The following is a 72,089-nucleotide window of genomic DNA, read 5'->3' as shown; positions in this document are numbered from 1 at the left end:
CCTATAAGGTGTTTAAAGTACATCAATGAAAATACTAGAGAATAATAAATTACTAAGACAAAAACCTTTGGAATATAGGTTCATTCAGTGTTTCTTATAGAGTCTCTGACTACATCAAAAGAAGTTGAGCATGGGATGCGCTTCAAGGAGTGAGCTACTCCTCCTTAACTGGGCCATTTCACACTGCAACTGAAAAGATCAGGGCCTAAAATAGTGCAGGTTGAACAGGGAATTCAAAATAACTTCTAACTCCTACAAATACATGCAAAATACCCAGATAAACCAAGAAAACTGGTCATTTAATGCTGAAAAGAAAATTAAATAAAGGCATGCTGGAAAACATAGAATAATTAGTTATTATGGTGCAATAGTTAGACAAGAATAATCCAGGAAAAAAAAATCAAAAGACAACAAATTACATTAAGGGGAAAGGCTTATTTCAAGCATGTGCCACCAAAAAAAAATTGTTCCTGATCTTCAGTCTAAAATGTGGTGCACTGCAGAATCTAGACACACGGCCAGACTTCTCATCATACATGGGTTGTTCTAAAAGTGGACAGAGGTGAGACCATCAAACAGCTTGTCAAAAGAATTCCTGCTTTTTTATAGACCAAAAAGAGTAACTGCTAAAGAGACAAAGATTTTGTATGCTTGTACACATTATAGCTGAGGAATGCATAAATCTCTACACTAAATTCCAGGCTCTTATTTAGAAATGTCTAAGCAATGTCCTTGATTATTTCTTGATGGAAACTATTCAGGTTTGCTTTGATTAGGTATGTTTTTATATATAGGCATATATACCTCTCAATATGTTATATTTTTAGCAGAAAAGACAGAGATTTCTGTGAATATGCATTTTGATTATGCCAAATAACTTTAAAAACTACCAAGGTACTACACAGCACAGAGAATAGCTAAACCCCCTATCCTCTGCCCTCTTGGTATGCTATTTGCCTTGCCAAATACACGGTGAAACTAATAAAGGGACTCAGTGAGTGGATTTTAAATTAACTGACAATTTGAACTATGAATGATCACTGTTTTGTGACTGTTTGGGGAACATGACTGCTGGATTTAGAGATGGATAAAGACAAAACTATTCTCCTCTGACAAACCATCTTCTAAAGAAATTAAATTGTGATGTTTTTTTCTTCCTCAGCTGAGAAATGATACTTAATCTATCGAGACGTAAAAACTCTATAAAAGAGACTCTTTGTAGGAGCACTTAGGTCACTAGGTTAAAGAAAGTGAATGGTATTCCTAATGGAAGATAAACTGTTGTCCTGTGGGGTTTTATCTGTCATACTAATCTCAAAAAGCATCTCTTGTAAAACTAGAGTTAAAAAGTCTGTTAAAGCAAGCTTCCCAAATGCAGCAAACTAATACCTGTGGCTTACCGCCTCTGCCCTACACATGTGAAATGTTTAAAATGTTTGGCAGGAAGCTTTTTCCCACATTTGGCTTGGCGTACTCAGTGAACCAAATGTGAGATAATCCAAAACAATTCAGGTTCAACAAAGGTTGGGAAAATATTATAGCGGACATAAAGCTTTGATGGAAAGATTCTTTGATCTTCAGATTATAAAATACACAATTTCTAATCTGACAAATTTTTAACTGTGAGGCAGAATATCTAAACATTCCTTTTTTGTCATAACAGTTTAATCCCTTAAGAATGTGATTCGAACCATTAAGGAGCAAAGGTTACCACAAGATTTTTATGAAAGAGGAAACCTGCCTCAGACACCTAGATGGAAAAATGTGAAGGCCATTAAATTATATAACTAAATACTGTCTGTAGATTGGCACTGCCAGGTTACTCCCAGCTCAAGTTGTGTCAAATATTTGTGTTCCAAGCACACTTGAATACTGAAGTAATGACCACTATTTTAAATATCAGATTGGTGTTTAAAATTATCTGCTTTGCTTTGCACAAAAAGTAGTATTGATACAATAAGAGTTTAGGTATTAAGAGCTGGGGAGGTGGGAAATTTGAGGGGGGGAGGGAGGGACATGGAGCATTTTTTATGTATTTATTACTCTCCTGAAAGATGTTGCTTATTCTTATTAGTCTCATGCCCATCAACTAAAAACTCTACTACTAATATAAAAAGAATGATTTTGAAACTTGAACAATCCTTATAAAGCATTGAATAAACCTGTTAGACACAGTAATTCCTGCGAGGAAACATGATCAGCAAAAGCAAATACAAAGTTGTTTTATCAATTATTCACACAACATGATTCGATAGTGCAAGTCACATGTGTAAACCCATGAGCTGGAGTTCCTAAAATATCTTTTTCACATTGATAAACTACAAATAATTCAATGTTAATTTGAGTACTGAAACTAACAGAATGCTAAACAGCTTTAAAAGTCAGTTGGTTCAGATCTCAAGTTTTCTGTTTTAAAACACAACAACAAAAGTCTTCCTTTCTTTCCTCCCTTAAGTTGAAAGCAAAGTTCATCCTTTTTACTTGAAAAGCTAACAAGTAGAAATTTAATTCCATGGTGACTTGATTACCACGGATCTGCACATTAGTGTTTGTCACTAATGTTTATAGCTAAATATCTTTATCCAAACTCTATTCAGTTTCCAGCTTTTTAAACAAATTGTTCCCTACCCTATAATCACACTTGATAAAGAGAAAAAGTCTGGGTGCAGGAGACAGGGTTTGAAATAATGTCTAGAATAGAGGCTTTACAGCCATTATACAAATGAATATAAATAGTGATGATTAACACATGGTATGCCAATTTAGGAAGCATAACTCAGTACAATGTTGTACTACAAAAGAAGAAAAACATGAATATTTGTGGTATGATTTTTTACAAAAAAAAATGAGCTTTCGCTTATATAATGCTCCCATTTGAGAGGACAGAAAACTTCCCATTCAGTCTGGGAAAATCATTCCTAAGGCCGAATCTCCACAATCTCAAAGTTAGAAAACATCCTATCAGAAACAGTAGAAATATCAGCTCGTAACACAGTATTATTTCTTATATTTCTTGGCACTACATCAATGATAAATATCTGTGCTTCTGTCTTGTCAAATTGTGCAACCACTTTTCTTATTTGCTAAAAAAAAATCACAAAAATTGATTTAAAAAAAAAATCACAAGTTTTGGTCTGTGAAAACTGCCAAATAGATGCAAAAGTTGCCAAGGTTCTTGGTTTAGCACAGCACACCACTGCACCATGCCCTGGCCAAGTCAGTAGCTAAACTGACCAGCTTTTAGTCCCAATCTCCCCTCACAGGAAAGGGAAATGCAAGTGAAAGAGGCTTGTGGTTATGTGCTTTATTAACAGCTTTATTGAAACAATAATAATAAAATGAATACCATAATAATTATAAGGAAATAATAAAATATATACAAATATGCAAACCCAATTCAAATTCTACAGATGATGCTGCAGGGCAGGCATGGGGAAGGTCCTGGACTCAACTCAGTGGCAAGTGCGAGCTGGGCTCAAGGAACTGGGTCCAGGAACTGGATTCAGGAACACATGGGTGGGTTCAGAGGCAGATAGACAGACAAGGCCCTTCCTGAATGTCACGAATCAAGGAAGAGGGGTGACCCTTGTGATCACAGAATCATAGAATCACCAGGTTGGAAGAGACCCACAGGATCATCGAGTCCAACCATTCCTATCAAACACTAAACCATGCCCCTTAGCACCTCGTCCACCCGTGCCTTAAACACCTCCAGGGAAGGTGAATCAACCACCTCCCTGGGCAGCCTCTGCCAGTGCCCAGTGACACTTTCTGTGGAAAACTTTTTCTCCTAATGTCCAGCCTAAACCTCCCCTGGCGGAGCTTGAGGCCACAACCTCCTTTCAAGGTAGTTGTAGAGAGCAATGAGGTCTCCCCTCAGCCTCCTCTTCTCCAGGCTAAACAACCCCAGCTCTCTCAGTTGTTCCTCATAAAGCCTGTTCTCCAGCCCTTTCACCAGCTTTGTCGCTCTTCTCTGGACTCTATAAGCTATGACGTACATGGCATGGAATGCTTCATTGGTCACCTGTTCTCTCCTCCCAGCAGGCGCAGCCTCCTTCCCCACTAGCTCTGGGATGGCCTTATTGTACATAGGAATAGGTGTGAGCAGTGGCTTCCCTGCACAACAATGCCCCATTACCTTGGTGATAAACATCAGACAGTTTTGAAAGAGGCTTAGCTGAAAAATAAAGGAATGTGTTCTGCTTTAACCCAAATCAGAACAGTTGGGAAGGCAGACACACACTCCAATTGCACAAACCTCCTTCCTTTTGGGAAAAAAGTACATATTTGTTTAGAAGTAGTATTAAAAAAAAATAATAAAAAAAAAGGCTGCACAATTACTAAACATTCTATGTGCCCTCCAACCACAAAATGAGGTCTTTGACCAAGTGTAAGGCAGCCATGGCACCTAATACACAAAGGATGAACTAAAGGACTCAGTGTCCCTTGAGCTCCCAAGAATTTGCAGGATGTGACTTTGCCTGGCTCCTTACCTGCTCAGACACAGATTACAGCCAAGAATTATCAGGTCTTTTCCAAATTATTTCTGTAGGGTTCTTTCTGTTTCCTGGCAGTGTTTAGTTTGGGTAATTAAACCACAAAGACTTCTATATAAAGCTAGAATAGCATTAAAACAGATGCAATTCATTTCAGAGGTCAGCACGTTGACCATTAAATCCTCCCTTACCATCCTCTATGTCTCTGAAATGTTAACCATATTTCAAGTTTACATGGAGTTCTTGGTCAGAACAATTTCCATTGTGCATTTGCGGGCTGATATAGCACAGTAAAAAAAATCCCACAACATTAAAAATTGCTTTCAGTGCATTTCCTTCACTAAACCTTATCTACAGCTGAATAGAACTGACACAATGAAAGCTTTCTTCTAAAAAGCAGAATGATTTCCTATACCATATATCCATTATGTTTACAATTTACTTCATTTCAGCCACAAAAATAATTTGTAGAGGTTTTATAAAGTATTTACAGTGTTTTCATTAAATATGCTATTATTCATATCCATCAGAATCCAAGAACAGACACTGAGGAAAACCTGTCAGTGGGAAACAGGGAACTGAGAGAACTGAGATGCTGAAATGAGCTACATACACCCATGTGACTGACCCAGAAACAATTCAGTTGTTGCCAGTACAGCTGTCTTTGAAGTCAGCCAAACAGACATAATCTCCTGCCAAAAAAAAAAAAAACTTCATAGTTTGGCATAAGGGTTATGCAATTAGTTTGTTACAGTTTCAGAGCAGTCATTTTAATTTTTAAAGTGATTCTTCTCTAAGTTTCAGTTCTTTATCTTATCTGTTTAACACAGTGACTTAAAATGTCATTAATTCCCTGACAGAAAACTCTTCTTTATGAATCTTCCTTCAAACTTGCCTTTTCATCTGCAGTTACTAGTCTCCTTTCACTGATGCAGACGTGTTTCATTGTCCAAATTTCCTCTTTGCTCTCAGGATAGAACAATAAAACAAAACCAACCCCTCTTCTTTGTTAAATTTTGTCCTATCTGCAGTCTCACAGGTTTTTGAAAGTTCCCACAATTTCCCATCATTTTGCTTGTGTTTTCTTGATATTTTCAGGTTTGACTGAATTTCTGCTAAATATTTCAGTGCATGTGCAAGGTCATGAAATTTTCCTTCTTACAGGACATGCCTTTTTACTCTCAAATGCAAACAATTATTCCCTTCATTTGAGAACTTACTATACTCCTGAAGCACCAAACAATCTTTAATGACCATCTCCTTCCTCTGTCCCAAATCTTTCCTGTCTGTTGATCTGCTGTATAGCTATTGGTAATCAGTAGGTTTATCTTTACTTTTACTTTATTACACTTGAATGTTTTCTTTTTGTCTTAGTTTCCTTCTAGTTTTCTGTTCCTTTTTTTTACAATTTCCTAGTTTGTTTTCTCACTGGGGCATTGAATTTTGAACCCATACTAGCTCATACCAGCAAGTGAAAATAAACTGCCACATCCCCTTTAGGACCAGTATCTGCGCAGTACTACAAATAGTCTTCTTTGATGTTAAGTTCTCTAGGAAGCTTCTCCTTTTCTGCTTTATTGCATCTCACTTGCTTCATCTATCCTCATCCACTTCACCAGTTTTATATCCTTGCTGTAAGTCTAGCCTCAGAAATTTTAGACACCTTATTTAGGCAGCATATCTTACACTATAACATTTTAGCTCCTTGTAAGTGTCCAAAACCTCTTGCACAGGACTGGCAGAAAGGATACAGGACCTCTGAAAGACCTGTGCCCGAGGAAAATCCTTTGGGTATCTAAATTGGCACCACACATTTACATTTAGACACTTGAATAATTTCTTATTTCTCCAGCCTAAGTTAGTTGTCTAGGCTCCATCTGAAGTCCAGAGTGCGTTTAAAATAAGTGGGGTGCAAGTTTAAAATAACAGGTGCAAATTTCTTCTCATTGACTAGAGAAAAACCTACCCATCGCTCTCCCAGAAAGGCCAAGTTAGTGCAGAGCATCCTGTCCTCAGTGACAGATCCTTTTAATCATGGGAACAGTGAGCATTACTTTCTTCTCTGTGTCTCCTGTATGTCTGAAATTGCCCCTAATTACTGTTATATTCCTTTTCTATCAAATTTAAAATGAAAACTTTAACCTTCTGTCTAGCTTATGCCTATCTCTCGCTAGTGTGACAAATCTCAAAGAAAAAAATGTAGTTTCAGGAGCAATCCTAGAATTTCTCTTCCTGGATTTCCTCACTTTGAGTCTGTGTCAGAAATAGGAATGAACTCTAATACTCGCAATATAACAGACTGAACAAAGATCAGATTCTTTTAGAAAAAAAAACATGAAAAGATAGGTGTTCGAGATAGCTTAAACAAAGCAAAACATATTCACATTCCGTGGTTCACTCTGGGAAGGCTGACAGGAAGCTCTAAGGAAACAGGTTTGAGTTATTACTTTTTTTTTTTAAGATAGAATGTTGAATGAAGTCAACAACATTAGCCAGAGGTCAAGAAAGTCTGAATTTCAGTTTGATGAGTTTGACATTCAATCACCTGAAAGACCAATATTGCAGACCTTTGACTGCTCTGTCGCAGAGAGAATCAGTAATGTAAAAGGCAAAGTATCATTCTTTTCCATTGACTTCAAATGGAAATAGGTGATTGTACCTCAAGTACTGAACACCTTTCAGCAGCAGAACTTAATTTAAGAGAGGGGAAAATTAAACTAAAGCTAGGAGAGCAGCAGGCTAGTGATACTGTTAAACAAAATCATCTAGGCAATAGAATACTCAGAAAGAGATAATTCCCACTGGAAGGTACATCTGTGGAGATCAGGACTTTCAGGAATCCCTGAATGTGGTTTCCTTTATGTAATTATTTGATTATTAAATCGCACGACCAACTAAATATAATGATTTACATGGAGAACAAGATTCCTGGAATCTGCAAATAAAGTTTAAAATTTCATCTGTTGTAAGGACTTCAGACACTTTCAGGATGATTCTAACGACATGTTCTAGCAGAAAAAAAAGCTCATTTAGAGAATGTTAGGAAGAGACTGACTCTTTGTTGAGGTATTTAAAAAATAAAGAGGATTTAAAACAATGATTATTGGAGATGTGAGGAATGAGAGAATTCTAGAATATTTAGCTGTGATGTCTATATTCTCTGTCAGAATTATTTTTAACATACATACAACTACTTTGGCTGCAATGAGCATGCAGATTAGGCCCCAAGCAAAACCTTTTTTGAACGTAAATGTCCTTCACACTTGTTTTCCTTCTTTGCAGATGATAGAATCAGTGAAACTTGCCAGAGAAACTTGTAACAATAGTGTTGAATCCAAATCTGAAACAAATTGCCTCACTTGAACAAAACAGCCTAGGGTTGGAAGAGGTTGGTCTCAGAGCTAGGTGTGAGGGACATGAACAGAAGAAAGCAGCTGAGTAGTACAGAAACTTCATTTGGAAGGGACAAAGGAATTATTTTGGAATTAGTTAGAACAGCATTGTTCACAAAGAGAAAGAGAAGAATTCAATGCTAATGCAGGCAAATCTGCAGAATGGAGATTAAAATGACATGAAAATGAAGACAGACAAACAAATAGCAAAACAAAAGATGAAAGGGAAGGTGTACAAAAAGATTGCAATTACCTGGATGGCTCTTTGGTAAAGTTAGAGCACCTCCTACTCAGGCTGGGTGTGCCAAGAAGTTTAACAAAAGTTCATTCTTTTCACTGTTCGAGTTCCTGAAGCTTTAGTCTTTCCCTGTTAAAAGTACTAATGGAGTATGACTATATTGATCTCTAACAATATTTCAACTTGGAAGCACGTATAAGGACACACAAATTAAAAAAAAAAAAAAGAAGAAGAAGAAGAAATCCCATCTTTGGAAAGCTGTTAATATGGGCTCCTTTGAAGAATAATGTGGATAATCAATCCAGAAGTTTAAAGAACCAAAATTACAAAGGGATATATGCAAAGCCTTATCCCAAAATTAAGAGTGGCTTATTTAGACCAAGACACTGTTATATCCAAAAGCAATAGGGGTAAATAATAATTTTTGCTCGAGTGTCCACTTCAAGGCACTGCAAAATTTTGTCTCAAATGTAAAATATTGTCCCTTTCTTTTGGACAGAGTGAAGCAGGTGGCACCTGGAGAAGCTTCTGACCATTAGGAAAACACAATTAACTTATTTTTTAGCATTTGAATTAAAAGATAACAAAAATAAACCTTAATTATCCCTTTCACTAAATTCTAAATTCCCATTAAATTTACTTTCAACTATACTGCTATTCTCAGAGTAGTATTTTCATTCCAGTGCTTTCTAGCATGTCCAGGAAGGTTATTCTCCCTCTGTACTTGGCACTGGTGAGACTGCATCTCAGATACTGTGTTCAGTTCTGGGCCCCTCACCACAAGAAGGACATTGAGGCTCTGGAGTGAGTCCAGAGAAGGGCGATGAAGCTCCTGAAGGGGCTGGAGAACAAGTCTTATGTGGAGTAGCTGAGGGAACTGGGCTTGTTTAGCCTGGAGAAGAGAAGGCTGAGGGGAGACCTCACTGCTCTCTACAACTACCTTGAAAGGAGGTTGTAGAAAGGAGGGTGCTGGCCTCTTCTCCCAAGTGACAGGGGACAGGACAAGAGGAAATGGCCTCAAGCTCTGCCAGGGTAGGTTCAGTCCGGATATCAGAAAAAAAATTTTCATGGAAAGGGTCCTTGGGCACTGGAACAGGCTACCCAGGGAGGTGGTTGTGTCACCATCCCTGGATGTATTTAAAAGATGGGTGGATGAGGTGCTGAGGGGCATGGTTTTGTGGTTGATAGGAATGGTTGGACTTGATGATCCTGTAGGTCTTTTCCAACCTAGTGGTTCTGTGATTCTACAAAGTGTTATCTAGTGTTTACTGTTTCTTACTAGAAGTGATCTGCTTCTTGTACTTCCTCATATAAGACATTCCAGGAGTTGGCAGGAAACCCAAGACAGATATTTTAGTTCTGTATGCAAGTTCATTCCAGGAATCCAGTCTTTGACTCTTTATCCTCTTCTTGCACTACTGATCCAGATATTTAAATTGCTTTTTAAAAGCAATTTAATGAACCAATAATGTTTTTTTCAGCTTGATATGCACTTGGTTGATTTACTCGGGATACAGTTACCAAACATGACTCACCCTAGGATGATTATGTTTCAGTTTCAGCCAGGTGCAGCTAAGACTTGGCAACCATCATTCTGAAGCTGGTGTCTGTGCTAATTCTGCCTTTGGTGACCTTCACAATGCGGTTGTTTGGAATGATTCTATTGGCACAAATACAAATTCTCTCATACAACCATCTGTTCCTTGTGGAGAGGAATTTTCAACAGGTATCTGGGATGTTCTATCTACAGCGTTCAGTTTTCAGCACATCTCCCATATGTATGGTGGGAAAACAACACCTTCATTGCCATGAAGAAAGCAGGGCCACTAGTGATATTCAGAAATGGAATCCTTTAACACTTTTGAATGCAAGGGGAATTCACCGATCACCAACCCATGATACTTCAAATCAGCCTCAAGTTATAAGATCCAAAGGCTGGTTTTCAACCCCATAGCCCTTACTATTGCCATTCTCCTTTCAAATCACTCCATTTTTTTCAAATCAATTCTTCCTTCTGTTCCTTATCATCCCTCATGCCTGCCTACCCTGGCTGTGACATGGTAAGTTGATGACAAAGAGTGTTTTCTCATCTGGGTGTAACATGGTATGCCTAAAGATAGCCCTGACAGAGCCTTTTTGATGCCTTGATTTAAGAAACTACATATGCCATTCTCAGAAATAGGTATATTCCTTTTTCTTAATTTGACCTACATGACGCAGCCAGGGCTGGAAGGTTTTCAGTTTTCCCATTTAACTACTAAGCCTGACAACTACTTCTTAGTATAAACCTTAGTGGACTCTTGTTCCACTGAAAAAAATTCAAGCATTTGTGAGGCATCTGTTTTAAAATAGATACGTCAGCATAAAATGACATTTTGACTTGTTATACTCAGGTTAGTTTCCTTGAGGTCATTACTGTTTTTCCATACTCTTTGGAGACTTCCTGCTCTTCAGAAGTTCCAGTGCAGTTTATCTACCATTTAACTGTTCTAAAAAAGAAATATATTTTGTATATAGGACAAAGATTTTACAATCTTCAGGTTAAAAAAAGGTAAAAAAAAATAAAATTGTCATTTGAATATTGAAAATGAAGAGTTCTGTCTGCCATAACAGATGTACTACCCCGTTATGAAGCATATATCTATGTACAGAAAATAGAGTCCCTATACAGATGCCTAGAATTACAAGTTACATGACAATAATTCTGAAGTGAATATTGTAATTTATGTAGTGAATAGGGTACTTTGCATTAAGATTTAGTGATTATAAGAATTCCTTTTTTTGGTACTTGTAAGAGATCTTTTATTTTAGGAAGTTATCAGTTAGGGATAAATAGGTCTTTCATTTTAATCTTTCCCAAGTTTGCAAGGTTAAATCAAGCTTTACTAGGGGGGAGAAGGGAGTATTATAGACACGACATATTTTCCAGATAAAATAGAAATATTTTGAACATTTATTTCAAATTACCTTATCTCATTTTAACTTGTGTTTTCAGGGTTTCTACCCTCCAGTTTAGTGTGATGCTCTATAAAATGATGAAAAATTTTACGGTTCAATTCAATACCACCACTAATGTCAACTTCTGCTGCTGTCAGGCCACTTGCAGGTGTTCAGTGCTCTGCAGAAGCATGGTATCACAGCCACTTGGTACAGAATCTCTGCATTCTTCTGATTCTTTAACTTAAATTTCATACAATCACAGATCACAGAATCATTCAAGTTGGAAAATACTTTTACAATCATGAAGTCCAACCGTTAACTTAATCCTGCCAAGTCCACCACTAAAACATGTCCTCAGGTATTGCGTCTACATGTCTTTTAAATACCTCTAAGGATAATGACTCAACCATTTCCATGGGCATCCTATCCCAATGCTTGACACACCTTTGGCAAGATTTTTTTCTTAATATTCAGCTTAAGCTTCCCGTGGTGCAACTTGAGATTATTTCCTGTCGTCCTACATTTCTTTCCTCATATTCTACAGATCTGCTCATCCTTTGGCTTAAGATTTTCCTGGCTATTTACTTTTTAGCCATTCTGCTGCTCTTCAGTTCTTCTCATCCATTTTTTTAGCCTATTCATCTCAATTAAAGGATTTAAGATGAATATAAGAGGGGAGAGTAAAATAAATTATCAGTACACAGACACCCAGAGGTTGGTGTCTTTCACAAGGCACACCACTGTGCTGTTTACAGTTAGATACCCTGCTCTGAGAACTTGCATCTCTGCATCCTACAGCTGTAGAAGCAAGAGTGGAAGATGAATCCATGGTAAGCTAGTAAAGAGGAGGAAGAGGGTAGTTATCTATAAAAAATCCAAACCAACCAATAAATAATTAAATAAATAGATAACCAAGTAAGACCAAAGGTTTATTTGGGAATGATGTGCAAAATACAGAACATAAAAAAAATTAAATGCACTAAGGTGTAGAAATATATATGATTTCCACCTTTTATAATTTCCTTTGCTGTAGTACCATTATTTTTGATGTCTAATCTGCTTAGTAGAAGTCACTGTAAAACACATAACTCCAACCTAGATGGAAAGCTTCCCACAGCATAATCAGGGAGGCTGGAGGATGCCACTGGGGAAGTTTCCAGTATAAATCATATTTTATCCCACTTAAGCCATAAGCCTGCAACTATAAACTCTGTAAACTAGACTAACTATTAGCGTGATCCTAACCTCAGTAAGCTAGACAAACTATTGATGTGATCCTGGTCTATACATGGTTCAGGACAAACACTAAGACAAAATAAAATTAATTCAGATAAACTGGCAACATCTGATTACAAACAGAATGCATTTTCTGAATTTGCACAATACATGCATGAACTTGTAACATAAAGAAAATTAAGTACAACACAAAGAAAAAAAATGCTGTTACAGTGACTAATACTCTCAAAAACAGCACTAAAACCAACATAGTTTAGACACCTTTCTCCTTAATATGCCTTATTGCTATTGTCGATCTATTCAGCTCACCTGTGCAGGTATCCAAATGTATCTGCCTATAGAACCACAGACAGCAAAGGTGTCACTGTCTAGTAATTTGTCAAGACACAGGAAGTGAGAAATCTGGGTCATTTGGATAATTATAATTTGAATAATCATTATCATTCACAACAAATCAGTCTGTTGCCTCAGGCATCTAAGCAATTTCAGCCAATCACCTCTGCACTGTGAAATACAGAAAAGCATTTTGTGAACTTAACAGAACTCATAGAAAAAAAAGAAGTGCACAAAAGGAATGGTTTGGATTCTGGATAGTCTAAATTTTCAGTACACCTTCAGAACATACAGAATTTTTATAGGAATTTCTTTCCAGTCATTACCCTTACGATTAGTAATAGCTAATAACCTTGCTGAAGATCCCATAGTGTTAAACACAGCCTGATAATTATAGAAGGTTCTGCCTGAAAAGGAGAATTATCCAAATAATATGAAAGTTTTTAACCAAGAGGAAAATAGTCACTTTGCATGTTATCATCTTTCTAAGCTCACTAGTACAAGAGACATAATAAGTTAAAAGAGAGGATAGGAAGAAAGAAAAGAAACAAAGTGACAAAAATCAGCAGAAGAACAAATAGGAAGACAGTCAGAAAAAGAAGCAAGTTTCTTAGAGATGCTTAACAAAACATCTGAGCAGGAGGTAACTGCCAGTGGATATAAAGAGCAAACTGGGTTTCAAGACAGAAAGCAATGATAAAGCACCAAGCACCTTGGTCAATATATTTGTAAATCTGCAGAAGGTCCCAGGAGAAAAAGAAACTCATCCAGCTTTCTATTTCTCAAGATGGTAATCTTCCATGATATGCATTTTCACTAAATTTCCTGACAGAAAAGTAATGCAATCACTCATAAAGGTTGCTAGGCAAACAGAGAATTAGCTGGCTTTGTTTTGTTTTAAAATACACATACAAATGCATAGCAATAAACAAGCAAAGATAAAGAAAAATTGGTCAATTAAATCTCTTTCTCTAGTATGGTTAGTTAAAATTAGTTCTGGCACATGAGACAGCCTGAAGCCAGATGTTACATCTTTGCTGTGCTTTGAAGTGAGAACTTTGAAAACAATGTCTTCTTCAGGCTGATCAGAAGCTAACTAAATACTTGACTTTTTATTAAGGGACATCTAGGTATTATGGTGTTCTTGTCATGGGAGCCATATATAAGACAAAACAATAGTCTGACTTCTGTAGGACCAGAAATGGAAAAAGAGAAAGCTGTGCTCTGTTGGATTTTGGCAGCAGGGAATTACTAGCAAATAAAAAATGAATCAGTTAACTTTAATTTAGGAAGAATTTGTATTGAGTAGTCATGAGTCTGGCATGAACACCGTATTTTAATCACTTAATTTATAACATTTGACCATGAACTTTGCCAAAGTTTGTGCTACCCACATAAGCATTTAAGGTCTCAAAGTATTTCCAGATATATTCTTCTGGCAATCACTTCTAAAAGGAACCAGCTACTGAATTTTTAATACTTATTTGATTCATGCAAAATAACATTTGTTGCTGTGGAACTCTGGAACCTGCTGCTGCAGGTATCATGGCAGAGGACTGAAAGCACCATGCATTTTATAGAATCATGGCAAGGCAGAGGTGGGAAGCAACCTTTGGAGATCTTGTAGTCAACATCTCTGCTCAGAGTTGCCCCTGGTAATTTCCAGTCAGACTTTTAATGACTCCGTGGACATAAACTCCACAATCTCTCTGAGTAAACTGTTCCAGTGTTTGACCACTCTCATGGCAAAAAAGAACCTGTTTTCATGGTTTTAAATACAATTTCTGATGTGACAGTTTGTGCACTGCTTACAGTGCTCCGTGCCAAAACGTGAGAAAACCAAAGAAATCACTAGGACAACTGCAGCATGTTAGGCAGAGCTGAGTGTACTCAACCCAACAGCAGGTTTCCCAGCATCTAAGCTGGAACCAGGATGCTTTGGAAACAGCAAACCCTCACATACAGTGTGACCCTGTAAGGTAAAAAACTCAAACCAGCCAAACTTTGATTCAGTCAAATTTGACTTAAAAAAAAAAAAAACAATACAAGCAGTGCATTCTGAAGCAGAGCGGTGACTAACCACCAGGACCAAAAAACAATACAAGCAGTGCATTCTGAAGCAGAGCGGTGACTAACCACCAGGACCAAGGGAGGAGGTTAGGCTCAGCACTGTTGTGCAGCACTCCCAGGACGTGGAGGGAGTGAAGAGGGAAGGCAGCAGGAAAGGGTGATGACATGGTTTAATAGAATTGATTTATGAATCACTGTCTTTGTGAAGTTAATTCTATATTCACCTTTCCCTCTGCTGCTTCCCCACTCCCAGTAAAGTTGTCTCTGTTCGAAGCTCTTGAACTCATTGTTTTTGAGTAGGGAAGTATTGCTCATAAGGGAGGCACAGACAATGTTCATTTAATTCCCCAGCTTTCCCAGGAGACTCCTGCGGGTATTATTTAAGGAGTGTTTTCAAAGGAACATATGCATGCTGGTCTGCTTTACTACCCACAGCACCTCCACCTAGACAACTTAATACATCAGTCAACATTTGCAAGTCATCAGTTAAACAACAGTGAGGAAAAGTAAATTGAAATGAAATACCCTAACTGAATAATTTCATTATCTTTGCTCTAATACAAATAGACGCCCTCAGAGATGCATACCCTCACTGGAGACCAGTAATAACCGTGGTAAGCGCATGAAAAGAAAGTGATACAATTGTGAAAGCACACACACAGGTGAAATTTTCTCAAAGGCTGTGTGGGAGAGTGTGTAGCAGGAGCAGACATGAACTGGCTACTGCCTGTGCTACCACAGGTACAAGGAAGGAAGTCTCCGAATGGTGGATTTAATGTGACTCTCCACAGCCACATCACAAAGCACTGGGGAGCGGCTTGCCTCCCCGGGCCCCTGCGGGAATCAATCTGAGGAAGCCTGATGCTATAGAGATGTTTCCTGTATATTGTGTGGGAAACTCAACTAAGTGCAAACCACCAGCAACAATGAGACAATAAATTATAATAAACAGGAAAAATAGCATTGGCTCCTGAAATCAATGGCTGGAGCACATGAAACTTTCACAGCATTGATAAATGAATAAATATAACAAAAAGCTTTGGGTTTTGAAAGAATGGGCAGTTTTATCTACACTGAAAAGCTCCTTTTCTGTTAACTAAATACATGTAAAAAATAAACATCACTACGGGACTTTGGCTGAGATTTTCAGCACTGGAGAGGTGATTTAGAAACTTTCACAGAACTCCGGAGTCTGATTCCTTTGCTTGGCTCTGAAAATGGCAGCAAAATCTGAACAAACATCAACCTTCTAGCAACTCCATTGCATCATCTATCCACATCTGCTACTCAGCCCACACAAAATTATCACATCTGATATATAAGCCAGCCCCTTCCTTCTGAAAAAGAATTATAAATACAAGCAACAAAAGCTGAGATAAAACCTGCTGGAAACAGTCTGCTCTCCAGTGACAAAGACCTGGAATACATAATTAAATAATTATAGGAATAAATAATTTTCACTTTATGCACATAGGGTGTCTTATTGAATTCACACAAGTGAGCAGTAAGAGCTAAAATGGAAGTCAACAACGTGTAGTACTTAAGGGGAGACACTGGAACACCTTGCAAACCCAAGGGAACTGCCTGATACCCAGGCTCTGCTAAAGAGCTTAAGAAAATACTTAACTTCAGCTCAAGATAGCAATTCCACCTGAGGTAAAATTAAGTCCACCTCCAGACAGTATCTAGAAGACTCAGGACTTTGTGGGGCTAAGCTCTGAGGGACAATACCTTGCTGGGATAAAGCAGCAAGGTTTAGCCTGCATTAGAGGTCTCTGCTCTTTAACAGTGAAAGATCTGAGAGAATCCCACCAAAAATTTTTGAGGGGGCACAAGTAAATTGCGTAGGGTAAAAAGTTATCCTTTCAATATCTTTGGGAATAAAGAAAAAATAAAAGATAAAAGGGAAAGAAAAGCAGCAGTGTATAAATACACTCCAATTGTTCCTGAGTTAGTTTATTTCAATTAGTTTCCGCTGAGTCATGCATCAACAGAAGACCATGACACAGGAGCAATAAGGTGCAGAGGTTTAGAAAGAAATGTATTTTACAAAATGTGCTGGACTGCTTGTTTTCTAGTGTTCCAAAATGGATTTTTGAAGAGAGTGCAAGATAAACTAGGATCTTAGTACAGTACTTGAGGTTTTACTTGCAGTATATGATGAAGAATTAGTTAATTGTATTATTGATGAGAAAACTGCTTGGTTTAAAGGAAACTGGTTAACTGACACATAAAAAGCAATGCTACATGACAGTGACTTGGCCACTGAGTAATTTTGTGTGAGAAGGCACTCAACACTATGAAGTAATTCAGCGCTGTGGCCATTTTAAGTGGTGATCTGAAGGGGGAATACTCATTGTCTTAACTAAATTTTAAAAATAAGAAATTGTAATCATTAGTGTAAGAGGGTGGATAAAGTTTAGTTTCACAGAGAGAGGCAGCCTGCAATGTGAAGGGAAAGCAATCTCACTGTTCTGTCACTGCCAAGAGCTGTGTTCAGATTGGGGTACTTCATCACTGATACACGCAGCATACCCTAAAAGAAGCACGAAAAACAGTTAAGACCATGCAAAAAGTATTTTTTTTAAAAAAATAACAAAGTTAAGTATGTGTAAGATTGGCTAAAGCAGTAGAACATGGTAGCAACCTCTAAATGCTTGAACAACAAAGAAAGGGAAAACTTAGCAACATGGAAAATAACCAGATTTAATGCAAGACACAGAAAAGTGTTCTTGCAGAAAGATCCATTAATGTCTTGGCTACAAATGATAGAAAGCCTGTCAGCAAGCACATTCAAAGTTAGATGGGACAATGTACTAGTGAAAGTATAATAGAGTTGCTCTGTGCTAACAGCTTGATCCATTTGATGCCTTAGTGTTTCCCATCTCTTTCAAAGTAGTTAAACATCAGAATAAATACAATACATCACCTACCTTATACCTTATGACTAGTAAAGTTACTAATTTAGTAAAATATTTCTGAGAATTCTTCCTTTCAGTACAATCTTCCCTTGTTCCCTACCTACTAAGCAAAATGTTATAATTTAAAAGGCATGTTAATAGTCCAACAAGTACCCTGAAAAGCTGTTGAGATGCATGCCAGCTTCATATTAACCATTATCCTAAATAGGTCATATATCTCTAAATGCTTCCTATATTAAACCAAACGAAGCAGATATATTACCTTGTGAACAACATCCAACCGCAAATACAAAGGTAACTATTGCGGTTGGGAGACTGAGCAGTAGAGGGCAGCATAGACTAGGAGTAGCGGCAGATCTACAAGGTCCAGAAAATACCATGTATTTGTAGGAGGTGGATAAGGGGATCTTTAAGACTAAATGCATGTTGATCTCTCTTACGTGTGATGCCTAGTGTATTTGAAACCACAGGAAGCTGTTACCAGCCCTTCATCGAAGACTCTCCCCAGCCTCTGTCATGGCCAGTCTGCGCTATATTCCTTTTCCAAGATGACCTCACCTGGTGTTGCAGATAAGGTTTGTACTGCAAGGATTAACTACAATGATTGCAGCACGTACATCATACCTTCTCAGGTCACCTTCATTCTCACCCCTAGCCATCTCCCCTACCCTCTGCCAGATCTTAATCATCAGACAAAACTATTATAGGCAGGGTTTACTGAGGCAAAATCTGAAAATTTATTTTCTCGTTTAAAAGGCCCAGGAAAAACGTGGAATTGGATGAAAAAAATCATGTTCATTTAATGACAGCTGAATTTTTTTTATGAGAACCTTCCTTTTGTTCTTTCGAGTCTTTCCACATACTAGAGACACAGGATCTGGAATATATCCCCTCTGGAACCGCCTTAAAAATCTTACCTCAGTGGCTGTATTGTCTCACCATCTCCTCTCTGATATCTTTCCTTTGACTGCCTGGGCCTGATTTTTGCCTACCTTTTGTTTTATCCTCAGTAGTGCTTTTGGCTCAGAACACAGTCTGTGTCCTACAGTCTTCAACTCTTTTCTTCCCTTTCCATCTGGCTGGGTTTCAGTCACTTGCAGCTTCCACTTTATAATATTTTTCTTTCCCTGCTAAAAACAGAGTAAACATAGGTTTTAAGACAGAGTTGTTTCTGAAAATCATTTCTGCAGCCCTGTTTCCTAAACTTTATTCTTCTAATATTGTGTTATGCTCTATACACATACATGGAGGAGTATGCACAGATACAATTAAAGTGCTTAACATAAACATTTTCCTAGCATTACAGGATGAAAGTGATCTCAGGCTGATCACTTATTTCCTGTGAATTTAGTTATGTTCAGAAACCATACAAACAGAAAAAAGAATCATTATTATTTGCACTAATATATCAACTGGAAGCCTTTGTTATGAACCAGAACCTTACCTAAGACCTTTAAAGGCACAGGCAATCTAAAAAAAGAAAAAATCTTACCATGAAAGCATAACACAAAGCACTAAGTAAATTATTTGTTTGTACTTTTATAAGGCTGGATAACTGCACACAGTAAAACTGAACATGTCTCTGCTGTGAACTCATACACTCTAAATGAACAGAGAAAACAAGGAAACCCAAAAGTATAAAGAAATAACATAAAAGAAGTTAGCAACACAGGAGTAGAAAGCATCTCTCTCTGGTCCAAGTCCAGTGTTCAATAAAACTGACTATCTCTTCGCACATTCCAAAATTTCATCTTTTTAAAGTTAATTTTAAAAAGTGACTTTTAGTAGTCGTCTGTATTAGCTGTATCACACAGGAGAGGACAAAATGTTCTGGTTTTGTTTTTTTCCTGTACCTGTTACCACTGTGCATGTTCAGTTGTGAATGGAAAGAAAATTTTAATTTTTATCAATTTAAATTATTTAGCAATATTGTTCCAGGCACTTGAACTGTTAAATAGTCATAATTACGTCTAAATGTTCTGCAAGACTTGGACTTATTTATCAGTATTATTTCATTCAATAGCCCTAATACAAATATATAGAAATGCCTTTTTAAGGAAGGAAGTCCACATAGCCCAAAACCCAAAGAGGTCTCAGATGTATCAAGTTTTACTTTTTTCCTTAAAAAAAATCATTGAAGTTTCAACCCCAGATTTTTTATTCTGATTCTTTAGGAGGAAGGAACCCAATATCGAGGCAACAGAAGTGCACACAGCCACATTTAAAGCAAGGATTCATCACTTTTATTCTTAGTTTCACAATGAAAGGATGAAAACTTGTCTGAAAATGAAGAGTTAACACATATGTGCTGCAAAGCTGAGGAAAATCTATGCCTCATTCTTTCAGCAGAAGTAAGAGTGATCAGTTGCGTAGGTATATGCAAGTGTATGCAAGGGGAAAGTGCAAAAGACGACTATCACCCTCTTTCCTCCTACAGTACTGCTCAGCTGTGATCTACATAGCTGAACATGTAGTTAATCCTCAGAACCTTCTTAAGAAATAAGTACACAACACTGGGAACTCAGTTTGATGAGAAGAGCACATACCACTGTCTGTAAAATGTTGAAGACTGGCAGAACTCTGTTGATCCAAATTACCTGGGAGCCACTGGTTACAGGACAAAAAGACCATACTAAAGAAATCTAGAGTTCAGCTAGACATATGGCAAGAAGAGTATAAATAGTCACCACAGGTATGAAGATATTTCTCAAACTCCAATGGTGAACCTACTGTAATGTGGAGGCTTCACCTCCCCCCTTAGATCTCGAGAAACTGCCTCAAGCACAGCCTCACTGCCCATTTCAGCCATTTCCTGTGAGTAAAGCTAAATGTAGCTTTCCTACCAGTCACCACTTGAAGAAAAGAGATGTCTTGTTACCCAAGGATGTTTGAACAGATGATATGGAAGACTTCCTAATACCTTCAAAGTTTTCTGGCTGAGCTAGCTTTTAGGGAAGGGAAGAGTTCTGATGAAGCATTACACATGCTTCCTTTCTCTTCTCTCCAAAACTACACTTTAGTCTGAGTTTTAGTGTGTACTGATGTTTCTCTGACAGTCAGTTACCCTTAAGGTCCAGAAGCCTGAAGACACTATCTAGAAGCTGCCAATATTAGGATCCTGCTCTCTTTCACTAGGGAAAGAGTCTGTGGATGCAGAGGTAAATGACCTCGAGTAAGCTATTTCCACTTTCTGTCACTGTTTAAGAATATCCAGCTGGAAATGTACGCCAAGTATCTATTTCTCCTAGATTACTTTGACTGTTCAAAATGGCCTAGAATCTCAGCCATAGTTGACACTGTCAAGGATAAGACTGCAAAGCCTGGAAAGATGAAAAGCTAAAACCCAAGGAAGATAAAACACTCCTAAGAGGCTCCACTTCCAGCTGAAATTATTCCACTTACCTACTATCCTTTCAGCATTACACTTAAGAAAATTAGCACCATTTAAACCTTAATAATGGAAGGACAATCAAACAGCACTGTAGATGCTATTACAAGGTCTTCAAGGAGTGATAAATACAGCCAAGAGCTATTTGTCTGGCAGTTTGGACTGTGAACACAAGTAATTCCAACCACATACATAGAGCAAAGAAATGCTATAGATCCCAGAATATGTCTCAGAGGAGAACAGATGACACTGAAGACACCAGAGATCAAAGCAATTAATTTTACAAAATAAGAAAAAGAGTACAATTATAAGCAGTGGTCAAAAGAGTCAAATGCCATGTGGAAGTTCAAAAGCAGCAGGCAAATGTAGTAATAACCCTGCTGTGTATACACATACATATTATCTGGATAGCCTTCAGAGAGAGAGAAAAATAAAACTCAAAATGATATTGTATTTTATCTGCAAAGCTGTTTGCACTAACCTTTGACTGTAATGACAGTGTATAGGAAAAGTTCTTGATTTTCAACAGAAGTTACTTTTGCTGACATAATTCACTCCTACAGCAGCCACTTTTCTTAAAAGATAAAAAATATTTCCCACATTCATTTGAGTAGGAAAGTAGATGCAATGATCCGATAGGCAATTAGGAGGGAAAAAAAATGAAAAAAAGAAAATCATGGAACAGACAAAACAAGAGAAGATGTTTGATGTAATCAAACAACACTTTTATTTTGCTGGTTACTCCTCTACTTTCCCTATCCTTCATCTGTGCACAGTCATCTTAGCTTATAAAATCTTTACCAAAGGAAATTTGCTTTCATACTTGTCAAAAATGTCAGTACGTATTCTGAACTAAGGGTAACAGACAAACATCTGTTTTATGAAGGTCTCAAGATACACCGAAACATTTGAAAATTTCAAAGAACTAGCTGGCAAATAACAAGAAATTTCCAATAAATCAGAGTTTGTAAAATTCAAGTTCAAATGCATTTTAATTTTAACATTTTATTGGAGGACAGGGAGGGGATTAGAGGCAGCCAGCATGGCTTCATCAAGGGCAAGTCCTGCCTGACCAACCAAGTGGCTTTCTATGATGCGTTAACCATATCAGTGAACAATGGATATGATCTATTCTGGTCTTTTGTAAAGCCTTTGACACGGTCCCCCACGACACCCTTCTCTCTAAATTGGAGAGATATGGATTTGATGGGTGGACTGTTTGGTGGATAAGGAACTAGTTGGATGGTCTTATTTAGAGAGTAGTGGTCAATGGCTCAAAGACCAGACGTAGATCTGTGACTTGTCCCTCGGGGATCCATATTGGGACAAGTGCTGTTTAGTATCTTCATCAATGACATAGACAGCGAGATCTAGTGCACACTCAGCAAGTCTGCAAATGACACCAAGCTGAGTGGTGCACTTGTCACACCGGAAGGACAGGATGTCATCCAGAGGGACCTGGACAAGCTGGAGAATTGGGCCTATGTGAACATCATGAGGTTCAACAAGGCCAAGTGCAAGGTCCTACACCTGGGTCAGGGCAATCCCTGTTTTCAGTACACGGTGGGGGATGACGTGATTGAGAGCTGCCCTGCAGAGAAGGACTTAGGGGTGCTGGTCAATGAGAAGCTTGACATGAGCTGTCAATGCATGCTTGGAGCCTAGAAAGCAAACCGTGTCCTGGGCTGCATCAAAAGAAGCATGGCCAGCAGGTCGAGGGAGGTGATTCTGCCCTTCCACTCCACTCTTATGAGTCCACATCTGGAGCATTTTGTCCAGTTCTGGAATCCTCAACATAAGAAGAATATGGAGCTGTTGGAACAGGTGCAGAGGGGCGCTGCAAAGATGATTAGAGGGCTGTGACACCTCTGCTGTGAGGACAGGCTGAGAAAGTTGAGGTTGTTCAGCCTGGAGAAGAGAACAGTCCAAAGAGATCTTACAGAAACCTTCCAGTACCTAAAGGGAGAAGCTGGAGAGGGACTTTTTACAAGGGCATGTAGTGATAGGATGAGTAGAAATGGCTATAAATTGGAGAGAGGAAGATTTACAGTAGACATTAGGAAGAAATTCTTCACAGTGAAGATGGTGAGACACTGGAAGTATTCAAGGCAAGGTTGCATGGGGCCTTGGGCAGCCTGATCTAGTAGGAGGTGTCCCTGCCCATGGCAGGGGGGTTGGAACTAGATGATTTTTAAGGTCCCTTCCAATCCAAACCACTGAATGATTCTACAATTCTGTTATTCTATTAAGAGATCCAAATAATGTGAGCAGCAGTGAAAATGGTAGTTCTGAAGCATAACTACAGAAACTTTCAGAATCCATTTAACTCCTGCTTACAGTGGCTAGTTTTGTTCAGGAACTGCAAATGCATCATAATTCTAGACACTGTTAAACTGTCTTAGGATTTTGAATTTTGCTCAGCGTTGGAACAGACTAAAACCTTTCTACTTAGGCAATCACACATCAGACAGAGAAATAAATCTGTAGGACAGCTGATCGCCCAACAAAGATTCATCACATGCATTCGACAGAGAAAGCCTGAGTCTGCATCTCAGTGATTCCCAGGTGTGGGAGGCCCATATTTAAGACTCTGTCCCACACTGTACAGAACAGGGATCTAACTGTGAATCTCTTGCATCTCAGTGGTGGCAGTGTCTCTCCACCAGACAATCTGCCCAGAACGTGAAAAATCCTTGCCATTGAATTTTTTTGGGGGAAAAGAATGTGGTTTTGCAGCCAATTTTGGGGTTTGTAATTTAGCATTTTTATGAGAAAATAGCAGTTAAAAATTAAACCCCCAAAATGCAGAATGAAACAGTTCCATGGGTACCATCTAATTAATATATGGAAAAATGTGATGAAATGCTAATAACAATGCTAGCATTGAACACGCAGTATTTAAATGTAGGGCAAAAAGAAATAACAGATGGAACAGAGATATATGCAGAGCTGTTACATTCATATATTCATCTACTTATGAATACATTAGCATCTGACTCACAATTAAAACATATTGAAATAGTCACAGCAGCATTATCTACAAAAAAAAAGTCAATTGTGAACTTTTTAGCATGCTGCCATTTATAGGTTTAAGCTCATTTAAAGACTGGCAGGGAGGTTTAGAAAATTATTGATTCTTCCTGTGCAATTAGGAAAAAGAAAATACTTCTGTGGTTAATAGATTCAATCCTGCACCAATGCCATCAGTGGGACTCTTGCCATCAACTTCAATGGGAAAAGAATTATAACCTGTGTTAGCTTTCAGCAATTACATTGACATTATCAGTGATTTACTGAGTGGTATTTCAAACATGATACCATATGTCAGCTGATACCAAGCAAGTTTGAGTGACAAAGTTCTGATCATAACCACTTGGTTAATAAATATCACAGCTATTGAACCTCTAGAGCATTTAAAGTCTGACAGCTAGGGCATCACCATAAAGAAAAGCTTTGAAAAACCCTAGGAGACTCAACTCTGAGTTCAAATGACTTCCTTGTAAGTCTTCCACTTTTCAAGTTGATTAAGATTCAGTACACAGCTCCGATTTGAAATTGAGCAGTTTAGCTAAGGGGGAGGCTAAAATTTTTCTCTTGTTGATGGGTAGAAGTGGCAAATAGTATTGCTAACACTTACTGATGGTTTTCGACCCCTTCAGATGTGCCAGCATCCATACGAATTTCAACTGCTGAAATGCGATTGCTTTTCAGACCCTTTATAAAACTGCCCCATAGGTGCAAGAGGGTTTTGTAAGCTACCCATAGCAAATCACTGCTGCCTAAACACTAGTTTAAAGAAGAGAGATAAAGAATTCCGTTCATCATAATTCAACTACCTCTTTTAAAATAGCTATGTAATTTTTATCCTGTATTGGTCCAAAGAATTTTCAGGGAATTATTTTTCTCCTGCTTTACATCAGTTAAATACATTGACTCCAATTAAGTTATTTCTAATTTGAAGATATTTGAGAGCAGAGTTGGGCCATTTGTGCTTTAAAGAACACATTTTTTTTTCTCCTCTTGCTTTATTTTACTTGCAAATTATGAACATCTGACTGTACTCTTATGAACTTCAGCTACAGACAGAGCTTTAAGTTGTTCAGCATTGTAAGAATTCTAGAAAGCTGGGTTTTCCTCCATCTCTACATTAATTTCCCATAGATTTTAATTATTTGTTAATCCCCAAGAATTCTCTTGCATTTTTAAATTTTTTCTAATATCTAAGGGTGTAATAACTCTTTCTCAGACAGGAAAGTAAACTATAAACTCTAATATTCCTGTCTCTTTTGAATTTAAATTTTCTTATCCAAATTCCCCAAATACAAAAACCAAGTTGAAAATGGCGGGGGGGGGAGGTTAAAAGTATAAGAGGAAAACAATGCCAAAGGAAAACTTAGCCAGTGTCATATTACTGCTAGTAAACAAATAATACTAGCCATTAACTTTCATTTTTAAGCAGCTTTTCTGAGCTAAAGGTCTTTAAAAAGACAGAATTTCAAACACATTTTGTTAGAAAGGGCTATTTAGATAAGAACAACAAAAAAAAATGAACAAGCTACTCAACCTACAGAAGTAGTTTAAATTGTTATATTGTCTGTTTTGAAGGATGTTCACGGAGAAGCACATCATTAAGGAAAGGGCAAGGTAAATAAGGAGTAGCTGAGTATCAGCTGCAGAGAATTAAAAAGGCAGAATTCTATAAACCAGGAAGCCTGATGCTGCATCATTCCGTTAATGGTCTAAGAGAGTCTGAATTAACATTGGAGCTCTGTACTGAGAGATTGGAAATGCAGGAAAAAGAGAAACTAGAACATCCAGTACAAAGTCAGTTGTTGTAAATATAGGCCAAAGGATGTTATTTGGCTGCAGGGGAACTGGTGTGGATCATCAGTTTGTACATCAGCCTATTAGCCTCATGCTTGTTAACTGTATTTTTTCAGCTGGGAAGTATTTAAGGCCACATGTTAAAGCTATTTTTGTCCCCTCCCTACTAGACTTACAAGGAGGAACAGGAAGAAATTTAACGTAAATTAAGAGTAATAGCTAGGTATTGACTTGCTAAGCTAACTTATTGAAGTCTTTTAGATTGTATGAGGCTTGAAATAAGAGGGACAGAAAGGGAAATGACAGACAATGTACTGAAAATGAAAGATCAACTCATAACATGAAAAATTTGCATGGATTTTGAAGTCAGCAGTAAAACCTGTTAAGAAGAACAGGTGTTGCTTTCTGATTTAACCATGGGAGATGCCTGAAGCCAAGTCATGAAATCTCCATAAAGATTCACTCGTGATCAGAGGAAGGAGTCACTGCTTGACAGAGAATGAGGGTGCGGATGAGCAATACAGCTGTGTCAGCCCTTGCCAGCTGTTGCTGAAGGGAGGCATCACTCCTTCCCACTGCCCTCTCCTCACTTCTGCAGAGTCTCTGGCATTCATCTGAGCTGGCAGTGAGATAAATCAAAGAGCTAAACTGGCAGAATATTAACACCCCCTTTCCCTGCAGCATGAATTGTACTGAAAAAACCAAGCACTGTATTGCAGGAATTTTGAAAGCTGCATGTGGGCAGTAGTGACATTTTTTAAATATGCTTCCCCCCACCACTTGGAGCATGCAAGTGTCCGAACTTCCTTACAAGACAGCTTGCCATCCCACATTTTCAGCCTAAATCCTCTGTGTTGCTGTAGCATGAAGCTGGAATGTGTGGATAGCATGCGGAAAACTGCTGAGCAGTGGGTGTGGATGGCTGTGTTGTTTAATTTTGCATGCCCTTCTGCTGGTCAGTCATCCTTCCAGACCTCACCACCAGCCATTTAACCATGCTGTAACCTAGGTAGCAGCTAGCACTTTCCTTTATGCTTCTCTTTTCTCATTTATGGCTGCTTTAAAAATATTCCTCATCCCTGAAAAACATAACACTGAACGGGTGCAGACAGAGACTGTTTGGAGGGAATCCAGCATCTTCTATAAACAGTTCAGTTTCAACATATTTAACATAAGTGCCTCTAAATAATAGTAATATCTTGCTTTCAAATATTATTTTGGCCTTTGACCAATGTTCCATTTTATGTCCAGTCTCTGTTACAATGTTTTTGACCTGTTATGTACTGATCTTTTTTTCATGAGAGATAAAATTCTAAAAAAAGCTCTTTATCTTCCCAAGAGTCATTTATAATTTTGCAGCAGATTAAAATTTCACTGATGAATGGGGAACTGCAGATGGAGCTGAGCCAACGCTAAAAAAACCCATTTCACTCTGGTATCTTCCAAGTTTTTTCTTCTTCAGCATAATGCTCTGATATTATTTCTGCTCAATGACCTCCACGTCTTGATTCTGCAGCAAAAGACAATGAAATATCCAGGAGTTGTATGCAACTGAGGTCAAATGGATGACAGATATGTCTTTTGGGAACTGAAGGCTGGATGTGGTTTGGAAAAAGGAAAGAAGAAAAAAAAAATGCCCAAAAACACATCCCAAAAATTCTGGATTGTGAGTAAATAGTCTGTCAATTCAGACAGAATTGAACTGGACACTGAATGATCTTCTCAAGGTGTGTCAGACAGATAATGATTTCCCCCTAGGAATTGCATGGTGAGTTTGTAGTAAGGGTTATAGATTGTGATTACATTTACACTATTGTTTATTTTCAGCAAACACTATTATTTTGAGTACAAAGTCTTCCTTGCCCCACAGATATCTTTACTGGTTCTGCATCTCCATTTCTACTTACAGGCACTTGTCTGCCACAAAATGTCCTGCTTAATTAGAGGTTAATTTATATACACTTAGTAACAATTTAATAATACTGGTCTAGAAAAATATCAATATCAAATCAACAAATTACTACAGGGTAAGCAAGGGTGTAAAGACAAATTGTATTTGTAATTTCAGTTTGGCACCTATCTGTCTGGCTGTCTTTCTGCACATTTTCCGAGTAAAAGAGTGTGATGGAGAAAAAACTAAATATGGGGAGTCACAACAGAAGAAATAATGGAGTGTAAGAGCAGTGCTAGTTCACCCTCTGGCAACATGTCTGCTTGCATAATTACAACAATACAAGTCAGTTCCCTTACTCATTCTGTAAAAGCAATCTGGGTTGACTCATCATTTGAAAAATAGAGATTTTTTTTTTTAATTCAGCTCACCTTGATTGCACTGAGGCAGGAGCCAGTAACATCAGCATCACAATCATCAGAGCTCACTGGGAAGCTGCACATGGAGACAAAAAGGCAAGAGACAGTGGAGGGGAGAATAACATCTTCAGCCAGGCCAGCTGCAGGCAAAAATAGATGAGGGACTTCAACCACAAACTCATGTTGAGGTTTCAGGAGAAATTCATCTTGATGCAGGTGAAAATTACATTCACTTTGCCTAGTGCCATATTTTTTTTGAAAGTTGCATAGTCTTATCATAAATACATTGCACTCAAGCTGAAGTTTCTATTCTTTTACCTATCCGCTCATGCTCAGACAGGCAAATCCTGCCTATGGCCTCAAAATCATGCTCTACACCATGACCCTGGAAGTACCTACTGAACCAGCTGCACACCTTTGCCTGAATGCCTGAAAATCTCTCCCTAATTGAGCGTGCCATACTTCCAGCCTCTCTTTCAAGCCCCTATAAAACACTTCCTTGAGACAGAAATCAGAAATGAATGACTCTCTTGTAAACTGAAAACCTCCATTACCAGGCAAACAAATTCCTGCTGCCTGTAACCTGACCAGCCCTGGCTAAGCTCAGGACTCCAGAGGTGAAACGTAACCGTGTTTATGCACTGAATGATCTGTCTCCTAGAAATTTTACACGTGTAGTACATCTATAGTCCATACATACTGGGTTGAGAGAGAATGTCGTGAACCATATGCTCATTTGACATGGGCAGGCAAGCATCTCTTGACTCCATTAGAAAAAAATCAATTTACTTCAAGGTATTTTATTTGTATTTTATACACTATAGGAGTCAAGGTCCTGTATCTGTCACCAGCAACACTGTGGAACAACAATTTTCTCTTCATCTATTTAAATAACTTAGCAACCATTTTTTCCTTCTACACAGGTATTTTTTCTCTCTTAATGACTGAAAAACTTACAGCACCATCTACTTCATCCTCTGAATTGGAACTTTTTTATTGGAATTCGTTGCATTTTTTTCCCCAGAAAAGCATATACTCCTCCCTTACCACAGTTAAAAAAAAAATGGACATTTTACAGGTAGTTATTTAAAGGATTGATTTTCAAGAAATGTAAAAGAAAAAAAAAGTGATTCAAATGTCTGTTTTGGAGAATCTTTTCAGTAAATTATAAGACCTGTTGCTAAGAATATTGCTGTGTTCCTTTCCCCCTGCCTTAACAGATAGAAATGCCTGAAGATAATTGGGTTCTAAAAGGTAAGAAGGTACTTGAAACTCCATCTATTGCCAGCAGAGGTAGGTCCTTCAGGTAGCTAGAGAGTCTTTGCTAATGAGATCCTAGTTCAATCATTTACATTTCTTTGTTGGTTATTTTCCTATGCAAATTAACAGACTTTACACCACATAGAAACAGGCAACAACTGACTGTTAAATGAATTATCTCTCTCTTAATGAAAACTTGCAGCTTCTTCTTTCTTATGAGTTTACAGAAGGCTATTTGTTTGGATAATTATAATCCACACTACTTTGATGTTCACACCACACTGGAGTTTAGAAAACAACCCTATTATCTGTAATTGCAACTGCAAAGTTCTTGTCTTCAGAGAAATACTACGTTTTAATCAAAGGATGCAATGACAAATATATACAACATAATGAAAGCAGCCTAGGATATCCAATGGCTTTTTCTTTTTCTTTCCTCTTTTTTTTTTTTGAATTCGGAAAAAAGCCACCATGATTTTCTTTATAGATATTCAAAGGAAGCAGGTAGGAAGTTCTTAGCAAAATTAAAAAAGGAACTGTTTGCACATTTGCTATCATTCAATTTACATGCTAATAGGGTATAACCCTCAAATCAGTTAAGTGAAAGGGACAGGGAAACAGTATTTTAAGTTCTGTGTTTCGTTTTCGTTAACAGGAAGCAGGCTTTCAAACCTAGGGAGGTGATGATGGAGGGAATAAACCAAAGAAGGTGGATTGGTGAGGAGCTTTCATCATGTCTCCTGGATTAAACAGAAGAAGAGAAGTAATATCCTTGATTCCCTTCTATGTGCTACAAGAGTCACAGACAGTGAAGGAAAGACTGTGAGGTAACTACCATTTGGTAAAAGCAAATGGTCCCTGCATGCAAATGTGGTGTTAAACCTTACTTTGCAGCTTTGTTTCTGGTCTCACACTATCTGAAAGCTCTTGCTGCTGCTGTTACCAGGCATGAGGAACATGATTCTATTTTGTTTGATGTCACAAAAGATCAAGCTGAACTTTCCTTAGCCTCCAGCTATGCTGAATTCCATAATGAAGAGTTAATCTATGCGCAACTCGAAGGTTGAAATTATACTTCCTTCTATTCTCAGTAAAGGTGTAAATCCTGGCAGATATTCTGAATGCCCCGGGAGATCCTTCCTCGTAATACATTATAGTCTGCTGGGGAATATTTTTTTGGTTCTTTTTTTTTTAAAGCAAAGCTTCTCAGAACTCTGTAAATATATACTGGCTAAAAGTTTGAATAAAGACGTCAAAAGCTTGAACAGTGTTTTTTTCCCCCTCAGTTGTAAGGTGTTCACATGTCTATAAAACTAATTTTACTTATTTTGTTCAAGTTTATTTATCATTTGCCAATAACAATTTCTTATGGTGGTTGTAATGACATCAAGTAGGACCAATTCCTGTTGTATTATGCACTGCATATTAGAAGTTAGCCTCCAGTCACAAAGCTATTTCAAACACTGTACTGCAGAATCTCATGCATTTTTATCAGACACTGTTTATATTTTCATAGCTTGAGCATATTCTTAAAAGTCTCTTCCACTTTATCATCTCTCAGCTTTTATTTAAGAGTGTTAAATATGCTTCTAATGCTACTATGCACACATCTCCATCAGTAACAAGTGAGTAACTAGTCAAGGTGCTCTACTGACAAGATGGGTATTGCATGGTATGCCAAACTTGACTTCACATTCAGCTATTTGCTTTACTTATTATTTACATGCTTAATTAAGACAGAAAACTTCTATGTATTATAGTCATTTTCTCCAAGAAAGTTATTCATTTTTCTGAACTCTGAAAGTAGATATGAAGATATCTGAAAGTAATATTCTGCATCAGTAGCACAGGGAAAAAAAAAAAACTGAAAAGCAACATCTAAGAAATATTCTTTAAGAATTATATGTTATTTCCTTCCAGCTCTAGTTATTAAGTTTCCATGACGAGAAATAAAAACATTTCATGACTATTTCCACCCCAGTTTGTCTGTATTACTGAGGGAGAACTTTTCAAGAGCCAGGAGGGAATAACTTTTCAGTTCTCTTTTGTAATAATAAAGCATGAATAAGGGGCAAACAGATTTTCTGCAACTATGTCTGTGTTGGAAAAAGCTGTGGGTTTATATCACAATCATTAGCTTGTACTAGCAGTGTGAATGTTATTAAGTCCTATGTGAAAAGCATAACATTAACCTTAGCTAACAATGAGCACAAACTCTCCTTGCTATTAGGACTTTAAACAAAGAAAGTCAGTTTAGTTAGCAGCATTTTAAAAGTGAAATGCAGTGAAAACATTGTGAAATAGCGCACTGCAATAACGGGCAAATATTGGAGAACTAATGGATGAGGTCATATTTGAGCATTGGTTAGCACAATGGAGTTCACAGTTGCTGGGTTCCATCCAAATACCAGCATTAAATAAGAAAAATAATGAAAATATTCATTCAGAAACATACATATCCATCTTTATCTGAACCTCTTGAACTCATTAAACTCTCATCAAAATAACTGTAAGACTTGACGTCATTTATTTCTTGCTTCTGATTGAACTAAAATACGTATGAAAATTACTTTTCCACAGTGGTTTAGACAGACCTTTTTTCAGTACTGCTCATAGCCTAGAAGTGAAAAAATCTCTCTAACGTATCAATAAAGTTTAAGTCAGACAAATTATAAATTAAAAGGTTAAATTTAGGTGTAGCTCAAATTTGGAACAAAATTTTGGAAATTGTTTTCACACCTTGATGAAATTTGATCTGGATGCAGATAACTATCAGTCAGATGACAAAAACTCTTTCAGAACACCTAAAATACAGACATACATACAGCTTCTCATGTTGCTTCCATGTAGTGCATTTTTAAATAAAGTACACTTATAGGATAAGCTTCACACAAATCAAAGTACCATTTTACTGCTGATGCCAATGGAACCCCACTGCCCAGGAAGAATTTAAGCTTTAGTTTATTTTCACATTATATATTTATTGTGTAACACTTCCATACAGAGGTACATTGTAGATGTATTATATTCATGTACAAATATTTATGAAGCAGCTCTTGAAATGCATGAGGCAAATTACATAAAAAAATCAGAGGGTTTCTGCTCTGCCATCAGGGCTACTTAACTGGCTATCCATAGGCCAAGTATCATTGCTCCACTGCATATAGACAACTATTGGGTTAAATGGGAGTACTCATAAAAAAAAAAAAAGAATTTACTGAATACAATAGAGTTCTAATGTTTCTGGCTCTATATGCATTCACTTGTTCAGGAAAACTACACAAATATCTGCCCTCACTCTACTCGTGATCACATTACAGCCTGATTTAGAACTGCATCCCTTGCTTTTCCCTGAAATGCTCGAAACCTCAATTGCTGGTGCCATAACTCAATTCTGCCAATGCCCTGGTATACACCCAGGTAACTTGTGGCCCTGCCAAAGAGGAGGAGGCAGTCTAGTTTCGTGTAACTTGTCATATGAAAGCTCAGTGTGCTTTGAGTCTTCTGAGGATTATCTTTCCCAGTCCAGGTGCAGGTCATGAACCTCACTAACTGTCAGGGCCTGATACCAGCTTAAGACAAGGGAATTCAAACACAGCTGGCGAATGTGGGTTTCTGCATGTTGGTGCAAAGAATGTGAATTTCCAAGAAATAATGATGGTGGGAAGAAAATACCAGGCATATTGACTGCTGACAGAAGCCACATTTGTGCCAAAACTAAGAATAAAATAGTCAAGAGCAGGCATTCTTCTGAAGCTGTTACCCCTGTAAGACTGCCAGATGAAAGGGAATATGTGATACACAGGACACTGTAAAGCAGCGTCTGTATGGCACATAGCTTTCAGCAAATGAACTGTCTTCAATTTAAGCTATCTGTATGCTATGTAAAGCATATCTCTTCTCAGTTCTCCACTGTCTTTCAGAATCTGTATATTGGATTCTCCTCCATCTCCACAATTTAATAGTTTCATGTTGTGTTTTCATATATATGGCAGACAGAAAGAAAGATAAATAAAAGAATGCTCTGATTTGTTCCCCAGAAGTAAAGGACAAATGAAAATAAACAACAAAAAAACCCACATTTAATTAATTTACAAAAGTAGGGCTTTAAGGCTACACAATGATTTATCATGTTAACAAAATAACAGAAGCAAATTTTCAGACTGTGGCTGGATTCAACAATTAAGAAATATAATGTGTTGACAAAAAACAACCAAAATAACATTATATAATTTACATCTACACAGACACGTTACTTGCTTTCTGTATTATAAGCTCTGGCATTTTTTTTCTAAAATTTTGCTATTTTAATCTGATGTTACTGCTAAATATATGAGACATAATGCTCTTATTAATGAACAAACTCTGAGCAAAATCACAAGAGATGTATATTAAAAAAAAAAACCAAACTGGGAGGGAGAAAGTAGAGAGAAGAGGAGAAGGAAAAGGAATGAATGGTTATCCAAACTAGCATGTGCAAAAGAAACATATGGTTGAGCCTACTTATTCCACAAGCAATATACTCATTCAGGATGACTCATAAACACATGAACTATAACTTAGAACAATCTAAAATAACAAAAAAAGTCCCATAAGAAAGGTTTCAATGTAATATGTTTATTCTGCCAATAAATAATCCAAATCTTAACGTTCTTTGTCTTAAGTACGTATTGTATACTACATCAATATGCTAGCTTTATTTTCTTCTTTCTTTTGTAAGGAAAAGAAGCAGTAACTGTAACCACACTGTGATACATGAACTCATCTTTAGTCTGCAGAAACTCTGAGTTACTTTTTTGAATAAATGCTAAATTTAAAATAAGTTCTTAAATAAGTTCACAAGACGGATAGAGTTTTATATTGATAAAATCAGCATGATTGATTTTGAAGAATATCAAAGATCTATTCTATCAAACTCTATCAAAGAGTTCTTTAATTTATAAAAATTTTAAAGTATCATTAAATTCTTTGATGAAACTCTGAAGTTTACAAAATCTTTCCCCCTTTCAGAAAAACTCAAGGTCTCAGGTTAATCTGAAATCTCTGGTCCATACCTGCCTATGTAATGTCAACAATACGTACAACATTAACTGCTGAATTTTAGCCAATAACTGTCATCCTAACAACGTCAGAGCATGGTCAGGCCCTAAGACCAAAACCGGGCATCAGGATATTTTCCTAGGACTGACAACATAGGTGTATGCTTATGTTTAAGTCAGCCAGAAGCTCCACAAAACAGAGAGTAAAGGATAATAATTTCCACATTGTGATAAAAGGCACCAATTGCCAAGAAGGAGCAGGAGCTTGCCTTCTGATTTTCAAATGATAACTGGGCCTTGGCCAAGTCCTTCTCTCTGTGGACCAAGTAAATGAGGTCCATCAGATGGCTCTTTTGGGGATGAACAAACTCCGGGGAATATCTTCCTCCCAGTCTTATCTGCTCATCTCCCCAGGACCAGAGTGGAGGGAGCTGGGATAGCATCAGCTCTCCTCCCATCCCTTGGCAGGCACAGAGGGCATTCAGCTGGTTGCACTCTATTTGCTGATCAAGCAGCCATTCCTTGTTTCCTCCAGGTGGAATTGTCCCCTGGGTTACATCTGGCCTATCAGCTGTAATTGGACTATCTGCTTGTTTGCATAATCTAATTAGCCACTCTTTTCATCTTCCCTGCTAAAGAGAGCAAAGACCTTTGTTTAACCTTTCACTTTCACAATTTAACTCATTATTAAAGTACAACTATATCATGGCTCCTCTACCCTTCCCAGTCCTTTTCCTCCCTCCTCAAATCTTAATTTTATTCCATAATTGTTGTTATCTATTCTTGCCCTTGAAGATAAAAAGAATGCAATCTCACTGATCATTTGTATTTCTACCAGGAACTTCACAGAGATAAAGAGAAAGAATAACAGAATAAACCTGCAGGAGACAAACATATACCACCCTGCCAGAGAAGAGATTTAAAGCATTTTAGGTGGGTAAAGTTCAACATGTAATATCCTTAGAATTGAGGTGAAATGCCAGGAATTCAAAACCCTTAGAAAAATATATTTGAGTATGAATGTATTCACGCTAAATAAAATTATGGCTGTTCTGCAAACTGCTTGTGTTAGAAACCAATTTTAGGGATTTGAAATGTTTACTACAAGACAGTAATGGTCCTTTTGATGCTCCTTTATAATAACAGAATTAGATATCTGAGGACAGAGAGTAGCCTTTGAAAAAGAAAAGGATTCAAAACTGCTATTCTGTTCTTACTACAAAGAAAGCTTAGACCAAATTTTCACCGAAAGGATGTAATAAAGGCAATAGGACTACACTCATGACAAAACCATGCAGTCCTGTCTCTGCAGTGAATACAGAGCATAAAGAAGATAATATTTGATAGAATGTGGCAAATCTCCTATTCATGAAGCAAACCGAAATGTAGATAGCACTGTGCAGTGGCTTAAGAGAGACTGAACTACGTTAGATGTTCTGGTTCATCCGTATAGAGATTCATGCAAATTAGATGGTTTTACATTCAGTGCTTTATGAAACCAGGCAGGATAAAGTATGAATGATATTGGAATTATTAAATTAATATAGCAAAACATTTAACAACTCTACAGTAGCAACTATTTTTGTGATTAGAAATGGGTTTCAAAACATATTCCATTGAAAGGTCATTGAAATGTCTTAATAATAAATAACGTCTTTCACAAACCTTGAAATGTCTATGAAATGTCTTAAGCTACTATCAAACAAGGAAAGGCCATAGGGCCAAATTCTCCATTTATTTGCAGCAACTGTAGGTCATTATTTTCTGGGAAAACTGAGAGTTGGCCCATCTGCAGTTTGATTACTTTTATTTTATCTCATGTCTGCCTGGCGCACACAGAAAACTTTTTTTTTTTTTTTTAAATCTTGACTTAGTTGTCTGGCAGACTTAGGAGAACACAAACAAATTAAAAATGTTTTTACTAAAAATATTCTCTTAGCCATTTCTAGATGTTGGAAGAAGGCAGATGAGTATAAGAAACAATTTTATCCAGGTTGTCTTATGGGTTATCTGTTGTTTATTTTAAGCTATGTGATCTTCCATAAGTTGCTGACTACTATCTTACTTTTTCCAAGTTATGGAAAAGTTACTTTAAATATAGTTACATGCATATCCCTTTGTGTACAAAAAAATCACACTCTTTTTCTTTTTTACCCCTGTCTGCCATTTTTCTCTTATGAAATAGAAAAAGGAATGAGTTTTTCTCAGCACATCTCAGAAGCAGGTCTTTATTTTTGTACCCATGAGTAAGTGAAGACTGTTAGTATTCTGTAATGGAGATGTTAACAAGTCTCTTGCAGCAATCTAGATTTGTGGTACTTAATTCTGCTTCTGTGTTTGTACTTAAAAATTCTTACAGCAGGTTGGCAGCTGCTTGATTTGGCCAATAACCAAATGGCTGTAATTTGTAATATCAGAATAAAGCAATATTTGCAATTCCTGTCAAGGTCACTAAAGCTCTACAGGATTCATAGAAAGCACCTTTCACATACCTACATTAATCTTCAGCTTTACCAATTGTAGGACATGCCCAGCTGCTTCCAAAATATGCTAAGAAGAAAGGGCAAAGGAGAGTCCATAATGAGAGCTACAGAAAAAAACCCAAAACATGCTGTTCTTTAACATGTCTGTCTGGCATTATTGGCCCTTTAATTTGTTAAAAACAAGTTTGTATCTGGCTTCTTCTCGAGTATATGATTGTGCCTAAGAACAAACAAGAAGATAGGAAAACAATTTCTTCATGCTTGGGTCTATGCATTGTTTCTTTTCCACCAGCTGTAAAACTTGAATTGTTAAAGTCATCATGAGCTAGACAAAGAACAACAGGAAGGCGAATGGAGCACAGCGTTACCCTCTCAGCTGGCAAGCTGCAGAAGAACAGCACACATGCTGCCCTGGACACTGAAGAGCTCATGGATGGCTGGTGTTTTGAAACACAGCACCTATCCAACTCCTTATAAAGTCAGGAGGTAGCACTACATGGTGTATGGAGCTTTTGTTGAAAGGCACTATCTTCCCCCTTTTTGATATTCTTGACATTTTCTCAAGAAACATTGAACAATAAACTCTGTGAATTACAGACACATCCAGAATCATGCCAAAAGGTATGAGAATCCCAAGCCTATTTTCTCTGACTCACAAACCTACACACAAATAATGAACACCTCTGGAGCTACAAGGCACTTACCTCTACCTACTGTGCCCTCTGCTATCAGACTACTTCCCAAATATTCCAAAATAAAAATAAGAACGAGTCTTCCACTCTCTTTCTCCCATCTTTTTCTTGCAGCAAGCAATAAGAGAAATGTCTTATTAACAAAAATGTTTTGTATTGTATTGGTGTCGTTGTGTGTCAATATCTACAACCATAAGATGTATTTTATAGATATTAAAACAGATATTAATATTACTACAGATATATTTTTACATAGATGTGTAGATATGTGGGTATATATAGGGATGATATAAATACAGGTATAGGTATATAATATACATTTGTCTGGAGAAAATTATTTTTAAAAAATTATTGTAAGTATATATGAACTAGTTATAAAAATTTGAATAAGTTCTGCATTTAGAGCAGGTATGCATAGGACAAAGCAGCACTATGTATATGTACCTCAGCAAGGCTGGTACCTGGGTCGTGCTGGTAGTGGAATCTGTGCAGAGATGCTAGCCTAGGTTTGAGAAACAGTGCAGTGACTTTATTGCAGCAATTTCCCTAGTCTGACCTGACTATGAGCCACAGGAACTCCTGTTCTGATGGTAGTTGTGATGAGCCAGCTAGACTTTTCCAAGCCTGAACTGGTTTTGCATGGATGTATGCAATTACCTACAGCAGTACTGGAGTTCACAGACAGTTTTGTATGGGTTAAAAGCAAAATGAGAATCCTAGCTGAGAAAAAAGTTCTGGAATTCGTGGTTCAGACAACACTGGTGATGCTGAAGCGTTCCAGTGGCAGGAAGTTGTGGTATTACAAGGATTGCTTCTTGTCTGAGGCAAATTTGCAGGTGAGGTAGGACCTATGCCAGATCTCTCTAGCCCTGTATCTGACTAAAGAAGTTTGAAAGACATTAATCTGCCTTTTTATCTTTTGTCTTAAATAAGAGTTTCACAACCATGCTAGGTGAATGAAGTCTTAGGTGTGTACGGCAGATAGAGGCACCTTGTGAATCAAATAAATTTTAAATAGTAATAAGGCCACAAACGAGATTAAGGGACTACAAATGAGAAAGAAAAGTATAGACAAATATCTGAAAAACTTCCTGCTTTGGAAGAGTCAAATTTACGATGCGATTATTTTTTAATAGATCTTCCTGATTTAAAACTACACAAAAAGTACTGCAGATGAGTGAGTAAGCTAGCTTGCATGGTACTTTCTGACTTTATCTGTTTTCTGTATTGAATATAAATGTATGTTTTCTCTTTGTCATGCCTATGGTAAGAGTTTGGCCGTCTTGAATTCTTAGTCTGAACATTAATAGGATACTGAGGTTCCTCTTACTGCCAAGTGAATTCAAATTTCTCATCTGAATTGATATCAATTTGAGGAGTTCTAACATCCAAGAATAAAAAAAAAAAAGAAAAGGACAAAATCAATTAACTGCCTTTTTGTGACCTAGGCACTGTTTGGTTTACATTTCTGGGTGAATTTATGCAATCTTGGCAGGGGCTAAATAGTCATCTTCCATCATCTTCACTTAGTAAATCAGACTTGTATCTGATCCTGAAACACAGTTGTTCTGACTGCACATTGTGTGGTGTTTCTAACGCATGACTGAATGCTTGCTTTGTTCATCTTTTCCCTCTTAGCAGTCTATTTCCTTGTTAACCCTTTCTCAATAAGATATGTGTCAAGTCATATCCTGGAGGAAAGGATGAAGTCAACCAGATAGTTATTCCAGTTACAGTTCGGTCACATTTTGGTGTTTAGCACCTTGTTGACTCAGTTGCAGTAGTATAGATTTTCCCACACTGTTTATTTGACACTTGTGAGCCCAGCCTGTACCAACTTCTATTGTATTAAGCAAACACTCCTCCTGCACTAAAATTCCACTCATTGTTAACACTAAAGCAACAGGATTTTCTCCAGTTTGCAGACAGCAGAACCTATTGTTATAAGAAAACTCTCTCAAGATGGAATCTGAAAAGAATCATATGACCCAGAAAAGGATTAGCCTTCAGGAAGCCTTTGGGCTTTACCATTTTGTGAAGGCATCCCCGGAGAGGGCAGAAAATAATAAAGTAAAACATATTTCTGGACTGAAGCCTGTTCCAAAGTAGATTATAGGCACTTTCAATTGTGTGAAAAAAAGAATGTGTAATGGTTGCTAAATGAGACTCTGACTTAGGCAAGGAAGATTGTGGTGATTTAACACAAGTGAGGTCAATAAACTTCAATAAAAGAACATTTTTACTAAAAGGAGGAAACAAAACCATCTGTGAAAGTAACTGCAGTTTTTAAAATACAAGGCAATTATATCACATACTGTTACACACACAGCCCTTACTGCCTAAATAGTCATCAATGGTTCCTTCTTAGAAGAGATTTCAGTTGTTGCAAGTTAATTTCCACTTTCTTCAGCACATAAAATGTATGTGTTGTCATTCTTTTTTTTTTTTGGAGTCATGCTTGTGAATTTAATGTCTGTTCGAAGTATTTAGACATAGGCAGACTCTGCTAATACAACAAAGCTGAGATTTCTTTATACTATAGGGAGATATGACTGCTTTTTTTCTCACTGATAGAAATCAATACTGTAAGTTAAACAGCTTTGTTGAGTAACATATTTTAAATATAAATTATAAGTATCAATAAACAAAGCTCTATCAATAATTGTGGAGAAAGAAAGAAACAGCTGTCTTTATATAAAAGAAAATACATACTTTTTCTTGGGTAGAGAGAAAAACTCACATATATTTACAACACAGAGCATCTCTTGTACCACCAATATAATTAGTTGCTGCCCATCAACATCAGCACTTTCTGGAAACAGCTACTGGTACAAAAGAGTAGACTGCGGTAAGAAGTGTGAAAGGAAAAGCTGTGGCATCTAGTAATTTTCCTGAACTAGAGCTATGTGATGAAGTATGCTTTCTCAGAAAGAAGCATGGAGATCAGCCTCCTGCCTCCTCCACTGTCACCCCAGCAGGCAGCACCACCCACCACACAGATGTGTGCTGGGAAGAGGCAAGGCAGCACCAGGTGTTTGTAGTAAAAAGTCTTATCATCTAGAGGCACAGCCTGGTTTTTCCTCCTCACTCAGCATGTGCAGATAGCTCTGCATCTGGCTTTGTGCCACACTTGCATGCTGGCCAGTCCTCCCTGAGCAGGTGGTACGGGGCCTTGGCCACTCTTCTGCTGAGCCCTGGAAGAAGGGACCATGCAGAGGTTCTCAGCACCAGCAAATTAGATGTTATTGTCCCAGTGAGGCTGTCATAAAAGCTCCAATAAACCAAGCCAAGCTAAATAGGAGCATGGGGAATCTAGGAGCGCAGCTGTCTCCCTGCTGGTGGTGCAATCTTCCACCCGCATGGTTTTTCATACAGAAGGTATCAGGCCAAAAGCCACTCCTCAAGAAGCACTGCAAGCAGAGCAGTAGGCAGGCAGCAGAAGTATTGTTATGGCTCTCCCTCATGGTTCTACTAAGTTAACACAAGGAAAGATAAAATTATTTGAGGAAGGAGACAAATATCAGTTTACATTCCCTTCTACTCTCCCACTTCTCTAGTTTTAAGGTCTTATAGTGCGAAAATGTTCTTCAATTTTTTTTATTTTTTTTTTTGCCCCTTGAGAATCCCCTGAGAATCTACTTACAGAGTCTATTAACACAGGCCACATAGAACGTTGTTGCACCTATAAGTGTGCTCCCACCTACCCAGTGGCTGATGGCCTGGCACACCCCCAGTTTCTGGTCACCCTTTCAGACAGAAGATGTGCATAGTATGGATGCTCCAGGCCCCACCTGGTCCAAGTGTGCAGCCTCCTTTTCTTTCCATAGGCCAAGGAGGAGAACACACTTTGGGCATACCAGTTAGAATAGCTTTGGTTGGTACTTAAGCTTCTAGATATAAACTATACTTTTGTTTTTATTCTTTGAAATCCTACCTGAAGCCTACAGCCTATCTTAGGGCAACTGTGCTCATTTTTAACGTTATAGGTAATGTCATGTTACTAACCAAAAGGTAGGAATCCAATTTTATTATACCACTATTTTGAAGGTATTCAGAATGATTCATATTATAAATCCTGTTGAACGATACATGCCTGGGGTGTGGTGAGGATACACAGGAGTCAGGAGGGTGAAATGTGGCTAAAACAAGCACATGGGTGGACAGATGAGCATGAGTGGAAGAAATAATATTAATCTACAAAACAAATAATAAAAGTCCCCAGAAAAAAAAAAAAAGCGAAAATGAAAAAGTGCTGTTCAAAATATAAAGAATGAGAGAGTACATTTAGTAAACTAGCAGGGATTCAAGTTTTTTGCAACAGTGAGAAAGGGGGATGGGGTAGAGCATCTTGATCCTCATTCTATCTGTTATTCAAATATGTTAATATAAAAAGAACATTTTTCCAGGCTAAAATACTCAGTTATGAATGTATATTTTTGTGTTCATTAAGGATAAGATAAATCTTTCTAAAATGAATGGAATGCTTTGACTTCTGTTGGCTTCAGTTTGGCTCTTGAAGAGATCAAGACATTGAACTCCAGGGGTGAGGGCGAGGGGTCATATATTTAAGAACTGTAAGAGTCATATAATTTATTATAGTGCACTTGTCTGAAAAATAAGTCCTCTGCCCCTACGGCAGAGGAGCTATATTCAATCAGGATTTGCAGCTCTCTGTAGGTACAGTCTTGCCTCTTTCTGCTGAAGCTCACATGCCAGATTTGATGCCCCCAAAGGATCAGTTAAGTTTATCTAAAGAATCTGAGAGTAGCTATGATTCTTTTATAAAAAGACATTAAACATAGTCTAAGAATACATAATCTAAGCAAGTTTCTATGGATAAAAAAGTCAATTTTTCATCCCTTTCAACACAGTGCTGGGTAGAGAAAGAAATCTTCACAGAAACATGGGATTTCTGAAAAAAATGGTGGATCTCTTATGCATTATGTATTTCTAAATGAAAAATACATTCATAACTCTTCTTAATCTAATTTTCACATGTGCTGGGCATAGAAACTCAAGGACTTTTCAAAATCAGTGTATAAAATATATTTTAAAACAGAATAGACTCACTTAGGACAAATGAAAATTAATTTGGGAAGCTCTTGAGATCTCTGAAAGAATGTAATAACTGGGTCCGTTTCTACCTGATTCTATTGTTCAAGTTTTATGGTATGGTTATGCAAGACAACTAATAATCTAAAATCACCAACACTAATGAATAGTGTGGTTAAATGAAGTCACCCAAATCCCTTACCCCACCCACTGACATCTAAGAAATCGGAACATTGCAGAATTCTGCTAGACTCATGCCTGCACTGTCTTCTTTTTAAATCGCAGAGGACATGGGTGTTATGGCTAAGGTATCATTTAGCAAGCTTGCGTATGTTATTAGTGCTTTGCTGAGCCATGGATTACTAAGTACTCGCTTTCGGATTACTGGTGTTTTACCCTCAAATTATCTCCTCTAATAATGGATATAAAAAGGAGCAGCTCTTTTACTTGACAGTACTAACCATGTTGCTGCATTTACTCTCATTTAATGTTTCAATGAATAAAAATGACAGGAATTTGCCTTATTTCTCTCCCATCAGGCAGGACAAAGTATATGAGTGAAGTTAAACACATGTATTCTAAATACAATAAGTGCACTGAACAGACAAGGGGAATATGGTGAATAAAATTTTGTACTCAGGTAAGTAATTTTTTTTATAGTTGTTTAGACCTGGAGGAGAGCTTTTGCCTGAACACTTGCCTAATTTTTACAATTACATAATTTTATTTCATAGAAGATGCATTTTAACAATCCAGCATGGACTGGAACATACATGTCCAATAAAAATGTGTCATACCAAGAACTATGTCACTGTTTTCAGGAGGCAGAAGTCTCTCCTCATCTACCTGCCATGAGAAACTCCCAATCTCATACAGTGAGCCCACCTAAAACCTTCCCAAGTCCCATATCATAGAGTAAACCAAACACTTCCATCCAAATACGCTCCTGAAATGCTCAGTTGCAAGTAAAATTTATGTCTTACTTTTAGGTCATAGAGTTCCTAATGCTCCTAAACATGATCAGAAACAAAGTGGATTGGTGATTGTTATAGAAACAAAATGGCTAAGCTCTGCGCAAAACAGAGTTGTACAAAAAAGCACCTACAAAGTGACCACACAATATGGATATGGTCTGATACCCATTCATATAGCATTGCGTTCATTTGGTTGTGTTGTCTTCTGTATATTATCTTTGAGATTACAGAATTTTTTCCAAAGAAAGGGAAAACAACTTGAAAAAAAAGGTTGAGCATGCATCTCAGAACACTAACTAATCTAAGAGCAGTGAAGTATTCTGTGTGAGAGCAAATTAATTCATCTTCACAACCCTTGTGTAAGCAACTTGTAGAATCGCTGTTGCACGTGGAAAAAATTATCAGATGTTTGAAATACCCTGATTCTGTGCACATGATTTCTAAATGAGTATCCTGCTGAAGAAAGATAATTAGCATTGGAATTGCTAAAACATGAAAAAAGCACTGAAGATCAGTTTTCTGTAACATTTCTCATATTTCGGGTGTTCTACTGAAATGGGAATAGAATCCAAACCACCTTATGGTTTTGCAAGGTTGATCTCTGCTCTCTCTACCATGTAAGACCATGACCCTGCAAAAAAAGGGGTCTGGATGCTTAATATTAGTTCCATAAATGTCAAAGGGTTTATTCATAGTGTGCATAGATCTGCAAATGCATAGTCCTTTTCAGGCTTAGGGGCTAAACTGGTAGCATGCATAGTTATTTTTGCATTTTACTTACATTTTTAAAACCCTTTTTCTTTTTTATTTTCTTTAAATAATTCTGGATCAGGTAATTTCCATCTGTCTTGGGAGATATACACATCTGTCAGATTTTATCCAGGGGCTCAAGGGATATTTCAATAGAGCTTAAAGGAAATGGGCAGAGACTTGTTTTTTCATTCTCCCATTTTACATTCCCCACAGTTTCTTCTTTTGCTTTTTTTTAATGTCTTCCATTCTCTTTGTATTCTTTCAGTCCCTGCTTGTGAAACTATTTCTACACTTTCTCAGTCACCTCTGTCTTTAGAATCATAGAATCACTAGGTTGGAAACGACCCACTGGATCAGTGTGTCCAACCATTCCTATCAATCACTAAACCGTGCCACTCAGCACCTCTTCCACCTGTCTTTTAAACACCTCCAGGGAAGGTGACGACTATTCTATGCAATCAACACTCTCTACCATCTCTGTAGTGTATGGTCAGACATATATACATTTGGTGATAAGAGTCGTTCTCAAGGAAACAGTCATCTCATAAAGGGGGTAAAGAGGAATTCATTGCTAAGCTTCCATCTGGGCCAAACTGCCTCAAAAGCAACAGGAATGGACCAGTAGAAAAAGACATAATAATCTAATCTGTTGAGGTGTGCTATGAAAATAAGGCTGGATTGAGAGAGATAAATAGACTGCAGGTAAAATGCAAAGTAGTACAAAGAAAAAGAAAAAACAAACTCCACATGAGAGAAATCCAAAATGTGGAGGACTGGTACTCCAGGTAAGATTGACAATATGAAATACATCCTGAGAAATATTTCCCTTTAAAATGTTTTCCTTCTTTCACTTTAAAAATCTACACTGGTACAGAAATCTTTTGCCTGACAACAGCAGTCTGTGCTACTCTGTCCCACAGGTTTGACTTCCTTAGGGTTAAATTATCTGGCTTAGTTCTTGACCACTCAGTTCATAGTAAAGACTCATCAGGTCTGTTCTCCCTAAAAAATCCTCACTAAAATGATGAAAAGACAACATAATAGATAATGTATATGTTATAATTGTGCTATGGGTTTTAAAATTTTATCTGTAGCACTATAAAGTTATATCCTCAGTAAAATTTATGGTATAAAATTCATCCATGCCATCCTGACATTAAAGCAATTTTTTTCTCAAAAGCAGATGTAAAAATAAAACTCAGTGTTTTGCTTATGTTATCAGACCACTTTCATCACTTCATAGTACTATTTACAATTATAAACTTTTACTAATACATAGAATTTATTGATATGTGATTTACATAAAGACAGATATTTTCTCATTCCTTCCATGGACTCAACTAGCTACCGACACACAGGCTTTACATCAGTGGACATGTCTGAAAATCCCATATATATGTGACCTATTTTACTGCAATATGGGATAGTAGAATCATGTTCTGATGTTCATGTGATTTTACATTTCTGTTCTGATTTACAGATGAGGAAGATATATTTGCATAATTTTCACCATCAAGAGAAACCTCCTCTGTGTGAACCATCTCTCTACCCGAAATAGTGGGTCTTTTTTCAACCTATTGTGAGACTTTTTCAATGCAGTTGAGCTTTAGGTATTTCAAAACAGCAATCCAGAGACTGGCACATGCAGCAAGTCTTTTCATAAAACTAAAATAACTCAAATTGGCTATTCTCTCAGTGACTGTGACATTTCACTTTCATTACCAATTGGATGAGATATGTCAGATTCTTGTGCCTTTAACGTTCATCACTGGAATGAATAAGACACCTTTCATGTTTATTTAGAGTTTGCTATTTATGTTTACTATAAATCCACAAAGCAGTTACAACTGCAAAGATCAGAAGTGCATGCTACATCCTAATGTCCACTGTCTGGATATCATACATCCAGCAAGTGAGATGTATGCAAAGAACAACTCTCTGCTAATAGCTGTCAGACTAATAAATTATGAGATCTAACAGAAATCTGATTTTCAGTCTTTTATAGATCATGGAAGTGATTTGTTTCTTGGGTGGAAACATCTACACTTCTAGCTGAAAGACATTTTTTCTTATCTGATTATGAGTGTGGTTAATGATGTCATAAAGACAACAGCAGTTTTCTTTCTGGAGTCATTTTTCTGGGTGAAGTAGAAGGAAGAGGGAGGAAGGTAAGATGAATGATAGAGAAGATCAAGTACATTGTGCTACTTTTCACGTGTAGTTAATTATGAAATTTAGAAAGGACTATAGAAAGCTGGACACATTGGAAAATTAATTTAACAATTGATTAGCAAAATTATCAGTGTTTATAAATGATCATTTTACAAATACAGAGCTCAATTACAAGAGCAAGAGATTGTAGAACACAGGGCCATCCCAAAGTGAATTCAATCAATACATGTACTTCTAAAGTGATCTAACTAGCTTTTGTATTGATTATAGCATGCATTTAATGCTGCGTTTTTTGAGTAAGAAAATAAGACTGGACAAACCTGGCCAACCATTTGTTCTTTTGAAGTCCTTTACCAATGGTCTAGTTAGCATAAATAGTCTGTCTCCACTAGTAGCCACTAGCAGATAATACTGTGTTTAGGAAAAAACAATTCTTACCCTGGCATTTCATCCTAATTTCTAGTAATCCAAGGGTTAGGAATTTATTGAGGCAGAGTTGCTACAGAGTTGAGACTGGCAGCCTTTGATGTTTGAGGGTTTCCTTCATAAATTCTTTTTTATTAATTTTTAATGTATTAATTTTTGACAGCTACATTGATACATCATCAACACAGTTCAGGAAAGCACTATTATCAAGATGATTGGCACAACCCTTGGAAAAAAATAAAGTATAGCAGTACTGTAATTTCAGTAGGGATGTACAAGCTCCAGTGCAGAGATCTTCCATTGAGGTAGCTTCATAAATTTGCACATTTTTTTACTTCTTTTGTAGCTAACATGAAAGAGATAGGAGAGCTGACTGAAAAAAAAACCAAGAAAGAGAGTGTTTTCACACTTTGTTATGAGAATGTCACACGTGAAAGGATTACATGTGGAATCCAAATCCACCTACTTGGTTTTTTTTCACAGCATCTCTGTAATGCTTTCTTCCACTCTGCCAGTTGCAGTCCGAACCATCATCATGTCACACCTTGATATCTACAGCAGCGTGACCTTCTTAAGGTAGATATTTCTTGGCTTAGTTCACACAAACTGGCATCAGTTTATCAGCTGAACAGCACACTCCTTGGAAGGTTGACATGTTTTTCTTCTTCCCACTACATCAGAATGATACTGTTACAATGCACTATGAAAAACTTTTACCTCTGCCTGTTTTCTAGATGTGTCAAGTCTACCTTACTTGCTGCTTGGGGAAGATAATCTCCACAGCTCAGGCAGAAATATGCTTCACAGCTAGAATTCTCCATATTTAAACTCTTTTTGAAGGCCCCAAGGTAATCTAACGTCCCTGAACAGAACTGTTTGAGAGAGTGCTCTATGCTAGAGGACTAATTGAAACAGAATTCACAAGTCTGGTAGAAAATATGTATTTTGTTTCTCTTTTACCCTGCCCTCAGTTTGCAAGTTGTGTGTTCACACAGCTATGTTATCTACTTATTGCTCTCCAGAGTTTTTGGAAGTAGTTTAGAAATAGTAGAAAAGAGCTCATGACAATAAATAGAACTTGAAATGAAAAGGAGACATTACAAACATGCATTTTGGTCTTCAGAAGATTCCTCCTATGCTAGATATCTAGAGATATTCTTTCTGAAGTGTATTCATACACTTTAACTAAGAAATTTTTTGACAAAATACTTTTGGTCAAAACTGTGGAAATTACAGCTTCATCATGCTCCCAAATATTTTATTTTCATTTCTAAAAATCATAACTTGAAAGCAATAATAAGATGTTTTTCAAATTTTCCCTTTTTAAAAGTAAAAATATGAACACTTTTTAATGTAAAAGCAAAGTAATGCTAAACAAAAACTCTTTTTGAAAATATCAAAGGAAGTAAAGCTTTCTTACAAGTGGTGTTAAAAGTTATGGAGAGGGTCAGAAAGAAAGGAAATTCAGTCCATCTGTGCCAGGTGTATAACAATGCCATCCAAAGGTTGCAGGAAACATTAGTAGGAATAGAGCAAATACCAGTCAGTTTAGAAACATCTAATATATGTCTTTTAAAAGCTGTCTCATCTCTCAATACCATGTCTGCTCGCCTTAGAGGTGAAAGGCCAGAGGATAATCTGTTGTACTGTGTCCTGGTTTGAGTTTCTGAAAACATCTTAAAGTCTTGGCAGGATTATCTCTGTTTAGCCCTAACCCTACCCCATGGAGAATACCACTTTGTAGAAACCTCAGCAAAACTCATGTGATGAGGCCTGTGAAGCTTCTTTGGATCTGAGCTAGTTGGTGAAAAAGTGCTGGTTTTGCTAACATGTCGTATTTTATCATCATATAGTAATAGCAAAACTGGGGCAAATCCTTTGTTAAATAAATTTCCTCTGAACAAATAGAGATGTATTATCCAAATATAAAATATGATCAGTGTTAAATTCTTTCTACATGTTTTTTCCTAGTAAGTAAATAGGTAGGTAAGTACATAAGTAATGTCATTCCTTTCCTTATTACAGCATCCACTTTTATAACTGCTTTCATCAGTGCTTCTGTCTAGTTCCTCCTGTCAGTTATATCAGAGACTATTTCTAACACTGTAGTTTTTAAAATCAGGCTTAAAAAAGCTTTTAAAAATCAATAAGAGAGATATTTTGCATTGAGAAAAGTTTACATCAGGCAAGTTTTCACTGAAAAACACAATCTAGTAATAGGTCCATTGCAAGAACTGAGTGCCTCATACATGTGTGCCATTTCAATTTGCTCACAACAATGACAACAATAAGGGACAATGGATTTAGCACTAGCACCTTTGTCCTTACAAAAAGGACACTTTGCTAAATATCATCTCCTCTCTGTTTCAGGTTAGCAAATTCTGTTGATAAGGTTTTCTATTTGGATGGGCTGTTTGCATTAAAAGGGGAGACAACTGTCAAAGAAGGAGTCTTAACAGATATACAAAACAAAAAAAAAAAGCTTATCATGGATTAAACTTTGTATCACTTTGTCTGATGTAAAGAGGAGATAATAGGAGACATGGGGATATATGCAATGAAGAGAAACAATAGAGTTTCTTAGGGGTTAATCCAGGTCTGCAGTTGAATACAACAGAGTTAATCTGACCAGAAGAGGCTTTAGGTTAAATTCTAGGGGAAAACTTGTCACTTTACGATCCAGTTGTACTAAATGAAAGACTCTATTTACAAAGAAGATTTTGGATCTGGGATCCATTGGGGCAGAAGTTACCTCCACGATTTCTTCCTTGTTCAACACACCAGGGGACTTGTAGTCTGATAAATGATTTTTCAAAGGTCTTCATTGTTACCTTCTTTCTTCTTTCTGAAAAAGAACAAGTGTTACAAAAAAACATACTTAAGAAAGCACACAACTTTGACCTAAGTGCAAAAAGTCTTTGATGATAAAGACTTCACAGTTTGTTTGTCAGTTTTTGCACTGAACAACAGTAATTGACTTTTATACTTCTACAACTGAAAACAAAGTAAAATGATAAATTTTCCTACGTTGATATTATGCATTTAGTAGATTCTGGTTTTATTGCCTCTCCAAAATGAGAATGTGGTAAGCAGCAAATACATCAGGTTTGCAGCATATAGTAGCTACTGAGGAGAAAAATTATAAAATATAAGTTAAAATGTAAAAAAAATAATTAAAATTTTCCCACAATCATTAGAGACTCTTCTATAACGTTTTAAACTCAGTTATATCTGAAGAATCATCAGAATTAACATATGAGGATTAACAAATCAGAATTAATATAACTATATTTCTTAGTTCATTCTTAATCAGTCTCAAGAATAAGAATGAACTAAGAAATACAGTCACGTGATATTTTTATCATGTTAATAATTAAAATTTAATTTGTTGTAACTTGTTAGTATAATGTTACAGAGATGGAAATACAAAACCACAGCTGAGAGTTTAATTGAGAAAAGGTTGTAAAGAGATTGTAGTCTAAAAGTTAATAGACTTTTGCATGTAGCATATCTTTGTATTTTTGTAATCAAACTTTAATTAGAATATTTTTTTCCAAAAATACTTTTTATCCTGTACATAACTAACAAAAATAAGGAACTGAGAGTTCATTGACTCATAAAATGTGGGTTCTGGAGACTGTAATTTCTAATTTTGTAAGAAAGCTTGAAAAGTGTAAAGGACTTCAAAAGAACAAATGGTTGATTATTCTTGAACTAAATATACATAATTGAGTAACACATTCTTCCTAATTTGGGCCGTAGTTGTCACATATATAAACACCTCTATCTTTTGGCATCACTTTTGGATATGCAAGTGTCAAACTGTGTTCATTAATTTAAAGGCATGATTTTGTCTTCTACAACACAAAATCCAACTTTTTTTAGGAACTGAAAATCTAATGAAAAAGTGTAATATTTAGGTCAAGACAAGAATTCAGGTATGTGCTGAAAAGCGAGGCAGGAAAGATCAGGCTTGGTCTTGGCTCCATGTAAGCAGTTGAGATATTTTCTCTTGTAAGAAATCAGAACCCATTTTTTCTTAAAAAAGAGACAGAGAGACATAGGTTTACACAACTCATCATGGAATTAAGTGCGTCACAATCACTAGCAGGAGCATCCCTAATTCAAAAACAGGAAGGGAAAGAACCCTCCTGGTGACAGCCTATACCAATGCTACAAGCAACCTTCATCAGCTTAACTCATGATTCCTCTTTTTTGGGACAATGATAACAAAAGGTGAGAACTACAATTTGACTATGAATGTGCTGTTTCTCATAGTTAATGAATTTCCATTTCTCTAGAACAACTGAATAAATCATCTGAACCGTGCTTTGAACCTATCAGTAAATGGGACACCAGGCATGGACATTAACACTGATGTAATCTCTAAACACAAAGGTAGTAAACTGAACTATATCAAACACTTTAAATAATTCACCAGAGCAAAAAGATATGATCTAAGGCAGATAGTAAAGAAACAAATGGCTGGTATGTCTTGCGTATCCAGCTCTAGTGTTAAGTTCATAGTTCAGGAGGCTAGTGGAATGGGAACAGGGGATGAGGATCTTGAGTTGGAACCTATTTTGAACCTGCTGGAAGATCAGTTCCTCAAGCCATAAAAACAATTAGTTCTTTTCTCCCTTTTAAACTCATTTATCTATACAACCTTCCACCAAAAGACAAGGTGTCATTGCATCCCAAGTGACAGGGGACAGGACAAGAGGGAATGGCCTCAAGCTCCACCAGGGGAGATTTAGGCTGGACATTAGGAAAAAATTCTTCACAGAAAGGGTCATTGGGCACTGGAACAGGCTGCCCAGGGAGGTGGTTGAGTCACCTTCCCTGGAGGTGTTTAAGGCACGGGTGGATGAGGTGCTAAGGGGAATGGTTTAGTGTTTGATAGGAATGGTTGGACTCAATGATCCAGTGGGTCTCTTCCAACCTGGTTATTCTATGATTCTATGATCTGCAGTTGCAGCGGGTTTTCAGTCTTGCATGTGACTGAAGCAAAAGTATGCACAAAATTACTTTGTGAATCAATAAACGGCCAGAACAATTGCTTCAGTGTGTTAATTATGTCCTCCATTTAGCTCTGTGTTCAGACAGCTAATTCTGACCCCTTCTTATGTGATTGCTTATACCCATTTACTTGATAGACACCTATGTGAACGACTCAGGCAGATAAATGAGGTCTGATAACTCCAATAAGTAGTTAAATGAGGTTAAACTTTGTTCTGCAATTAGACCAACATCTAAATAATTTTGGAAATACTTGTCTGTTCCTTAACTATAAGACAAAGAGAACATTAAGGAAAATCCATGGGGTAAGGATATAAAACACATTGAGGCATTTTGATCCCACAGTATCGAAGACCGCAGAATTATTATAGATTCATTGCTACTACATAACTGTAATATTTTACCACTTCTGATTACTTCTGACTCTGGTGTTACTGGCAGAGAGACAGTAGTGTAATGAACTGAAAGACAAATAAACAACAAAACCAAAAACATACTACATGAAATACTGTTGTTTTCACTACATGCAGAAGATATAAAAGAGATTTTCTGTAAGAACCATGTTGTAAAATCTGGTGTCTCATTTTCTCTGGGTTTGATCCTTTTCCTCTCCAAACCTCCTTCATGACATTACCTTTACTCAGAACCCCTTGCAACCACTGTTCCTAAAGGAACCTGGACTCTATGGGGAGAATGGTCATGGTGTGATGCGATGTCTTCCAGGACAGAGTTAGTGATGTCTATTTGAATGAGGTGGAGAATGATGTGGAAGAGAATGAGGGAGGTGGCAGAAGGGACAGGAGATCTCTATGCACTTACATCAGGTCTATGTTACATGCTAACTGTTCCATTAAGGGAATTAAGATCCTGCATCATGCCTGCCTTCCAGTCAGAGAACACACACAGCCAGTTTGAGGTAGCTGGCACAGCAGATCGCTAGCACAGCCAAGGAAAAGACAAAAAAGGCTGTGTGAATAGGAGATGTTCAAAAGGTTTATGACAAGTACATGCATTGAATAAAGACACATTTTGTAGCTCTGGAGATCTTCTAGCCTAAGGCTCTCTGCTTTTTCTCATATACCACACAGATACCAACCCTAAAACTTCAACTCTTCTTGGAAGACTCATGTCTTAGGAAGAATGGTAAGCTGGGACAGCAGTGGAGAGCTGGGCTAGATGATGGTGCCTGCTAGCCACTTAGGGAAAGAAAAGCATCTGGGATTGAGAACACACTTGTTGATCTTAAGGAACATGTCTTGCAACAGCCTTTGATCATGGCACCCAGGTGGCATTTAGAAAGACATCCCAGTTACTTGGTGACTCAGAAAGTTTCGTTGAAACCATCTGAAATCATGCTTAGGGAAGTCATCCAAACATGAAAGAGACAGTTTTTAATGTGACCATAGGTTTCTGTGGTGACGCAGCCAATGATAAGGCAGATAAAGCAAGTTCATTCCATAGCTGAATTCATAAAACTTACTAGAATATTTTAGAGGCCTATGATCAAGCTACCTGGAGCCAGCCTAGTCGGTCATGTCCACACAAGGTACGGGTAAACTTAAATATCAGCTTTCTTCCAACTAACAATCTGAGTGTGAACTTGAGTCTGATGTAACAGAAAAAAAATCTCTTCTCTCACATCTCCATAAATCCTTAAGTATTTATAGTAACAGTTGCCATGCTCTCTGTTCCACTCCTTCAGAAATGTGGTCAGTACTGTATGACCCACCAGAAAATATAGTGACTGTGTATACCATCTTACTAAAAGGGATAAATAACCCCTTTAGTATTTCATAGAGAGCCTTTGGTTTGATTCCTCCATGCTTTACATTTTGGTAAAGGTATTTACAGATATGCATAAAAGGAGAGATGGACGGTAAACTGAGTGAATTACCTGGAATTAGAGACAGAGCAGAATCACATCCCCTGGAGGTCTGAAAGATCCCAATGTAGTCTCTGAAAGCACCAACATTAAGAAACACATTTTGGTTAGGGATTCTAGAAAGTCATTGATAGTAGTTAAACAAAAGAGTTCTGCTTTTCTACCTTCTGTCACACAGGGAGGTGTTTATCCATCACATTCTAACAGCCTCTAGTATCTCAAATAAGGCTTCCTTAAAAAGGGAATTTCTGGTAGCAATGTAAGACTGTTACACAAAAGATACAAAAGAGTTGATTCTCTTTTCCCTGCTAACTTTACTGAATGACAAATAAATTACCCCAATTAACATCAGTGTATGAGAAAGTGGAATCAGCCACAGAATTCTGATCCAGCTAGGAACAGATCGGCAGGCAAAAAGCATACAGAGCAAAACCACACAAACAGGAATACAGGTATACATCAAAGTGTTGCATATCTTAAAACACATATAATTTCCATTTAGAGGCTTTTTGTGTTTTGGGGGGCTCTTTAGCAATGGATGAGTGAGCAAACTGAAAACCTTGATGGGCAGATAAAAGTTGAAATGGAAAAGGACAGTAATGTTAAGATGAGTTAAAAGCTCTTTTTGACCCTATCCTTAACACCATCTCCCCAAATGCTGCCCCTGTGAACTTTTTGTGTTGTATTCAGTTTACTAAAATAGGGGATAGAGAGGCCAAGCCAAGGATCTATCCCGCTTCATTGAGTAAAGCTAGCCTACCAGAGAAGGTGATGGGTTAGAAGTTAATACAAATGACAGTTCTAAGACAAAGTTAGCCAGTGCCTTCCTGTGGAGCTCGGTACCAAGAAGGAGACCCCTGCTGCTCCCACTTCTTTACATTTTCTTTTGCTCTCCTTCCCCTTATCTGCAGGTCCTACCGTGCCAGGCCAGGGGATCCTTATTAAAATACAATGTACTGTCACTAACAGAAGTGAGCAAAGCCTCATTAGCACAGGGGCTAGAAGAGGACTAGCTCTAATTACAGCTCACTTAAAAGAGACGATCAAATGAATAGATAAACCCTTCAGGAGAGAAGTCAATTTTTTTCTTGCATTTGGCCAAGAGAAGATCTCCTTTATAAACTTCTTAAAGGGAATCAAATTCATCCATTGACAGTATTTTCCTACAGAAATTCTTTCATCATATAGTTTCCACTAAAGGACATTTAACTTGGCTGGATGGGTGGCTAAGGGGCTGCTTGTGTTACTCATGCCTGTGTTGGCCAGCAAGGGCACACTCAAAAGCACTTACCACCTCCCATCAAACATACAGCTGTAGGCTGTTCATTCAGATCCATCACATAAAAACTCTTCTTTCTATGAGCACACAACTGGCAATCAAATGGTCCATTACAATGTTTGGAGTGCAGTTATCACAAAGCAGGCAGATTATTGCTTCTCCTCTGGGTAGACATACTAGGAAATTATTTTAGAAAGGTAATGAGCATTGTTAGTAAAACATGTCCCTTAAACATAGGGATTGTAATTTTTCTATCTTTGTTTTCACCTTCTAGACTTTCTGAAAGCCTGGAGTGAATAGTGTGGGCATGAAGTGGTTATGAATGAAAATTTTTTTGAGGTAAGATTTTTTTTCATAATTTTGAAGGGAATTCCTCAGATTTTGTAAAACTCTATAGAATTTTCCTACTTTGCCATGTGCTATTTTAGTCCAATTTTTCAAAAAATTTTTTGCAGTAAAATCCCCCTAGCCAAATTGGGAGACATCCAAATTCTCCCAAGTTCTGCCTCTTAAGATTTTTCCCTGTGCTTGTAAGTTCTCTCATCTCCACAGAAATACTCATCAGATGTCTGTACAACAACTGCTGTAAGATATATATGTGGAAAATATTTTTCAGACACACAATTTGTTACCTTATTATAATTCTTGCTAGCTATCAATCTTGTTTAAAGTCATTATAATTTAAGCAATTTGCGGGGATATTCAGGTTTTATGCCCTGCCATCAATACCTGAATGTACCAGAGCAGATGTTTCAAAGTTACTATTTTAAAGTTGCATTGCAACTTAATTGGAAGTTTCTGGATCAAACAAGTGGTCCATCTAACCCAGCTCTTTGTCTCTGCCAGTGCACTTTATTGGCTGTAAATGCAAAATGCAAGGGGTTTTTTTTTCAGTGTTATCCATTACTTGGCTATTGGTTTATGCTGTGCTATCACACAGGGTCAGACCACCTTCTTTCATCTCATTCAGGAAGCTTACAAACTGATTTGCTTAAGTGCAGCTAAGAAAAATCATGCAGCAATGTGAGTGAAAATACAATGGCCACAGTCCCCTCTCATTTATTTTTAAACTGCTTGCTACATGAAAGGAAGAGGACTACTTTCCTTTTGCAGCCCTGCTTTGACATATAAAGAGAGGAATCTCCCCTGTGTTCCCATCTTTCTGTTCTACCAGTGCACCAGTACTAGCCATTTTGCTGCTAAAATAAATCCTAGTCTTTAACAAGAATTATGAGAGGTGATGTGTTTGGGTTATATTTTTTCCTAATATGAAATGTTATGAGACTTTCTTTCCAAGAAGACCAACCACCTGTAGGAGACTCGAATATTCTGGGTGCTCAGCTAAGACAAATAATATTCTTACCTGAAACTGTGCCTTATTACAGGGTTTTTACAGAAAGAAATACATTTTTATAAGCATTCTACAAATACTAATTCTAGTTATAGAACATTTTGTGGATAATAATAGTGTTTTCATTACAAAAGTTGTCTTTCGGACAACCTGCATTTGTTTTCATTTGGACAACTATTGTAATGAAACTACTATTCTGGTCCTTAAGACCTATTCTGGTCTTCAAGGTATCAATTGGTTCTCAAAGTCAGTGAGTACAACACATCTAAATGTTTATATCTGAGGCAAAACATAAAATTGATTACCCATGTTTATCAAGAAACATGTTATTAATAAATAGAATTTTTTATATGGATAAATGGTTGCACTGGATATTTAATCAACTAGTCTAACACTGTTTCTAAAGAAAACAGATGACAGCCACAAAAGCAGTTTGTAGCTATTGAAGGCAATGTGCCATGTATGCTTTCATGAACTGAAGTCACCAGCACATTGAAGATCTAGATCCAATTGCTGTCAAGGCAGAGTAATTCCTTGCTGTGTCACCACTAACACTCCCTGCAATCTGGCTATAAACTATGTATTTATTCAAAATATCCTCTCAAACCATGCAAAAAAGTTATTGACACTTTTTTCAATATACAAATTTAGATATTTATTATAACATGGTCATAATTTATAGAGCTTTTTCCCCTTTTTTTTCTATGTTCATAGTGAATTCTTTGTTAAGAATTATTGAAAATAAATCAAAACTAAATCCATGGAAGTTAAGCTTAATAAAACAAATTATCAATACTGGGTGAATATAAAACCATGGATAACTGCATCAGGAAGAACTTTTAGATGGCAAAATGTTCATAATGAAGAGTCTAAAATTAAATTGTTTTTCTTTAATTACAGTTATATTAAATTCTGCTATATGGTATATCAATGAAATCAAATTAATTATGCCTGAAAAATAAGGTCTGAACACAACTGGTCTTGACAAAACAGAAAGAAATCAAAAAAAGAATTCATTGTTGTTCAAGTAATGAGAGCCATCTTTTAAGTTCTTATCGATATGGAAGTTAATTTGCACAGCATATTATCTGTCACAAGTCAGAATAAGATTCAGATAAAAGGGTTTGTCTTTAAACAATAGACTATTAAACACTGTTCTGTGGAAAACTCAATTTTTTGCAGTGGTTTGGTTTTGGTTATTTTAACTTCAGAAGAGATTCTCAGCTGGTGTATATTAGCCTCATACTATTGATATGAGAGGCTCTAAGATGGTTTTCACAGCTTTGAAGAGGAGATTGATCCATACATCTCATTGAGAATGTTGATATTTTTTGTTATAGTTATCACAGAACAGGCATGCCCTACTTCATACATTAATTTTAAAAATGTGGGGTTTTTTCTGTAATTTTCCCCAAGTCTCCCTGACACTTTTGTTGCCAAATCCAGAAGAAAGCTATCAAAACCTAAGAAACTGTGTCTCTGAAAAGGTAAATAAATGAAAAATCAGACCCAATGTACTAGTAAGATGAGTAATGTTTTAACAGCTTACATTTTGCGTTATTAATAAAATGGTATACACAGAAAACAAAGTTGTTTCTATTTTTTAGTGAAGACTTAGAAGTTTTATGAAGTTCCTGCAGTCTCCTTGGGAAATAAAGTTTATTTATTTATGCTTTTATTCATCACTAGAGGTGACCTCACTTTTCATGGAAGAACTGAAAGTATAACTGATAAAATTAGTGCCTCCTTTACTTATGGAAGTGTAAGAACCTGCTTTACTGTGCAAATCTGTAACATGCTTGCAGATTGCCTTGCATGTAGAGGTAAATTGCATCATAAACCATGTACCCATGGCAGTGTCCACACAGGTATTCATAGACAGATGTAGCTAGTGGGTAGATTTGGAAGGGAGATATGACTGGGATGAAGGAGCATCCTATCTTTCCCTAGATGTCAGCAGTCTGTAGTTTTGCTGGCATGCAGCAAAATGTAAATCCCTTTATACTAGACATAGAGGTGGAACAGTGCAAAGGTTATAATTTCTTGTGCTACACATGCCACTCTTCAGTTAAATTAAATCCTGCTCAGCCATCATTAACTGTTTGTCCAGGCTTGACTCATGCTGAGAAAGAAGGCAGTGTAAGTCAAAGCACAAGAGCAATTACAATTTCAACTAGGTATAAAAGATAAGTCAAACTACTGTACTTCAGCAATAATAGTATGAAAAACATTGAACTTATAATGATTTTCTGACAATCACAAATAAATGGAGGCTCCAATCTGGTTTTTCAAACCTTAAAAGCAGAGAAAGGGAATTAGGCCATAAATATTCCATTCAGTTGCTTTCAAAAATGGGGTGGAAAATTACGGTATGTGCATACAGAAATATAGATAGACAATTTTTCAGGTATTCTAACTCAAATAGGTTTGCTGAAAGCACAATGGGCCTCATCTAGAGAATTACTGTGGTCTCATCCTGTAACCCCCCTGTATTTCCTCACCCTTTTCTCTGAGATTTCACATGGTATTTGGACCCTGAGAAGGTTGTGTACCTGAGAAGTCTCTGCAGAGCTGTGTGGCCTGGGAACAGTTGCTGTCCATACTTGCTGCGTATTTGCCTGAAGAGACAAATATGACAACTAGCTTGTGGGTTTTCTGTCCTATGCATGGGATATCTCATAAAAATACATAGTCTTCCCACAAATACTACATGTACTTTCCCTAATAAGTATTGCTGCACAATGACAACTACAGGGAAAGGGAATCTAAAACAGAGAGGCTTTTATTTTTCTTGCTTTTGTGTTTGTTTTCTTTTTTATAATTCCAGGTAAATCTTTATCCTTACTGGATGGCAGGGAGGAAAGACTTTATCAAAATAGGCTAGACTTGGAGTTCTACCTGTCCACTAAAGCAACTCAGTCATTATCTTTAACCTTATCAATATCCTGAATGTCAGCTGAACAAGGCAGCTAGAAAATTTCAGTAAACAGAACAGGGAACAACAGGGAGGATGCAGTAATCTAAATCAGAAATCAATCATCCAAGAAGCTTTTACAAATGGAAAAGGAAAAAAAAAAAAGGCAATCAACTGCCAGCCATTCTCCTCCACTAAAAAAAGGTTTTCTTTCTCTGCGTCTCTTTCATGTGCACCACAGTGTTTCTGCAAACAAAAATAATAAAGGCTCTCAGATCCTTCAAACAAAGTGAAACACAATCTCTTCATAGAAAATGTATCAATAAATGAATGGAGTTCCTCAGTCTGTTTGGAAGAGCAGTATCAACTATGCTTGGGGATATTAATAATACTCTTATTAAGAACCAGAGCAGTCAAGTTAATTTTTTTTTCCTGTAACACCTGAAGCAACAAAACTCCAATGACAGCCCAAAAGATGTTTTTTCTTAGGTCAGACTTTCAAAATAATTTTCCCTCCTTGGCAGTGCCCTGTCAGTCAAACTCCACAGGAAAGGAAAGAGTCATTTTGCCAATGCATTTTCTGAGAGGAAAGATGTGGACCAGCATGTTACAGAGAAATTAATATGCCATTAAGAGTAACCTCCAAGAAGAAGAAAAAAAAAAAACCTCATTTATTAGTTTCCAAAATTACCTTTTCGTGATGGGAATTTCACTTTCTTAGCAAAGCCACAACTTGTACTCTAGTGGGTGTGAAATCCAGATGCTTAGGTTTTTTATATTTTAAACTTTCCTTGCTTATCTAGATGTACAGATTTTTAAGGCAGGAACATTATTTTACCAATTGTTTTGAGCTGTTCTTACACAACTGTAACTTGCTTGAGCCTTCAGACATTACTGCAACACAAAAAAACACAGACCAGACCTCTAGCTGATTAAACATACAGATTTATCAAAAGAATTGGTGCTCAGCTAAATCTACCAGCTAAGCAACAGGACACAATCATTGAAGGTTATGATTTTATCAATAAATTCTTCTTTATGTTATTATAGGTAAATTATAATACAAGTTGGTATCTGCTTCCAAGGTCACCTCCTTCACAAGTACTTACTCAGAATGAGAGCCCAGGTATAGTCTTTCACTGCAAAATATAGTAAGTTTCACATCACACCAAACAAAACTGGGGAAAGCTTACTGCTTGGCATCAGATCCTGAAAAATGCACAATCTTGGAAACTGATATACACGTGAAAACTATTCAGAAATCTAACTCCCAGAAGCTCAAAGGCAATACTTTAGCACCAAGCTATTAAAACCCCAGATAATGTTCCCTTACTCTTTGCATATCTGTAGAATCAAAGAATCACAGAATGATTTGGGTTGAAAGGGACCTTAAAGTTCATCCAGTTCTAACTCCCCTACCATGGGCAGGGGCAGCAGGTACAACTTCTATCAGATCATGCTGCTCAAAGTCTCATCCAACCTAGCTTTGAACACCTCCAGGGATGGGGCAGCCATGACTTCTCTGGGCAACCTGTGCAAATGCCTCACTACCCTTACAAGAAAAAATTTATTCTTAATATCTCATCTAAATCTCCTCCTCTTTCACCTTAAAACCATTAACCCTCATCCTATTACTACAATCCATGATGAAAAGTCCCTCCCCACCTCTCCTGTAGGCCTTCTTTACGTGCTGGAAGGCTGCTATGAGGTTTTCCGGGAGCCTTCTCTCCTCCAGGCTGAACAAGCCAAACTCTCTCAGCCCCTTGATTATCTTTGTGGCTCCCTCTGGACTCACTCTAACAGATCCATTTCACTTCTGTGCTGAGGACTCCAGAATTGAATGCAGAACTCCAGGTGAGGTCTCATGAGAGTACAGTAGAGAGGGAGAATCACCTCCCTCTACCTGCTGCCCACACTTCTTTTGATGCAGCCCAGGATACAGTCAGCTTTCTGGGCTGCACGCACATTGCTGGGTCACACTGAGCTTCTCATCCACCAGCACCCCAAAGTGCTTCTCTTCAGGCCTGCTCTCAATCCATTCTCTGCCCAGTCTGTACTGGTTCTTAGGATTGCCCTGACCCAGGTGCCTAACCTCACAATTGGCCTTGTTGAACTTCATGAATTTGCACAGTCCCACCTCTCAAGCCTGTTCAGGTCCATCTGAACGGTATTCCTTCCCTCCAGTGTGTCAACTGTGCCACACAGCTTGATGTCATCAGCAAACTTGTTGAGGGTGCACTCAACTCCACTCTGTGTCTACAACAAAGATGTTAAACAACACCGGTCCCAATACTGACCAGTGTGTAATGCCACTTTTCACTGATCTAAATCACATTCTTTCAGTGATTCTACTGCATCAAATATAAGTACTGCACATTTAATGTCGATTTAGTGCTGATTAAAGGTATGTCACCTAATAAGTGATTTGGTGCAAAGGTATGTCACCTAATAAGTAATTTGGTGCAATAAAAACACCTCATTAGATTGAACCTAGTGCACAGGATGTAATTCATGCAATAGAAACAGATCTGCTGATTGGCCCTTCCATCAACCAGGGATTTATTTCAGATTAGTTTAGTTCCCTGGACTCAATATCCTTGTGACACACATAATTCAAAGGTGTCCAGAAGAGCAGTCATTGGTCTAAAATCTTATGTTCTATTTGGGATTTAGACAGCACTGGTGGAGAGCACAGACTGATGTCTTTGGTTTAGTTTCTTTACATACAGGCAATACGTGGACTACTATAAATTATTTGTCTTTCCTTACAAAATTAACTGCTTTATTTTAATGTCTGGAAACCATGGTTTTTTGGTAAAGATACCTTAATGCAGCCACAAATGCATTTTCATCTCAGCATGAAGAAGTATAACCCACAAATTCCTTTTCCTCCAGCAACTTTGCAACATCTGAATCTTCACAACTTGCTCCCAGTAACTTCTTACACTACTTTTTCACCACTCTGGGGTGATCTAAAGATCTCAGTTCAAGGAGTAGCATTTTTGAAAAGTAAAGTTATCTGCAATTTGGGTGGTATATATAAAGCTATAGTATATGACTGTGGCGATCCCATCTGTTCTTCAGCAAATTATTCTCTGAGAAGTTCATTCTCAAAACAGCTCTTTCCTGAAAGCAAAAGATGTTTTAATCTTTATAGACAGACCTTTTCCACAGTCATGGGTAACTCAGATAATACTACATATATGTTCGTTTTGAACACCTAGAATGTAACATGTTTCCACAAATAACCATTTGTTATTACTATTCCAATACTGATAAAGAAGGCATTATTAAAATATAGTTATTGTTTACTCATAATGGCTAAAGCATGTGTCTTATTTTTTTTTTAGATTGCAGCTGAGAGTAAATAAGAAAAGCAGTAAAATTTGGATGATGTTTAGCTCTTTGGAGTAGGTATTTTATGAGCTTCAGTTTGTGAGATGTCACAGAAGAAAAGTCAGAGCCAATTTAGTCTGAGGTGAGGGGAGTAATATTTTTCTGGAATTTCAGAGGAATAAAAAAAGAGGTTTGTGTTTTGATTGAAAATATACCAATTATTATCTTAGCAGATAAACTTTGCATAATACCCTAACAAAAAACAACTATCTAAAATGTTATAAAATCTTCCCAAACTTTTCTACTAAAATAAAAAACATATAAAGTTTCATAGTTCTTATCAGTGAACATTGGCAGAAGTAATTATAGTACAGCACATTCAGTCTTTAGTAGATCTGAGAAATCATGCTTAAATTAATGAAATGACATGAGTCTCAATAAGCACAAATAATTTATTGCTGTATATCAGCTAGTCCTGAATTTTTCGGTCCTTAGCTGTTCACTGCCACTTGCAAAACTAACAAAGTGAAAATGTTTGAATCTGAGAAGCTATGGGTCATGTGCATGGTGATTTTTTATCCATGAAGTCTCTGAAGAGAAATCATTATTTAAGATGAGTATACCATATTTTCAGAAAATACTTGGCAACCCAAAACACTGTAATAGTTGTATTGCTGAAGGAAAAAGGTTGTACACTTATTAATACCTGTCCTGCTTTCCTAACCCCATCATTTTGAGCTCTACCAATTGTGCATTACAAATTTAACAACTGAAGAAATCTGCACCTCCCATAATGTAACTCTTCGGGAGTATTTTACATTTTTTTAAGTACATGTTATTTCCCAAGACATCTATGTCAGCAATTCTATAGACCTTCTATAATTACCATGTTAATAATTTTCAAGTCCAGAGATGCAGTACTTGACTGAGACATTCCTTCAGGTTGACTATCATTTATGGTTTAATCACACTGCTTCCTCATTTTGTGGAATGCACACAATAGACCATACTGTAAAATTAAAAGGCAAGACAAGAACTGCTAATCCAGTAGTAAAATTTGTTCTTTGCATTCCTCACACATGGCCATATGGATACAAGAAAGCCTGAAGCAAAAATGATCAACTGCTATTGAAGATCTAACACTGATTGCTAGCAATAAAAGTGCTCCCTGGACAGACAGCAATAATAAAAACAGGCCACCATACAGGGTCCATCTAGCTATTGCTTAGCTATTGCTTTTAAAGGTAATTGCGGCATCTGCTTCTTTAAGTCGTTTAAAACCAATGTAAAGATCTTGCTTCTGTCCCACTGAATGGCAAGCAGCACTAAGTAAAGAGTGAAAGGGTTTTGAACACAGCTATACTGGAGTGCACTACCAGGTCAGAAGTGAAGGCGGAAACAGCTGCTTTTTCAATAGACTCATCAGAGCTTTTCCATGCTTGCTGCACTTGCCCACAAGACTCCAGCACAGACTATTGTGTTGTAATTTTTTTGCTGTGGGAACTTCACTCTTAAGAAACAAATGGACTGGCTTAACTACGAAGTGTCAATCAAATTGACTATAAGGTGTGGGGGGACACATGCTATTTTAAAAATTTAATTAGCTTTCATCTTCAAATCATTCTATGCATTTGCATGGTTCAGATTGCCTCATTTAAGTCAATGAAACTCTGATAAGGAGATTTTTATTTTTCCACCTTAGAATATTATTTATGTACTGTAGTAACATTGACAATGATGTCTGCTTTTGCATGAAGATTTATAGTCTTTTGACAGCATCTCCCATACAGAAGGTCATAACAGTTATAGTCTACTATGCTATATCAATATTCACTATTTTTACATCGAACTATATGTTCAGAATCTGGATAAAACAAAATAATTCTTTTTTCTGTTCAGCAGTACAGATGTTCAGTAGCACTTCTTGGTTATAAATAAAAATATAGAGCATTGGATAATCCTTAATTTTCCCTCCATTATTCAGCAGTAACATTGCTCTTAATAAATATTTTTTGCTCTGTGTTTATCTCCTTACTCTAATGCTCTGGGAATAAGATTGCCTTACTCAGAGATAGAGAGAACATCCCAGATTCTCACCTAACCATGGAACTTATTTCACATTTCATTGGTTGTGTGAATGAGCTGTGAAAATTGCTTCCTGTTTCTCTAAAGTATCAGGACGGTGGTTTGCATGGGAGAGATTTCTCCTGGTTACATGAAATAAGCTTCATTCACTGAGTTCATTTCAAAGTCTTAAAAGTACCATGCAACTTGTTAAGTTTGAACAAATCTTTCCCACTCTGTGAATACCTGCTCCCAGACCAGAGCCATTACAGTTAACTCTTGTTTATAGCAAGCTGTCTATATAAAGAAAGAAAAAAAACATTAAAGAAAAAAACAAAACAGGAAGACATACAGTCATACTCTTTTCTGATAAGTATAGTCTTGTCTTTCCCAAATTGAAAGGAAGCTGCTTTCATTGTATCAGGGAACACTTGAACAAGGACAGTCTATTTTAGCAAGAAGCTGCTTTTGTCTAATGTTAAACACACAGAAAAAAATATCTTAAATAACAGTGGTAGGAGCCTAATTTTGAAAGCTCATTTAAGCACTTCTCATCCTTTTCTCTACAACCTTGCACCTCACTGAGATATTAGTCAGATTTGAAAGCATCTAGTAAGCCTAAGAATATTTAAACCCCATGAAATTAAAAGTCACAGATTCTACTTAACTCCATGAAACTATATCTATTTCCACTAGAGTACATATAGACTGTGTATTTACCTGAGACTGTTAGAGTTTAGGACTTTCAAATTACTCTATAAAAATAGAAAGCAGAATTTCTGCAAAATATAGAGCTCAGGTCTGTACACTTGAGTGGCTTAAAGCACTGAGATTTGGGAAAATGTTTATATTGACACCTAGGTTCAATTTAATCCTATAAAAGCCAAAGGAATTCAAAGCAACTATGAATCCAGTCCTATCTTCAAAAGTGTGAGTGCAGCCCTGATGACCAAAATCATACTTGTGGTACACTTGAAAACTGGTGTATACTGTGGCAGTCTTAATGTCTTCTATCTAATTTTAGTTTTGAAGGGGTTTACTTTTTACTTTCTCAAGTGGGTTTGTTGGTTTGTTTTGTTGTTGGTTGTTGGGTTTTTTTTCTGTTGAAAACCAGCTGATTTTATTTTTGAACAAAATCCATTACAGGCAGGAAAGTGACTGCAAAATGGTTCATCCTGGTTAGTTATTTTATAGCCTGAGAGATGGCAAATAGCTAGACAAATAACACTGTATAACTCTTGCACAGTGGAATGTCAGAAATTCTGTAGCCCAAGCTTTGAACTGAAGAATCTCGTAACATACAATAAAGGGGAGCGGAGGGCAGGGTGTGAAAGCTGAAAAATCTGTATCAAAAAAAATCAAATCATTAAAGAAATCTTTCTGTGAGATGTCATATTATTAGGAGAGGCTCTAGCTAAAAAGGGAAGAGAAAGTTTATTCTATGTTAAATATAAAACCCTGCTTCACAGACAATGTGATTGACAAAACCAAACCTGAATGTTTTAATTTAATACTGAGCAAACTAATATCTTAACAAATGAGTTAACCAACAACTAACAGGGAAAAAATCTCTCTACAAGATTAAATTATAGGTGAAATTCAATTTTTACTATTCTACCTATCTATACCTAACTGTCATTGAGGTATGACTTTTGTGTTGTTACAAATCTTTGCCGAGTTTTTACTTCTTTCTTTGCAAAGCTAGATACAGAAATTACAATAAGCATAGACATGAAATTCATATTTTTAATAGCAAAAATGAAGGCAGCTGTATATTATTCAGGAAGAAAGTAGAGATTTCTCCTTGTGCTACTGAGACCAGCTTTCACTTGGCATAAAGCCTGGTGCTCATCATCTCAACAGAGCATCAGGAACCAGAGCTAACTTGACTTCATCCAATTTCTAAACAAAACACCTAGCTTTGTATGTGGTAAAACTCCATAATTAAAATAAAACATTCAGCTTTAATCTTGAAAATCCGGTTTTCCAAATGTGACCCATAGAGGAGGAGCTTCAAAAGGAGGATCTTCCAAAGGTGGCTACTACAGTACTCTGGTTCTGTGAGTAAATCTAATAATAGAGCCAGAAAGTAACACTCTGGTAGCTGTTTGTCTGTAACAGTGAAAGACAGGGAGAGAGAGATCATGAGGTGCAAGCGTTAGGGAGTGGGGAGGTATTATTCTGTTTATTTAACCAGGGAAAGGAAATCCAAAACTCCAGTCCTCTAGTGAACAGGGCTTAATTGATTCTAGTGGAAACAACTAAAATTTCAGTTTCAGCGGAGCTACTATTTTTCTTTCAGAATTGCTGAGAATATCTAGCAGTGAATAACTCTTAATCAGACTTGTTTATTCACATTAAAAGTCAGTGCAGGTCACATTGTTCACTTGGTGCCATTTGGTCTGCACTTAGTCCTTCCTGAACAGGAAGTCCTTAAGATTAAAGATTGTATTTTTATGGTCCCATGCCTGCCTACCCCTTGCTATTACCTGAAGAGCAATGTAGCCAGGACTCAGTTTCTAGAAAGGATATTAACAACCATTAGTGTGTGTATATGTCAGGATGAAAAATAGAAGGAAATCAAAGTAGAGCAACATGGTGAAAGCAAAATTGTAAGAAACAGCAATGTGATTGTTCACAATATTGGGAATAAGGTGTATTAAGACAGAGGTATTTTCTATCCAGGGGTCAGCAGAGTGCAAGATCACCAGAATGTATTTGAATTCAAGCAGCAAATATGATTAAAATACCCCAAAGCTATTTGCCTCTGGACATATATTTACATCTATTTCATAAGGTATGAGGGATCTGAAGTGCTTGTGTTCAGAAAAGTTCAGCTTCTTCCCCGTCTTTGCAGAAACCATGTAATGGCACAAGAATGAGAAAAAAAAAAACAACTTAGCAGAGAAAACAGTTTGTCTAGAAAGGTCAGGATGACTGCTTACTTTCATAAACTAATCATTCTGCCAGCTCTGTTACTATGTGGATGTTCATATTTTGATTTGTAGTTCTTCTTTACACTCTATAACTCCAAGAATTACTTTACAGGTCTTAAAAAAAAATTGGAATTAGCATTTGAAATTAGAACAGCAAATATTCTTTCAGTATAAACATGTTTTGCCATCATGCTTTAGGAAGAAAATCCAAATGATCTTTCTGAGGAATAATTGTGTGGCCCATATTTGCATATGCAAACTGAACCTGAATAGCTATGTTCTGTATTTAATCTGTGTATCAGGTGCAATTGACACATTATGTGAATCTATGGGGCTCTGGAGAAACAGCATGAGATGCTTAGACAAAACTGCAGGCTAGATGCTTAACTTGTCTTATGTCCAGCATATGTGCTGGGACGGTGGCCTCTGCCAGACAGATGGCTGGACTCCTGATCTCAGAACAACCTGGCTACAAAAAAAGTGAGGCTGCAAACCCACCTGTACCAACCCTGTGCATTGCCAGGTCACGTACTATTTAAGTTTACTTAGATCAGGAGTGGATGAATGCCCTTCTGTTGAATTTGCTAGCATAGGTTAATAAGATTTTTATTAGAGCAGATTTGCAGTGACTGTGGGAGGACAGCCAACGTTCAACCCAGAATAAAGCTACATTGTAACTTAACTATCATTTTGAGCCAGCATTTCCAACAAATTAAGTAGTCCCCACTTCACCACAGTCACCACTTCTCACTCCCACACTGTTTTCTTCCTTGTCTTAACATCATTTTATTTGGACTCCCAGTGAGTTCCAGGTTAATTTAACCTTCCTTTCTCTCTTTCTCTCTTCCTCTCTTTTTCTTTCTTTCTCTTTTTCTCTCTTTCTCTCTTTCTTTCTTTTTCTTTCTTTCTCTCTTTCTTTCTTCCTTTTTTTCTTTCCTTCTCTCTTTTTCTCTTTCTCTCTCTCTCTCTTTCCTCTCTTTCTCTCCTTCTCTCTCATTCCTTCTTTCATTCCTTCTTTCTTTCTTTATTTTGACTGTACTACTTTTCACCTAAGCATATTCGTAACGGTGTTTACTAAAGAAGTGAGGGTGTAGACAAAGGCAGGAGCTGGGGAGGGCAGGGCCAACTGCACAAATTTGGAGCAATCCCATTAGAGTGATGCAGGCAGACAACTCATTTAACGTGAAACCTGCTGGTATGGAGATCAATTACTGATGAGAGACAAACTGTGTTTGTTGGAAAACTCTGCATGACAGAGAAAGACTCTGCTAAGGTGATCAGGTTGTTTTCTTTCTCCCTGTGCTTTTGGAATGGTTCAAATGATAAGAAACAGAATAATTTAGTACTGTGTTATTCAATTTTACAAGCATTTTTCAAGATAATTTCTATCACAGTCCATATTCCAGCCGCTAAAATCTGTCTGATCTTAATGGCTTGATGAGTAGTGGAGTCTCATGTCCACATATTAAGACAGTCAGAGTATGAATAAGGAAGTCCAGAGGCAGGGCTAAAAATCCCAGTGTTCCCCAGGGAAGGCATCATGTTAGGAATACTAAATGATCTTTCATTCATTATGTAAGAACAATCTCCAGTTCCAGTAGTTTCACAGTAATGTCATAGACCAAAACAGAAGAGTCGTTTTTCCTTTAAACATCTCCTAAATGTTAAGCTCAAAATAATAGTTCATTCTTAAGTAGAAGCTACAGATATTTATTTGCACTTAAGCATGTCAGACTCCCTTTTCTATCAAACCTTTGCAAAGAAACTGTTTCATTAAGCAAGGGGAGGAACAGCTGAGAGAGCTGGGGTTGTTTAGCCTGGAGAAGAGGAGGCTGAGGGGAGACCTCATTGCTCTCTATAACTACCTGAAAGGAGGTTGTAGAGAGGAGGGTACTGGCCTCTTGTCCCAAGTGACAGGAGACAGGACAAGAGGGAATGGCCTCAAGCTCCGCCAGGGGAGGTTTAGGCTGGACATTAGGAAAAAATTCTTCACAGAAAGGGTCATTGGGCACTGGAACAGGCTGCCCAGGGAGGTGGTTGAGTCACCTTCCCTGGAGGTGTTTAAGGCACGGGTGGATGAGGTGCTAAGGGGCATGGTTTAGTGTTTGTTAGGAATGGTTGGACTCAATGAGCCGGTGGGTCTCTTCCAACCTGGTTATTCTATGATTCTATGAAACTTTAATGAATTAAAGTTGATTGAAATAAAAGGATTATTAATAGCAGAAGTGTTTTATGAAAAATAAAAGATTTTAATCAAACTTACCATCAATATTTTCAAAAGGAAAAAACATTTTTCAGTCGTGGCTTGGTCAAATTCTTTGAAGTATTAACGTAACCCTGAGAAACTGAGTATTAGTCCCAACCAATTGCTGGACATTAGACACAACAAAAACAGGAAAAGTTCAAGAGTCTCTGCTGATTTTCCGCTTGATTGTAACAAACTACTCACTTTCTGGGTTTTCTTTTTTGAAGTGGAATTTTATACAGCAAGGCCAGGCTTTGGGTTTTGTTTTTTTTCTTTTTTTTCCTCTTGATACACAAAATTGCCTCCAGCCTGTGCTTTCTTTTTTAGCTCAAGAATGGACTGCTCTTCACATTTAATGCACACACCGCCAGCTCTGTTTAATCCAAAGAGATCACTCCAGTGTACCTGAAAGGAAAATCTGGAACATCAGTACATGAGTCAAAAGCAAATATGGCTGGCAATTAGAAGATATTGTGAAACATTGTGGCAATTAAATAGTGTCTACCTATCTAGAGACAGAAGAGTACTACAATAGTTCCTCTAACTATTTTATTGTGCAGTACATTGCTAAAGTGTAAACACTTAGACAGCCTTAAATAAGGAGCACTCAGATAGCCTTTTCCATTATTGCCTTGGAAAAAAACAGCTGCATAAAATGTTACCCCATACCTCTAGAAATAGTAGAGGATAATCCACTAATGTCTATAAGCTTCCACTGCAAAACAGAAAACCAAAGAAAAGCACATTAGCACCAGGATATTCCACACTGAGGCAATCTGACTAAAAAGCAACATCCCATAAGGCAGACACACACTTCACACAACATTCATATACTTAGAGCAGTGTTCTTTTATGAGTCCTTTAAGACTTTGGGATTATGTGTGTTGTTTTAGAGTTGCATTAGTCACACCCTGGGGAAACGTGAGCTTCCATGCCTGCCCATTTCAGTGCTGCGCTAGCTTGACCCACAGAATTTACCGCATTAAGAGAGGATTTAAATCCTGATTATATTCACCTGTTCACTTTTATTTTATTTTTTTTTAACCTAAGAGGCCTGCCCTCTTAGCACGATACATTTCATAAAACTGGTGACCTTTGCCTGGCTTCTTAATTTAAGCAGAACGGGGAGCAAAGGGACTCTCCATGCACTGGTAAAAGACTAGAAGTGTAAAGCAAAACTGTTGCCATTTCCTATTCAGGTGAAAAGGTTGAGGAAAATTCTTTCTCTTCCATTCCTGTTATGAGAGTGGACATTTCCTATATTTCCTATGCCTTCCTGCATTTTTCAGAGCCCCACTCCAGCCTTGAGGGTTGTGGGAAGCAACACACTGCTTGGTCATGCCAACCTGTTGCATTCCTTGCTGGTGTAGCAGTTTGCAGTGATTCCATGCTGCCCTGTGTAAGGAGACATTTCAGTTGTTCCTTCTGTTTTCTGTCCAGAGAATGAGAAAAAGGAGCAGGGAAAAAAAAAAACCAAAACATCTGTTATAAATTTTTGTTCCTAAACAAAATTATCCTTAAAGTTCCAAGAATGCTTATAGCTTCAGATAGTTATTTGCAAGAGAAAGTTGATCATCGCATCCCACAGAGATCTCCCCAAGCCCCTTTCCTGTAAAAACTCTGCTGTTCAGTTCTGTGAGTAGTTAACAACCCAGTAAGATCTGGGTTTCCAGCCTTGTATCCCAACAAATAGTGATACACCAATTCATCCATTTTTTCTGTGGCAGGGAAGAAAAATGTGTGGGAAAAATGAGAAGACACGAAAAAGAAATGACAGAAAAATAAAAGAAGGCAAAATTATAAAAATGTGTTCAATTAAATGAAAGTCTCTTTGCTTTCACTTCTTTACATTAGAAAATTAATCATGTTTTCCTGTGGCTTTTCCACTTTTAACATATTTTTATTTCAAATTCTATCAGAATAGCACACAAAATTAAAAAAAAAAAACCAACTCACAACCTCTGTCACTGTTTCCAATCCACATCACCACAAAACACACTGTGGAAGGACTCAAAACCTTTTGAAGATTCACAACATGAAATCTTCAGGTTCACTATTGATCAC

Source organism: Phaenicophaeus curvirostris, chromosome 1 (assembly GCF_032191515.1).
Source record: "Phaenicophaeus curvirostris isolate KB17595 chromosome 1, BPBGC_Pcur_1.0, whole genome shotgun sequence".
Lineage (NCBI taxonomy): Eukaryota > Metazoa > Chordata > Aves > Cuculiformes > Cuculidae > Phaenicophaeus > Phaenicophaeus curvirostris.
The sequence above is the reverse complement of the archived record's forward strand: the minus strand, read 5'-3'. Positions refer to the sequence as shown.